Here is a 72,089-nt window from a genome sequence, read left to right as displayed (position 1 = left end):
TGTGTCTTCATTTCATTTCACACATGCCATAACCTCGAGAAATTCTTCAAAGAAGCCGAATGACAAATTTTAGGCTCCAGAATTGAACTTAGCAGCAGTTCTGACTGCTAAAAACAGTGTTCATTTGTCACATTCGGACATTGCTTGGGCGTCTCCAGTTGGTATTTTATGTGACATATCTGTGATTGCCAATCGATTGACAAGCAAAAGATTTCTCATCTAACGCTTCATTGGAGTGCTTGCTTGAGTGCTTAAGCCACTTGGTGAGCACTCAACAATATTTCCACTATCACTGAACAATTTCCATCAATCGACTTGCCTGCATTGGCCGCAAATTGTTGTTTTTTTTGTTTGTTTTGTATACCTTGTCGAGGCTCGTTTGAGAGCTAACACATAACACACCGCAAGGGGGGCATGAGACAAGAGGGGCTGGAGTGGGAAGGACAAAACAGTGGGGTACAGACATTAGATCTGTGGAAGAGAGAGGAATGGGGCAACGAACATGGGGAATACAATATGGACATTACAGGGACTTTCAGGAAGGAAAGCAGTGAATTTGAAGGAGGTGGGCTGAGTGGATTATCGGAGGTAGAAAAGATCGAGGATTTGGATGGGGGATGATAAGACATGGTGGTGAACAGTTGTTTTGAAGGCCTGGAGGGAAGAATGGGATTGAATAGTGAGGGAGTTTATTCCAAAGGTGGGAAAAAAGAGAAATGAAAGAGTGAAGGTGAGCAGTGTTTCGAGACTTTGGTAGTTTTACCAGAAGGGGGTTGTTGGCGGACCTTGAGCGCCATGCGGAAATGTGGTGGGGACAAATCACAGAGAGAGCAGAGGGTGGGCGAGGCTGGATAGAAGACGGTAGAAGACATAAAGACCACCGACCAGCCTGCGTTGAGAGAGTGAGAGGCCCAAAGACAGCCTCATTGCGGGAGATGCCAATGATCTGAAATGCCTTGGTTTCCACAGCGTGAAGCCGAGAGAGGTGGGAGGCAGGAGCTCCAGCTCAGAGGGGAGAGCAGTACTCCATCAGCCAATGGACGAAAGCTTTGTAAGTGGTCAGGAGCTCAGGTGGGCCGAGGAAGGACTTTGCACGATGGAGGATTCCTCGTCGGCGACTGACTTTGGAGGCCAGGTTGGAAATGTGGCTCTCCCAGGAAAGGTCATGGCAGATAGTGAGACCCAGAAGCTTGAAAGAAAGGACTTCTTCCAGAGGATTGTTGAGAAAGTGGATGGGGGGAGGCATGGTGGTTAAGGCGAAGCAAGCAATGGCTGGCTCGTTGAAAATTTGAAATTTTATTTCACACCACATTTTCCCTTTTTGTACAATCTTCTTCTGTCATATGATGCCTCACTTCGGCATTGATAAATACGTATGAAAATTATACATTTCATTACTAAATGTTCCTTCAAACTGTTTTGTAGACTGATTGGTGATGTCACTTGGCGTGTGCTCTTCAAGCTTCAATAGCGATACAGCATTTAAATACCAGAGGTATGAGGGCAAAATAAACGAGATGATTTCAATAAGTAAAAAATGTTTTCAGTTGTTATGAAGAAATGAAATGCCACATTACGGCAGGATAGCTGAGATGTACGCACACTCACTTTAAGCTGTCTAGCCTGGGTTTGAATCCCAACCCAGCTATAAACTCTCATCCCAGTGTTTCACAGCCAGGTTGATTCAACAATGTGTGATCCGTCTCTCGGATTGATGGCGATACTGCAGTTTGATACCGGAGTTTGGAAGGCAAAATAAAATTATATTATTACAAAAAGTAAAAAATGGTTTCACTTCTCACAAAGCAATGAATCACCAGCACATCACAATGGGATAGACGAGAGGTACGCATGCTCAGGTTCAGCTGCCTCGCCTGGGTTTGAATCCCGACCTAGCCTGGGTTAAGCATCGGGTGAAACGTGACTTTGTATATACACGGGAAAAGGATGATGACACTCCCCGATATAGGACTGATTTTGCCTCTCTATCTAAGGGGGAAGGATTGGAGAAATACCCAACACATTATGAGGTGATAAGTAGAGAGGAAGGTATAGTTTGCCTCGTAAGTAAAAGAGGAAATGGACATTACTTGGTTATCTCGACATGCCAACACTTTGTCAAAGATGGGGAAAAAAAGGTAACCATTGGGGGACGAATTACTGGGACAAGGATAAATATAAAGATACGAATGAATAATCTCCTGAAACCCCAGGCACCATTAAATGACACATATTTTGTTTGCGGGTGTAGGGCATATTCCTGCTTACGAACCGGTTGGACGGGAACTTGTTATTTAGGATATGTTATACCCCAAATTTGTATTCTTGACCAATCACCTTTGATGTCACAGAATGAACAAAAGAGATCCATTTCAGAAACTGAACGATTTTTCATCAGAGCCTTTCCATTTTATGGCGGTGGTAAAGCCACTTAATTTGGTAGCCTCTTCAGAGAAACTTGCGAATGAACCTGCTGAGGGTTTTACCAAAGTAAATGCTGAAATGGTTACCATACGGACAGTAGCTTTGCAGAATTGTATCGACCTTGATGTCCTATTGGCTGCACAGTGAGGCACATGCACAGTAATAGGGTCAAAATGTTGTACCTATATCCCCGATAACTCAGAAGAAATTGACGATCTGACAGGGAAGATTAAAGCAGATAGCGCCAAATATCGTGATTATCATAAGGGATAAAACTTCGGATCACTGATAGCTTGGTGTTGGCGCAGTGGTTGGGGCAGTGGCTTGGGATGCAAAAGGTCGTGAGTTCAAGCCCCGTTGGGCCACTGAATTAATACACCAGGGGGTTGACTCAGCCTGTCAACCTTCCGAAGTCAGCGAAATGAGTACCAGTATACTGGGCCGGTGTATACCCCGGTTAAAATAGGTGTACCATATCCCTGTGTCGTAAGAGGCGACCAGGGTTGCGTCAGGAAGGGCATCTGGCGTAAAACATGTGCCAAATCACTATGCGGATCATACGGATGATCCGCTGTGGCGACCCCTAATGGGAGCAGCCGAAAGAAGAAGAAGAAGAAGAAGAACTTCAGATCATGGATGGAAAAGATGTTTGGTGGATGGGGAGCATGGATCCTCCACATATTCTTCGTCGGACTTATGATGTTCATTGCTATTGTTGTCATCATAATGTGCATAAAAGTAATGATCGGTGTGTGTGTGTGTGTGTGTGTGTGTGTGTGTGTGTGTGTGTGTGTGTGTGTGTGTGTGTGAGATAAAATTTGCCACAGTAACAACGATGCTACTGCACGAAGTTTCCCTGAACCGAGCATCTATGGAGATCCTGAAGATCCAGAAGATCTAGAAAACCCAGAAGAAAAAGAAGAACCTAGTAGAAAATTTGGTCAACACACCATGACGGTGGTATCTTTTAGAAAATATGAAAGTACAGATACTTGTGCCTTTGGGATTGACAAAACCCTTTTTAAAGAATTCAACAATTATTGCTAAAGAACCAAATAAAAATCAGATGGATGATTGTAATGAAGAGATGTACAATAATAGAGATATCTTTAAAACTTCAGGGGACAAAGAATTTGAACGGCTTGCCCAAATTAAATCTGATTAGTTTCATTGAAAAAGGCAATTGCCAATTCGATGTATATGTTCGGTGTGCACTGGGTTATTTTCTTCAAAAATCACCTGGGTGCTCCAACTCTGTGGGAATGGGGAGGTGGTGGCCCCCGGGGTTGCATCCACCAGCCATGGTGTTAAGCCACCACAGAGCGCAAGTCTTGGTGACACGGTGGAAATGAGCCTGCTGCTTTGCAAACGAAAAATTAGATTTTAAGTCGGATTGTTCTTCCTGAACAAACCCTAGGTTGTTCTGTATGAACAAAGGGGGAACTGTGGAAACTGAATTTTTAAAATCAAATTTATAATCATGTAAAATGCAAATTAACTTAGTTTCGTTCATTTTGAGAATTAATTTAATAAAGATACATGCTGAGAAAGCTAAGTATACATACTGAGAAGGTTAGTAAGAAGCAGAATACACACATGATCTTTACTTTAGTTGTAAACACCCTTGTAAAACCTTATCTGTTTGTTGACCATCTTAATCAGCAGGGCAAAACAATGACTCTTTCTCCTATCTCTATTTACCCCATCCCGAGGCCGTAAAGAAACTCCAAAAACAAACCAAAACCCTTTTATGTAGCAAAGTTGAAGTCCACAAAGTTCCATCTGCATGAAAAAACTGGACATATACTCCATATCCTATGTGGTTTTTAAGTCTTTGGCTCGCAATATTGTTGAGAGATGAAGCCTTCCTCTTGTGCACAAGAGTGTCTTTTGTTTTCTTCAATAAACAGCTTGTATTTGAATTATATTTTCCTCTGACTGAAATTATTTCCACACCGTCCAGTTGTTCACCATCATCTCAAATCATCCCCACTCCAAAGCCATGATATTTTCTATCCTCAATAAAACCCCTCCCCCCTATTCACCCAATCCAATGTGGCCTCCAAAATTTCCAGTTTTCTCTCCTGAGAGTTTCCTTCTGTATACTCATTGTCCACCCCATGCATCCTCTCCTGCACCCCATTGCTTCTCAGACACATTGTTTAACTGAGACTGCCTCAACTCTGCTGTCAGTGCCCCCCCCCCTTTCTCTCTCTCTATCTCTCTATCTCTCTCTCTCTCTCTCTCTCTCTCTCTCTCTCTCTCTCTCTCTCTCTCTCTCTCTCTCTCTCTCTCTCTCTCTCTCTCTCTCTCTCTCTCTCTCTCTCTCTCTCTCTCTCTCTCTCTCTCTCTCTCTCTCTCTCTCTCTCTCTCTCTCTCTCTCTCTCTCTCTCTCTCTCTCTCTCTCTCTCTCTCTCTCTCTCTCTCTCTCTCTCTCTCTCTCTCTCTCTCTCTCTCTCTCTCTCTCTCTCTCTCTCTCTCTCTCTCTCTCTCTCTCTCTCTCTCTCTCTCTCTCTCTCTCTCTCTCTCTCTCTCTCTCTCTCTCTCTCTCTCTCTCTCTCTCTCTCTCTCTCTCTCTCTCTCTCTCTCTCTCTCTCTCTCTCTCTGTCTCTCTCTCTCTCTCTCTCTCTCTCTCTCCACCTGCTACTTTTGTCCTGTTGCATTCTGATCCATTCATTGTATTCGTACTCACTCTTCCACGATCATCACTCTGGAAAGAAACAAACAAAAAATTTCACAAACTTCTCCAAAATCTGTCGCTCCATCCTCCTGGCTCAGTCACATTATCCTCCATTAGCTGTGACTGGCTAAAGCCCTCCTAAATCATAAATTTGCTGATAGATTTAGAGGTTGACTGAACCCAGCATGTGGATGTGGATCAAGGGATAAATAAACCACATTTGTGATACAATTGAATTTGTGGCAAAAAAAACAATGTCAGTGAAATCAAACAGAACACCAAATGCTGCATTTGACTCATCAGAAATAACTCATATAAGTAAAAAACAAAGATGGAGTCATCAGGAGGAACCTGGTTACAATTCAGGATTTCCGCTGCTAATCCACTTCCCCAACCAATCCAGGTAGAGCTCAGTGAGCCTTACAGAAAAATTTTCTGCAAGGATTCACTTCTCCCTCGACAAATAGACAAAGAAAGATATATAAAGTCAAAGAGATCAAATAAATTAAAAGGCAAGAATTAGAATGAACAAAGCAAAATGCGAAAAAGAAGAAAGAATTGTGAAAGGAACAACGAAGAAAGAAGTTGGGAAGAACCCAGACAGGGAGATTTCAACAGTTACTCCCCAGGCTCAAACGAAGCAACAGGTATAAGCTACTTTATGTCCATGGTGATGACCTTGTCGAGGTTAAGGCCCGGTCACACCTTGAGGTTTTAGCCAACGTATGCCGATTTTTTGAATTTTTTTTCTAAAACGCTGGCGCACGTTGAATACGTTATGGGTAAGTTTTGATAACATAGAGAGCACGCTGACAAACACTGCCATACGTCGTTGTACGCTGGCTTTAAACGTTGTACTTTTTGGTTGTCCTCAAATTTTTTCATGCTGAAATTTCACGACGTATGCCGGCGTATGACTCACACGTTCCGCTACGCTGGCCACAAGTTGTATGCACGGTCTGCGATTGTTGACAGACGTCAACACATGCTACTTGTAAGTTAATCATAAGTTGAGACACGCCGGGGTAATGTTTAGCGTACCCGAAAATTATTTCTAACCTATGATTAACGTGTTGTTGGCACGTTACGCGATCGTTGCCACATATCGACAGACGTTACTTTTAAGTTACTCATAGGCTGAAAGACGTCGGTATAATGGATCGTCCTTGTGTCAGCGTCCACGGCCACGGCCAGGACACTTATTTGCAGCATTCTTCAAACTTTTCTTCGGCATGACGAGGATGTTCACACTTCGATGTCTAGCTTGGCTATGATTCCAATTGTCCATCGGCAGCGTCTATTTAAAATAGTCGAGTTTGAGCGTTTTAACACGTTCAGAAGAAACGCTTCAAATTTCCAAACCCCAGCGTCAAAAAACAAAGGAGAGTGACAGCAATTTAAATCGTTCATTGTAAACAATGAAACTAGCTGAGTGGTACCGTTTAAAAGTCGTTGAGTGTAAAAAAAATCGAATTGTTGAGCGCAAGCGTCTACTTTCAATAGTGGAGATGCAGCCATTTAAATCGTTGAGTTTATTATTTAAATCGTTAAATCGTTAAACGCAAGGACGATCCATCATAACCCACACCCTCCCCCTCACACTCACCTACTACTGCCAACATGAACAAACTACTACTAATACTAATACTAATACTGATACTGATACTGCTGACATGGACATCGACTCAAAAAGGACTCGAAAACACTGTTGGGTTCCCCTTTTATGAGCAGCATTTTTATATACCAATTCCCAAAACCGCTGGGAACACGTCTTTATATGGCAGTTGTAAGCTGGAAACACGTTAATTTATTTTTTTTGTCGACCGGAAGACGTCATTGGAATACGTCTACATACTTCGAAGTGTGTTGGGACTACATAAAGAATTGGTTCAAAGCACGTCAAACATAAGTTAGAAATAAGTTTCGCGTAAAAATGACATTAACGTGACGTGTTTCGACTTATGAGTAGCTTATAAGTAGCGTTTGTAGACGTGTGTAAGCGTCCACATATCGTGTGTAAAACTTATCCCCATCACATGCGGAACGTGTGTCATACGCCGAGTACGTCGTAAAATTTTGAACATGTTTAAAATTTCTTGACGTACTCTACTTACTACGATGTATGATAGCGTACTTTAGCGTTGTACTCACGTATACCAAACTTACTCATACCGTATTTGACGTGCCCCAACGTTTTAGACACATTTTTCTTAGGTTCGGCATACGCTGGCAAGATCGCCAAGGTGTGACCGCGATGTTGTCACTTCCATTTCTACGGCAGTTATGATTCGAATCGTTGTGCGTCAGCCTTTTAATAGGCTACGTCACGACATCGTCGGCGATGCGTGCAACGCGCTATGCCTAAGTTAGACTATCGTTGGGCATCGGTTGTGTAGGCTGACAACAGGTTCAGCATTCGTTGGTATAAGTTATCTATAACACAACGAAACATTCTGTGTCCGTTACCAATGCGTTATACATAAGACCAAGTCGCTATGAATACGTCCGAATCTTTAAAAAAAACATCAAAAGTTCAACGTAAGCCAGCGTTTTACATGCATTTCAATACGTTGCCATCGCTGGCTAAAACGTCAAGATGTGACCGGGCCTGAAGCTGGCCTCAAAACCAGTCGCTGACTGGGCATCCTCCATCGTGCGAAGTCCTTCCTTGGCACACCTCACATCCTAATCACAAAGCTTTCATCCACAGCCTGATGGAGTGCTGCTTTCCCCGCTGGGCTGGTGCTCCTGCCCCACACCTTGCTCGGCTTCACGCTCCAGAAACCAAAGCTTTTAGGATCACTGGAATCTCCCGCGATGAAGCTGAGTCTTTGGCTCTCACTCTCTCACCGCAGGCAGGTCCCCTGGTCTTTCTGTCTTCCAACATCTCCTCTCCGGCCTTGCCCACGATACTTTGTCCATGCTCTGTCGTCTCCCACTCCCCATATTTCTGCATGGCGCTCAAGGTCTGCCAGCAACCCCATCTGCCAAAATGAAGAATTTCTACTCAAATTCACTCTTTCATTCCTTTTTTCCCCACCTCGAGAAAAAACTCCCACACTTTCGTCATCCCACTCTTCCCTCCATGTTTTCAAAACTGCTGTTCACTACCGTCTCATATCTTCGCCCATCCACAACCATGATCTTTTCTTCTACCCCCATTAATCCACCACAAACCCACCTCCTTCAAATTTCCAGCCTTCCTTCCTGAAAGTCCCTGTAGTGTCCATATTGTTTACTAAAAGTACCCCACCACAACACTCTCCCTTCCATAAATCTCTTAATGTCTCTCTGAGCTGCTATTTCATACTTAACTCTCCTGCCCTTCCTGTTTCCTGCTCCCTTTGTTTTATGTTCTGTGTGTTAACTCTTATCCGACAATGTATGCCAAAATGAAAAAACGTGAAAAGTAGGAAACTTACAAAGATGGAAAATGATATTTGCAAACGTGAGGAAAGCAGCGAGTCATTGTCTAAGGCAACTCACAAAAATGGAAGCAAATCATTCAGATTCAGTTAACATACAGACGAGAGCAGGATGAGTTTGAAACATTCGTGAATTTGTCAAGTAAAACATAACTAAAAATGAAGTCTTTGCATCTGGAAATTACATTAATCAAAGTGTTAAAACAGAAAAACAATGAAAAGTTGTCACGAGCATAAACTGAGCAAAAAAAAAAAATCACAAAAATAACTGGAGAAAGATCCTGCCTCTGTATTACCGAGAGAAGAAGAAAAGACAATTGTGGATCAAACGGAAACCAAATGAATTGCATCATGACCACAAAATAAAACTGTCAGGGAACTGAGCTGAACACAAAGCAACAAGAACAAACTGATTGGAGAACAAGAATCAAACTGGAAATATAATCACAGAAAATATAAAAGAATGGTCATGTGGGTAATCTTCATCCAAAACAGATCGTGAAGTCAAGTCGACTGTAAAAGTTGCAAAAACCTTTTGATTCTGAAAGTTATAATCAAATACCGTTCAGGCCTCCACCTTGGCCGGACATCTTGTGTCGTATTTTCGTTAAGAATGCAACAATGTTCCATGATTGTTATATTCTCATATAAGTGGATTTTTTGTAAAACTAGCCAGAATGCTTGAAACAAACAAAAGGAAGAACTTACTGTGAGCACTGAGCGACTCCTGGAGGTTCTCTGAAGGAATGTTTAGGTGATGCCATCGTTCCATAAATTGGAAAAAGTCCACCAAGCATGATATCTCCATGTTGTGCGATTCCATATCGTTCAACACGAGTTCGAGGCATGCACATCCTTCCCCTCACAGATGGTAAGAACAGAAATAGCACAAATGTTAAGCTGTGCACAACGTATATCATGTGTGCAAGTATATACATCCTGGGTAAATGAACACAGCTGCTCTTTTCAAGAGAGCAAAGCTGACAACTATTTATGAAGCAAGTGAGGGAAACACTCACTCAAATGTAATCCACTGCTTTGATTTCCATATCATTTTAAAATTAATTCAATTCCTAATTCAATATCCAAGCAAAGGTTTCATTAAAATTGTAAATTATAAACTAAAATACCAGATCCAAGAAGTAACAAATGATAAACTAAATTTACATTTCCCTGTTTGTAAATTTGCTGAATCACGTGGTCTAATTTGACATTGGAAGCTTCTTCCGTTCTCGAGTTATCGTGCCTACAAACAAACAAACAAACAAACAAACTAACAAGCAAACAAACAAGCAGTCATAGATTGGTACTTACAAAATCGTCAACTTGACCTCTGACCTTGTCTAATAAAAGCTGTCTCGAGAGAAGGTAGCGACGCAAACCAGAAGTTTCTACGATGATTCTGTACCAAACCATCAAAAGTCGAATGTTTTGGATGTTTGACCTCACTGTGACCTTGACCTTTGACCGATTTTGACCAAAATCTAATCAGCGCTAGCCATCAGCCTCTTGAATCACGTCTTGTAATTTGACCTTGGTAGCTTCTTCCGTTCTCGAGTTATCTGTGCCAAACCATCAAAAATCGAATATTTGACCTCACCGTGACCTTGACCTTTGACCGATTTTGACCAAAATCTAATCAGCACTAGCCATCAGCCTCCTGAATCACGTGGTGTAATTTGACATTGGTAGCTTCTTCCGTTCTCGAGTTAACGTGCCTACAAACAAACAAACAAAAAAACAAACTAACAAACAAACAAACAAACAGAAACGGAAGTCATCAATATACTTACGAAATCTTTAGATTTCGTCAGTAACAAACAAACAGAAACGGAAGGCATCAATATACTTACAAAGTCTTTAGATTTCGTAAGTAACAAACAAGCACAGAAAGGGGTGAAAACAGTAACCTCCATCCATCTTCGAAGATGGCGGAGGTTAACAATTTGTTCCATCTTGAGTCATAGGTGTGCAACGATTAATATCATACAGAACAAACACACTTACGAACAATCATGCATAAACAATTTGTGACATTGTCCAAGTTATCTTTCTGCATTGGAGTATGTATTACCTGTGTGTAATTGACACTTGATGTGCTGATTCCACTCATCCCTTTTCAGAGAAGACAATGAATATGTTACAAAAACTCGAATGACATGTTATTTTTCCATACTCTTCCCTGGAACCCAAGACATTTATTCGCAGGTGTAGAGACAAACGGGGTGGATGGGAGAGCATTGCTTGTAGAGATGGGTTTTGTTGCTTGTTGAATAATGGAAGATCAGGAAGGTTGGAAAGTGATTGATTGCATAAACATTTATCTCATTCTGAAACATAGAATCTTGGCATTAAATTTTGCTGTATAAAACCACGTGAACCATCCTGCTCACCAACAATTACAGAGCTTCAGGGTTCTGTGACCCCAGCATTTACTCTCACTTCCTTTGCTGAAGCATTATTTCAATGGGCTCGACAAACAATGCAAAAATGAATGTAGAGTCGTTTTAAAAAATAAACAAAATGTGAAATCTTCCAGGAAGCTCACCTGAGCTGTGGATTATACCTTAAGATCTTGTGTGACAGCTGAGTTTCTACAATTCCAATGAGAACGCGAAGGGCACTCTGCAGAGCACATACCTCCGCTATGTAATAGCTGATCCACAAGAACATATCGGGCCCAATACATCTTTGAAATATCGTTCTTTATCCTTTTTGGCCCAATCTCTCAATGGTGATGAATCACTTAAAAAAAATTAAACAATTATCGCATTCAGATCTGGATTCAGATCTTCACCAAAATTGAATCAGTTCGGCAGTGTCACATACCCAACCTGCCCAATAAATTTCATCCGGATCTGCCCTAACTTTTTGAGATATCTGCACATAGACAAACAAATAAACAGACTGAGAGGAGAACCATCAATGGTGGAGGTAATCACATTAATTTTTTAAAATAATGTATGCACAATATTGATATCTGAATCATCGTCAAAGATTAATGATAACAAATCATCCCACAACATTGCATCTTTCTCACACAGGTAATTAGTCAAGAGAGTAAGGTGATTATTTCAATGTTTTGGTATTTTGGGATCTGCTAATTCAGGTGGTGATTGTTTAATTGATATTGAACATTGCCGAGATAAATAACAAGGCAATTCAATCGGGAGTTGAAACTCAGTTAAAAACAGCCAGTATAAAGGTTGGCACAGCTTTGGAGTCAAACATTTTACAATATTCATTGAAGAGAGAACATATTGTTATCTGAAAGTGACGTCTGTGTTCAACGGTTCAGTATGATTGTCTATGAAGGTACTTCATTCATCATACAATGTTTCATATTCGTGCTGTGTCTGTTTGTACCATTTGTGAACAGTAGGACGTGCATGCCTCGGACTCATGTTGAACGATATGGGATCGCACAACATGGAGATATCATGATTGGTGGACTTTTTCCAATTCATGGAACAATGGCAACACCTGAACATTCCTACAGAGAACCTCCTGGAGATGTTCAATGCTTACGGTAAGGTGTATTTTTTCTATTTAAAGTTTGAGTAAAGAAACCATTATTACTGACGGGTTATTTCCTTCACTGACATATCTCAAACACATTTTATCATGATTTGTAACACTTGGTTAATCACACGACATAAATTTCAATCGAGAGAATTTGGTCCCATCACACACACACACACACACACACACACACACACACACACACACACACACACACACACACACACACACACACACACACACACACACACACACACTGAAACATTAGTATTTTTTACCCACTTTTTTTTTTGCTACCATCAGTTTTCAAATAATTCTGATCAGTGTTTCACTAGGTAATAAATAATAAACCAACAAACCTACAAAACACATACAAACTCACACACACAGACCACAAACCGATACTTCACTAATTATATGAAGTATAATTTTGTTTATCTTTCAAGTTGTCAAAAATACAAGATGTGTTTCCATTTTAAATTAAATGGAACACAAAGGAGGGAAAGGCATCTGCAGGCATTATTTTGATTTAATATATTATACTAAAGGCCCAGTCACACCTTTACGTTTTAGCCAGCGATGGCAACATATTAAATTTTATGTAAAACGTTGGCTTACGTTGAACTTTTGATGTTTTTTTTTCAAAGATTCGGACGTATTCATAGCGACTTGGTCTTATGTATAACGCATTAGTAACGGACACAGAACGTTTCGTTGTGTTATAGATAACTTATACCAACGAATGCTGAACCTGTTGTTGGCCTACACAACCTATGCCCAACTATAGTCTAACTTAGGCATAGCGCGTTGCACGCAACGCCGACGATGTCGTGACGTAGCCTATTAAAAGGCTGACGCACAACGATTCGAATCATAACTGCCGTAGAAATGGAAGTGTCAACATCGCAGTCCCACCTTGTCGATCTTGCCAGCGTATGCCGACCTAAGAAAAATGTGTCTAAAACGTTGGGGCACGTCAAATACGGTATGAGTAAGTTTGGTACACATGAGTAGAATGCTAAAGTACGCTATCATACGTCGTAGTAAGTAGAGTACGTCAAGAAATTTTAAACATGTTCAAAATTTTACGACGGACTTGGCGTATGACACACGTTCCGCATGCGATGGGGATAAGTTGTACACACGATATGTGGACGCTTACACACGTCCACAAAGGCTACTTATAAGCTACTCATAAGTCGAAACACGTCGCGGTAATGTCTTTTTTACGCGAAACTTATTTCTAACTTATGTTTGACGTGCTTTGAACCAATTCTTTACGTAGTCCCAACACACATTGACGTATGTAGACGTATTCCAATGACGTCTTCCGGTCAACAAAAAAAATAAATGAACGTGTTTCTAACTTACAACTGCCATATAAAGACGTGTTCCCAGCGATTTTGGGAATTGGTATATAAAAATGGTGTTCATAAAAGGGGAACCCAACAGTGTTTTCCAGTCCTTTTTGAGTCGATGTCCATGTCAGCAGTAACAGTATCAGTATCAGTATCAGTATTAGTTTGTTCATGTTGGCAGTAGTAGGTGAGTGTGAGGGGGAGGGTGTGGGTTATGATGGATCCTCCTTTCGTCCGCGTGTCCACGGGTAGGAGACATCTTTGCACCATTGTTCGAAGTTCTTCGCGGATAATTTTTTATGGGGCTTTTTCAACAATGACCTATGGCTTGTTTTTACAATTTAGGTCTATTCATAACGGGTTGGACAAATGCACAATGAACTAATAATGTGCATAGAGCGCTTCGATAACTTATAGATATGGTATACCAACGAATAATTATCGTGTAGCTGACGTTCACAAACTATGCCCAACGATAGCCTAACTTATCCATATCGTGCGGCAGTTTATCTTTGCCGGTGACGTGGGGTTTGCTATTCATATGTTGCCACTCAACGATTTAAATGGCTGCATCTCCACTATTGAAAGTAGACGCTTGCGCTCAACAATTGGATTTTTTTTTTACACTAAACGACTTTTAAACGGTACCACTCAGCTATAATCATTGTTTACAATGAACGATTTAAATTGCTGTCACTCACCTTTGTTTTTTGACGCTGGCACTCGGAAATTTTAATCGTTTCTATTGAACGTGCTAAATTGCTCAAACTCCACTATTGAAAGTAGACGCTTGTGCTCAACAATTGGATTTTTTTTACACTCAACGACTTTTAAACGGTACCACTCAACTATTTTCATTGTTTACAATGAACGATTTAAAATGCTGTCACTCGCCTTTGTTTTTTGACGCTGGGGTCTGGAAATTTGAAGCGTTTCTTCTGAACGTGTTAAAACGCTCAAACTCGACTATTTTAAATAGACGCTGCCGATGGAAAATTGGAATCATAGCCAAGCTAGACATCGAAGTGTGAACATCCTCGTCATGCCGAAGAAAAGTTTGAAGAATGCTGCAAATAAGTGTCCTGGCCATGGCCGTGGACGCTGACGCAAGGACGATCCATTATACCGATGTCTTTCAGCCTATGAGTAACTTAAAAGTAACGTCTGTCGACGTGTGGCAACGATCGCGTAACGTGCCAACAACACGTTAATAATAGGTTAGACATAAGTTTCGGGTAAGCTAAACATTACCTCGGCGTGTCTCAACTTATGATTAACTTACAAGTAGCATGTGTTGACATCTGTCAATGATCGCAGACCGTGCATACAACTTGTGGCCAGCGTAGCAGAACGTGTGAGTCATACGCCGGCATACGTCGTGAAATTTCAAGCATGCAAAAATTTGAGGACAACCGAAAAGTACAACGTTTAAAGCCAGCGTACAACGACGTATGGCAGTGTTTTTCAGCGTGCTCTCAATGTTATCAAAACTTACCAATAACGTATTCAATGTGTGCCAGCGTTTTAGAAAAAAAATTCAAAAATCGGCATACGTTGGCTACAACGTCAAGGTGTTACTGGGCCTTAACCTTCTTTGGAACATGATTACGAGAGATTATCAGTAAGTCGGTGGAAAAACCAAGAATGAAAAGGAATATAAATTATTGTTAATTTTTGTTCATTATCATGGAGTACTGTTCCACTCCAAATATAGGGGTGACATGGGAAAAATGGCTGCACATTCAAATGTGTACACGATAATATATGAAAAACAACCACAGAGGAAAGTCATAAGCATTTAAAAGACGTAACTTTTATTTTTGAGCATTTTCTGAATGAACAAGACTTAAAAAGATGTCAGAATAATCGCTAAAGTACCACATTGGGATATCGAGAAAACGCTAATTTTTACATCTTATTATTATTATTATTCTTTCACTCCCAAAACAATGTAAAAGTGGAGACAGACCTACCTCAATAACTGTTGAAACCATCATGGTGTTTCCAACGCGAGGAAGTTACTTTGTTTCAGCTCGTGCACGCAACCCAAAATTAAAAATGTACACAATGTTCATCGTTTTATCAGGAAAGTATATCAAACGTAAATGTGGACTCAACAAAATCAGGCCAGGATTATGTGAAGGCGGAAAATGGACACTGGGCAGAACCATTCCAAAAGCGAAACGTATCCAAAACATCGCCAAAATCAACTGAAACGATTATTAAAACAATTTAATAACAATGATGGATTTAATCCATTCCAAAATGACAAAATATATATTACATTAAGCATGTTATTATTATTTTATTCATTGATAACCACATTGTTTTGCATGTATGGTAACCAACAAAGTGGACTGAACAAAATTGAGGAGAGGGGGGCAGAGTTGGGGTCAAACAATGTACCATAAGCCAAGTTGAATAACATTGATGGATTTAATCCATACCAAAAGAACAAAAATTACAAAACATTGAGCTTTTTTTACTTAAAATATTCTCGAAAGAAGAAAAGATAATATTTAAATATAAAAGCAGAGAGAGATTAAACCCCCCCATACCCCAAATAAAACGATTCAAGGTAGGAAAGACAACACATTACGATGCCACAATACGACACCACAATCCTTTTATGGATTACCAGCACGATATCTTTTGACATTTTACTTTTGTTGTGGATAGTTACTGATGAATAATGAAGAATGAAGAAGAGGAATAACAATGAAGAATGGCACTTCATTCTGATGCCACAATATAATACCACAATCCTCTTCTGGTTTAGCATCACTATATCTTTTTGATGTTCTTGTGAAAACATATTGATGTAGATACATATAGATACATACATACATACATATAGATATAGGTATTGATATGGCAACCCCTAACGAGAGCAACTGAAAGTAGAAGAATATATATATTTTTATATATATATATATATATATATATATATATATATATATATATATATATATATATATATATATATATATATATATATATATATATATATATATATATATATATATATATATATATATATATATATATCTATATATATATTTTTTTTTTTTTTTTTTCCACACACAGCAAAACCCCGCTATTCGGAACACTTCTGTGACTGGACGAAAATCCGTTCATATGCGGGGTGTTCACATTATCGGGGATTAGGGTATCAACCGACCATGAACGTATCATCTGTATTCGATAGATCACAAAAGTCGTTTAATCAATACATACACATCTAATAATACAGTAGTAATAATACAATTATTCAAATTATTTGCCACGGAAAGAAAGAAAATTGATAAGATCAAAAATGCAACGCAAAATTGACAGCACGAGAATCAAAATTTGAAATTTATACAATTACTTGTCTCTAAGCCAAGATGTTATAAAACTCTTTGGTTTCGATTTGGCATTCTCCAAGACATGAACTAGAACTGAATGTTCGATTCTTTCCAAAGGAGCGAGCAACTCTGCCCATCCTTGATTCAGAAAGAGAGTTTTAAGCCTTTGCACACAACTGAGTCCATCTTGTACCGTCACCTGCATGTCTTCCACTTCCTCTTCATCCCCATTCTCTTTGTCCACATTCTCTTCGTCATCGTCTTTCCGCATTAAATCGTTTTCCCAGTCGTCGTCCTCGCAGTCATGAACGCACACCGAATCGTCGCACCGAACGTATTCCTCGGGGGTTATGCCGTCGCATACACCAATCTCTGCACCACGCGAAAAGAGCTCACGCAGGCTGAGGTCATCGTCAGTGTCCCAGTCACTATCAGGTGACTCGGAAGGGAAGCCGCACTTGACGAAGCACTTGCTAATCGTCGTCGGCTGGACTTTATCCCATGCATTGCTGCTCCACTGAACAGCATGGAGAACGTTGATGCTCTTCAAGATTTCGTTTACGTTTGAAGCAGTATCGATCTTCGACAGCACGTGCCGGAGCAGCCGTTGTTTGAAAAGACGCTTCAGGTTGCTTATCATGCCTTGGTCAAGGGGCTGCAAGACCGACGTAACGTCTGGAGGCAGGAACTTTACGGTCATGTTTGTCAGCGTCACACCCATTGGATGAGACGGCGCATTGTCTAGGAAGAGAAGAATCCTCTGCCGTTGGTTTCGCATCTTCTTGTCCAGCACTTTCATCCATTCAACGAACAACGCCGAGGTCATCCATGCTCAATTGTTTGCTGTCCACGACACAGGGAGGGAATCGACTTTGATGTTACGAAAGCAACGTGGTTTCACTGCGTTGCCGATGGCGAATGGTTTAAGTTTCTCACCAGTCATACCAGCGCACAACAGCAGCGTTTTTCGATCCTTTGGTGACTTTATACCATGACAGGAGTCCCCTTTTCCCACCAGCGACCTTCTGGGTAGAGCGTGGAAGAAGAGGCCAGTCTCATCGGCATTAAAAATGGCTTGTGGCTTGAAACCGTCGCATAGCTGTGGCAGACGCGTTTTCCACTCCTCTACTGTCGTCTGATCAACGCCACCACTCTCGCCGCTAACTGCACGTGCCGAGATCTTGTTTCGAGCTTGAAATCGCGCAAGCCAGCCGTTGGATGCCTTGAAATCCACCTCACCAATGGCAGTTGCGATTTCTAAGGCCTTCGCTTTTACCATAGGTCCGCTGACAGGGATCCTCTTTGAACGAGCAACATGGAACTATGTGTGCACGCGTTTGTCAATGTCTACGAAACTGCCTCCTTTTCGTCGACTTCGCGAATATAGGGCCCGTCTTTGAATTGCTTCAATATCGACTCTTTACGACGTAAAATACCGTTCACTGCGGCCAGCGAAATTCTGAAATCAGCAGCATGTTTGCGTTGCGACTTGGATTCCGCTTCCTTTACCAGGCGGACTTTATCTTCCAACGGCAGATCGTGATGCGTTTTCGGCATTTTGGTGTATCGTACTGCGTGAACTTCAATAGCAAGTGAAGATTGATGGAAAGGGAGGTGCGCAGGGCCTTCTTGTGCCCCTCCCTCATGGGGAGGCCTCTGCTGATTGGACGAAATTGTAATTCTTGACGCTTATTGGTTGAGTAACATTGATTAATTTAGAAACAGGTTCTAATTAAGTCACTGTATCTCTTCACACCCCACTGCATTTTCTATCCACGCAATTGCGTCCAGTAAAACAAACTGCGCGATGGGTGGTAATTAAGGCCCAGTCACACCTTGACGTTTTAGCCAGCAATGGCAACTTATTAAAATGTATGTAAAACGCTGGCTTACGTTGAACTTTTGATGTTTTTTTTTTAAGATTCGGACGTATTCATAGCGACTTGGTCTTATGCATAACGCATTAGTAATGGACACAGAACGTTTCGTTGTGTTATAGATAACTTAAACCAACGAATGCTGAACCTGTTGTCGGCCTTCACAACCTATGCCCAACGATAGTCTAACTTAGGCATAGCGCGCTGCACGCATCGCCGACGATGACGTGGCGTAGCCTATTAAAAGGCTGCCGCACAACGATTCAAATCATAACCGCCGCAGAAATGGAAGTGTCAACATCGCTGTCACACTTTGGCTATCTTGCCAGCATTTGCCGACCTCTGTAAAGTGCGTCTAAAACGCTGGCGCACGTCGAATACGGTATGGGTAAGTTTGGTATGCGTGAATAGAACGCTAAAGTACGCTATCATATGTCGTATTAAGTGGAGTACGTCTTGTAATTTTAAACATGTTGAAAATTTTACGACGTACTTGGCGTATGACACATGCTCCGCATGCGAGGGGAACAAGTTGTACGCACGATATGCGATCATTGCCACACATCGACACACGTTACTTGAATGGTACTCATAAGTCGAAACACATCAAGGTAATGGTTAGCGTCAATGTTCCAGACTCCCGGATTTTTTTTATTCTGTATGACGATGTTCAGTGTTCAGTGTGGTTATGATTTAAATCATTGAGCGGCAGCCTATTAATTATATTATATTATAACCGCACTAGAAATCGAAGTGTCAAAATCACCATCATACCGAAGGAAGGAAGAAAAAAAAAATAAAATAAAACCAGGGAGTCTGTAACACTGATGCTAACCATTACCTTGATGTGTTTCGACTTATGACCACCTTACAAGTAACATGTGTCGATGTGTGTCAACAATCGCGTAACGTGAGTACAACACGTTACTCATAGGTTAGATATAAGTTTCCGGAACGCTAAACATTACCTCGACATGTATCGACTTATGAGTAACTTACAAGTAATGTGTGTCAACGTGTGTCAACGATAGCGTGACGTGCCTACAACTTATGGCCAGCATTATGCGGAACGTGTGAGTCATTCGCTGGCATAAGTCTTAAAATTTCAAGCATGGAAAATTTGAGGACAACCGAAAAGTACAACGTTTAAAGCCAGCGTACAACGACATCTGGCACTGTTTTTCAGCGTGCTCTCAATGTTATCAAAACTTACCCATAACGTATTCAACGTGTACCAGCATTTCAGACAAATTTTCCAAAAATCGGCATAACCTGGCTAAAACGTCAAGGTGTGACTGGGCCTTTAGCAACGGCGTTTGTTTGTATGACGTTTGCCATGCAGTCACGGCTGAACGTGGCCATGTTTTGCACTGATGCCTTCAAAGGTTGGAGTAGCGTTCACAGTGTGGGGTAAAAACTGGTTTGGGACTGGTAAAAAGCATGTTCATATGCAGGGTGTTCAGATTATCGGGGGCACTATGTACAGGATTTCCTACCTAAAAATTCGGGACTGGCCAAAAACGCGTTCATATGCGGGGTGTTCAGAAAGCGGGATTTTACTGTGTGTATATGTATATATATATATATATATATATATATATATATATATATATATATATATATATATATATATATATATATATATATATATATATATATATATATATATATATATATATACATACACACCGTATGATCATCCGTATGATCCGCATCGTGATTTGGCACATGTTTTACGCCGGATTCCCTTCCTGACGCAACCCTGGTCACCTCTTACGACACAGGGATATGATACACCTATTTTAACCGGGGTATACACCGGCCCAGTATACTGGTACTCATTTCGCCGACCTCGGAAGGATGACAGGCTGAGTCAACCCCCTGGTGTATTAATTCAGTGGCCCAACGGGGCTTGAACTCAGGAACTTTTGGATCCCAAGCCGCTGCCCTAACCACTGCGCCAACACCAGCCTCCATATATATATATATATATATATATATATATATATATATATATATATATATATATATATATATATATATATATATATGTATATATATGTATATATATGTATATATATGTATATATATGTATATATATGTATATATATGTATATATATGTATATATATATATATATATATATATATATATGTATATATATATATATATATATATATATATATATATATATATATATATATATATATATATATATATATATATATATATATATATATATATATATATATATATATGTATATATATATATATATATATATATATATATATATATATGTATATATATATATATATATATATATATATATATATATGTATATATATATATATATATATATATATATATATATATATATATATATATATATATATATGTATATATATATATATATGTATATATATATATATATATATATATATATATATATATATATATATATATATATATATATATATATATATATATATATATATATATATATATATATATATATATATATATATATATATATATATATATGTATATATATATATATATATATATATATATATATATATATATATATATATATATGTATATATATGTATATATATATATATATATATATATACATATATATATATATATATATATATATATATATATATATATATATATACATATATATATATATATATATATATATATATATATATATATATATATATACATATATATATATATATATATATATACATATATATATATATATATATATATATATATATATATATATATATATATATATATATATATATATATATATATATATATATATATATATATATATACATATATATTCTATATAAAAAAGTTGAAAGTGTGTCTGTCTGTGTGTGTGTTTGTCTGTGAACTCTGCGCGCGAAAAGTACTGGACTGATCCTCACCAAACTTCACATGCTGACATAACATGTACCCGGGAGTGTCTCGATGTAAAATAATTGTATTCCGACTTCCGGTTTCCGAATTATGACGTCATCAGCTGATTTTGTAACGTTAATTTTTCAAGTTCAAGAGGATTGTTGTCCTCACTTCTGACCAACAACGATAGACCTGAAACAAAACAAAATTACAATTCTAAATTTGTGTTTGCAGCTTGATCGGCTTGAGGAGCACTGCGTAGGAAACCTCATTTTATTTGGCTTTTTATTTTAGGTTTTATCAATGGGGATTTCAATGGGCCATGTGCATGATCTTTGCAATAAATGAAATCAATAAAAGTCAAATGTTACTTTCCAACATCACTCTTGGTTACGTCATCCATGACAATTGTTTCCGAATGCAAAAATCAATTGAAAATTCACTAAACTACATCGAGCCAATTTCAGAAAATGTGGATCCTTGTTTTTACCAAGTCGTGGTGACTGCGTTGAGCTCTTCACAAACAGTGGCGATTGATCATCTGTTGGAGATTTTTCACACACCGCAGGTACTTTTTTTTGCATCCACTGCCAAGGCTCGTATAAAAGCTAACACACAAAAAATGTACACCAAGGGGAGCAGGAGACAAGAAGGACAGGAGAGGGATGCAAACAACCATGGAGAACAGAGATATGAGAAAAAAAACAGATTTATGGAAGTGAGAGGGATGGGGCAGGGTGCACGGGCTAAACAAGATAAACACTACAGGGACTTTCCAGAAGGAAAGCAGTGAATGTGAAGGAGGTGGGTTTGGTGTTGATTAGCTGGGGTGGAAAAGATCATGGTTTTGGATGGGGGAAGAAAAGAGATGGTGGTGATAAGCTGTTTTGAAGATAAGAGATAAGCTGTTTTGAAGACATGCAGGGAAGAGTGGGATTGAAGAGAGTGTGGGAGTTTGTTCCAAAGGCGGGGAAAAAGAGGAATGAGAGAGTGAAGATGAGCAGTGATTCTTGGTTTTGGTAGTTTTACGGGAAGTGGGTTGCGGCAGACCTAAGGCGCCCTGCGGAAATATGGGGGAAACAGATAGTAGACAAAGCAGGTTGGGGTGAGGCTGGAGTGGAGACAGGACAAGAAGGAAAAGACAACCGACTTGCCTGTAGTGAGAGAGTGAGAGACCCAAATATTCAGCCTCATCGCGGGAGATACCAGTAATCCTAAATGCCGTGGTTTCCACATAATGAGGCACACAATGGTGAAGCAGGAGCACCACTCCAGACAAGAGAGCAGTACTCCATCGGGCTGTGGATGAATGCTTTGCCTGTGGTCAGGAGCTCAGTTGTGCCAAGGAATGACTTTTCATGCCGGAGGATGCTCAGTCAGCGACTGGGTTTGGAGGCCAGCTTGGAAATGTGGCTTTCCCAGGAAAGATGATGGCAAATCGCGAGATCCAGAAGCTTGAATGAAAGGACTTTTTCAAGAGGATTGTTGAGAAATTAGATGGTATGGGGGGAGTGGTTTCAGATGGTCCTTTTGGAGAGATACAGTGAGATTGTGAGATTTGTCAGGCTTGAAAGACATGTTCCACGTGTTGGACTGGCTTTTTTATCCAGGTATGCAGAGAATGAAGAGTGAGAATCATTTCTGACAATCATCTTCAGACCAATACAATATTATTATTTACATTTGCAAATAATACCCCAAGACATTGTAATTGAACAACAAATTAATAATAATTAGCATATTTCTGTATCCTGTTGTGAATAGTTTGAATGAAGCAGTTACATTAAATTGGAATTTGTTTGATCACTTTGGAAAAAAAAACAAGAGTCCTTATTGAATCTTTTGTCACCATGTACGTTGCACAAAGTGACATTGAGCAATAGGTTCACTCTGTCTGTCAGTTATTTTGTCAGTTTTTTACAACAGATATCAGTCTTTGATCGAATAACAACTTAAAATCAATTGAATTTTATATTTTGAAGATTGTATTACACATATCAGAACATCAATCGGAATTTAAACGTGGAGTTTAGCAATCATTTGGCTCTGAATTGTAAAAATGTATGGAATCTCTTCCTTGATGCACACATTGTTTAGGTAATTGTTTTCGTGTGTCTTCCTCTCTGGCAGTCAAATAAATTTGAAAATAATTCCAACAGGAAACATACTATTTTGGGATGTCAGAAAGGACACAAACAAAAGGCATGAAAAATTAATTCAATGTGTGAAATAAGGTGGTGTAAAAGATGGTGCATTGACGATGGTAAATCTCCAATTTACTGGTTTGTTTAAGTTTTTATGCCTCCGCTGATGAAGTCACTGGAGGCATTACGTTTTTGGGTTATCCGTCCATCCAAACTTACGCATGTACATACATACAACCCAAAAACATCATATCCGTACTTTTGTGCATGCTAATTTTCTGTTTTCTCTGCAACGACCTATCAGATTGACACAAAATTTTCACCATAGGTGTAACTGCTCATGTCAGAATGATAATTACGATGTCATAGGGCATGTGGTGTGGCAGCCATGTTGGGAAACAGGAAAAACTTTGGACCTCTGTGTCTCCAAAACCACTCAGTGGAATAAAATTGAGACTTGGCACATGTGAAGTACTCCCCATCTGAAACAAGTGTGATTTATTTTTATGATGTCATAGGTGGCTTCCTCATGATGTCATAAATGCATATGTTGAATGCTTTATCCACTCAGTTTGAACAATTTTTAGGGTCATCTCAATCTACATTATGTAAGGGAAAAATCTTGATGATGTCATCAGTCAAGTAGTTTGGCAGCCATATTGTTTTTAACATAAAAACCTTCAAAAATCTTTTTCTCTGAAACGGCTGACCAGATCGAGCCGAAGATTTAGAGGTATGTTCGCCTGTCCATGTTGAACGAAATATTTTCCACCCGACATCCTCTGTCACATAGTTTGGCAGCTATGATTTTTTGAATAATAAACGTTTAAAAATCTCTTTCTCCAGGACAGCTTGATAGATCGAGCGGAAACTTCACTCAAATGTTCCCCAAGCCTTGAGGATACGTTGGTGTTCATGAATAATGAAAAGGTTACATGGTCTGGCAGCCATATTGGATTGAACGAAAATCTTTAAAAATATTATTTCTCTTGAATCGTTTCATTATCCATGTGAGACACCACAATTATGATATCATAGTCATGGGGAATAAAAGTTTAAAATTTTCAACCTGATCAGACACATGGTCTGGCAGCCAGAATTATTTAATAATTTGAATCTGGGTTCAGGGATTTAAATCAAGCTTGGTGAAAGTTTGTACAATGATGTAATAATGTGGGAAGAGCATATCTGGCGATGTTGTTATGTCGAAGAATGCCCTTCTAGTTTTTGAGTGCCTTCAAAACCTTTATTTTATTTCATTTTCATGATATGCTTGAACACTGTAAAGAACAAATCGCCTTGCATGCACTTCCAGCAACCTTCAATTCAGCAGTACTCGGATAAAATACTATGATGGTTTATGCCATCTTGACCATGTAAATTTGCCACTCACACTCTCACCATTTGGGAATATCGACATTCAGCGAAATTGTGGGCCTATGCTTAAAAATATAGATTGTGCTCAGAAACGTAAAATAGGGGTTAAAATAACCTTTCCATGTCCTTTCATCAAGACTCCGTGCGTGAAAATGTTTTTGCTACTCTCGAGTTGTTTTTTCATTCAGATTCCGTGCTCTTTATTTAATTTGAACACATATTCTAAAAACGTCAGATAATTTATTCTTTGTGTTTGTTTGTTGCTGATATTAATTTAAAGCTGAGGCTTAGTTAAAACTCACCACACAAATGCTCTCCACCCAATCCCTCCCCACCCCCCACCCCCCCCAACACACACACACACACACACACACACACACACACACACACACACACACACACACACACACACACACACACACACACCTTCGCTGTAAATCCGAACCTTGCATCTCTTCTTCCTTCCCCATGATCTTTATTACTTTTATTAACCCTTCCTATGAATCCTATCCCCTCCTCCTCCTTTTACTTTTGTTGTCAGTGTTTCCTCCCTTCCTCTCTCACTTATTTTCCTCATCGTATATTCCCTTCATGTGTATACCAAATTGCTGTGCCATATACTCTCTCCCTATAATTTCAACAATGCACTTCTTTGTACCTCACACCTTCAGAGAGAGAGAGAGAGAGAGAGAGAGAGAGAGAGAGAGAGAGAGAGAGAGAGAGAGAGAGAGAGAGAGAGAGAGAGAGAGAGAGAGAGAAAAGTACATAGCTTTCCAAACATTTGGCATCCCCCCAACTCTCCAAACTCTCTGCCAAGGTATCCAAGGCCACCTCCACTCTTGAGTTATGGTACTGACTTGGCCCAAGGGTGGCTCTCAATATCATTCACTCATTTCCTCTCTCTGTTAAAGCCAGAGTGCCCATGAAGTGTACTGGTCCCCAATACATTCTTTGTCTTCATCAATGATCTCTATGACTCCGAAAAATCGTCTTTATCTCTTTGCTCCATCCTCTGCCATAACATCCCTGACATTCAGTGAGGCAGGCAGCAGCCTCTTTCTTCTCTGTAGACCTTAAGATAAATCATGAGCTGGTCAAGCACTTGGAATATGTCTTTCAATTCTGAAGAATCTCACACTCTCACTGTATCTGAAAGTACCATCTGACAAAATCTCCCACCTGCTTTATGAAAAATCCTCTTGAGAAGTCCAGTCATTCAAACATTTGTGCCTCACAACCAGGTATGATCTTTCTTGGGCAAACCACATGTATACAGTAGGTTGGCCTCCAAAGCCGGGGGCCGAGTGGGCATCCTCCATTGTACAAAGTCCAGTCATTCGACTTCCGGTTCCGGTTTTGGAGCAGCGAGAGGTCTCCATCGGGGCTCCCTGCTGACGTTCTCAAAGTTAAGTTTCCGGTTGTTATTTGTCCCGTTTTAACTGTTTAATTTTCTCACCTACATGTTACTGTGTGTTCCTAGTTCGGTTTTGTTTCAAAAATCGTGCTATTTTGTGAGTATTTTTGTCGTTCTTACCTGGTGCTTGAGGCCGAAGCCTAGGCTTGAGGCCTACTGGTTCCACTCGGTGTTCGATCGTTTTTTTTTTTTGTTTGTTTGTTTTTTCTCCCCATAACCTTCAATTTCTATCCTTCCCATCACCTTCAATTTTGATCCTCCCCACTTTCCAAACATCCCCCATTCTCCCAACTAATCTCTTTCTTATCTCATAAAAAAATTAAAAATAACCAACAACAACAACTACAACAACAACTACAACAACAACAACAACAACAACAACAACAACAACAACAACAACAACAACAACAACAACAACAACAACAACAACAACAACACGCTCACCTTCTCCCGATTCTGCTTCTTTTTATTCCTCTAAACTTCCTCCTCGTCTTCTTCCTCGATTTTTTTTTTTACACTTCCATGACCTAATCTGTTGAACTCTCTCATACATTATTATTAACAACAACAACAATATATATATATATATATATATATATATATATATATATATATATATATATATATATATATATATATATATATACATATACCCAACAACAACAACAACACGCTCACCTTCTCCCGATTCTGCTTCTTCTTCTTCCTCTTAACTTCTTCTCGTCTTCTTCCTCGATTTTTTTTTACACTTCCATGACCTAATCTGTTGAACTCTCTCATACATTATTTTTAACAACAAAAACGATCTTATAATGCTTCATCTTCGTCTCTCACACATGTGGTACTCTTTACTGTTTCACAATGCATAGCACTACTCTTCTGCTATTTTAACAGACTGCTCTCATTTCGACCTCTCCTTCATTCCTTGCCTAAAAAAATCCAACTATTACAGCGCTTCTTCTCTCCATGCTCTGAATTCGCCTTCATTGCATCCATCAAGAATTGTGTTAAATCGCATCTCTGACCTAAAACTTTTAAAAACCAGAGTTTGCCATGGATGCTCGCTTTCCATCAACCATTCTTTTTTTCCAACTTCAGTGCCAACTCACCCCCTCACCCCTCACTCTCACTCTCAAAGCAACCATCCCACTCTTCTCCCTCCAATCCTCCCTCTCACCTCTCACAAAAATTCCCCCCTCACCTTTCTCCCATCTTTCATCCCCCTCACTCTTCCTTCTCAAAGTTGCCCCCCCTCTCATCCACCAACTTGCCTCCCTCCACTGCCCTTTCGCCTCCATCTCTTCACTCCACCTCCTCAAATCCTCAACTTCCTTATTCCTTGTCTCTTGTCCCCCCTCTCCCCCAGCACCACAGAGCCTTTTCTCCTCCTCATTTGGCCCCCTCCCCTCGCTATTCTGCAATACCCCACACTCCTTCAGCAACCCTCCTTACCTGCCCCCCTCATCCCTTGTCCTACCCTCCCCCTCCCCCTCCACCTCCTGCACCCAAAGCCTCCTCCCCTACCTCTTCATTAAAAGTGTGGACCTCAAATATCTGGGGCCTTCGCTCAAACCTTTCAGATCTTTCCATACAGGTTGCCACTGACAAACCAGACATTATCTGCCTAACAGAAACTTTCCTCTCCCAAGACGTGTCTGACTCCCAAGTATCTCTCCCTGGTTACTCCCTCTTACGATATGACAGAACTGAGCCTCGTCCTGGTGGAGGTGTTGCTCTCTTCATCAAAGACTCTATTCCTCACTCTCCATGCACTGCTCTCACTCCACCACACCCCCAGGAATACCTCTGGCTTCAGCTTCCCTCCACTCCCACCTCATGTTTATATGTGAACTGTACCGTCCACCGAACAGTGATGACTCCATCTACACCTCACTATCCGAAAACATGGACCATCTTCTATCTTCTCATCCAAACTCTTTCTTCCTCTTATGTGGTGACTTCAATTGTCATCACGCCAGTTGGCTAGGTGTGGGTACCTCTCTCACCTGCCATGGCACCTCAGCAAAAGCTTTCTGCGACTCATTGGGACTGACTCAATCGGTCAACTTCCCGACCCGGATCTCAACCAATGGTACTCCATCTCTTCTGGATCTGATTTTGACAAATTTCCCTGACAATATCTGCTGTTCTTCCTTCGCTCCAATTGGTTCTTCTGACCATGTCCTTGTCAAAGTCGACATCTCTCTGGCTGTTATCAGAGAACCACCTCGCCGCCGTCGAGTCTGGCATTTCACTCAAGCCGACTGGCAGGGTCTCCGAGCAGTCATCAAACTTACAGACTGGTCTCCTATCACTACTTTCTCAAACATCAACTCATCCTGGGAATTCTTTCAAAGAAACTTGCTCTCCCTCATGCACAGATTTATCCCCTCTCGTGTTCAGTTGTCTTACCCTTCCTCCTGCCCTTGGTTTACTGAAGCTTGTGGCGAGGCAGTTGTCCTGAAACAACTTGCCTTTGCCTCATGGAAAGTAAACCTAACTGAGGGCAATCTCAGTTCTTTCCACAAAGCTCGGAACAAGTGTGTATCTACCCTCAGGAGAGCCAGAAAACAACATCTTTCTCATCTCAAGTCTGAACTCTCAAACGTCTCTCCCTCCTCAAAATCCTGGTGGCATTTAATCAAATCTGTTTCTGGTCTATGTTCCCCCTCCATCCCCTCCCTTACCTCAAATGCCCGCACTGCTGATTCCACATGTGATAAAGCTGAATGTCTAAACTCGGTGTTTGCAGCTAAATCTTGTGTCCTAAACCAATCACTATCTCTACCCACTTTACCCAGTCGCACCCAACTGTCCGTGGACTCTGTGTCCTTTTCTCCTGACAAGGTGGAGAGCTTGCTTTCAAACCTCGAGTCAGATTCTGCAACCGGTCCAGACGGCATCAGCCCACGTGTCCTCAAAGCCTGCTCTTCTGCTCTCGCTCACCCTCTCTCTGTTATATTCACCCTCTCATTTGCCCAAGGTCATCTGCCATCTGCTTGGAAATCTGCTAACATCACTGCCCTGCATAAAAAATGTGCAAAAACAGATTCCTGTAACTACAGACCAATCAGCCTTCTCCCAATCATCAGCAAGGTGATGGAATCCATCATCGCTTCAGACATGAAATCCTTCCTCTTCTCCAATGGCTTGATTTCCAATCATCAATTTGGGTTCAGACCAGGTCACTCTACCCTGGATATACTGCTTCTGCTCTCCCATCAATGGATGGAGGTCCTCAATGCCAGACAGGAAATCCGAGCCGTATCCCTGGACATATCACGTGCTTTTCACACAGTCTGGCACCCTGCCCTACTCACCAAACTCTCTTCCCATGGTATACAAGGCCATCTCCACTCATGGCTCGCAGACTTCCTCTCCTGTCGCAGTCAACGTGTGGCCCTAAATGGAGTTCTTTCATCCCCTCTTCCTGTGCAGGCTGGAGTTCCTAAAGGTAGCGTTCTGGGCCCTGTTCTTTTTCTGGTTTTCATCAATGATCTCTCGGACTCTCTGGAAAATCCTCTATTTCTCTTTGCCGATGACTCCACCCTCTGCCGTACCATCTGTCATCCCTCAGACCGACAAGCAGCAGCTTCTTCGCTCACTGCAGATCTGGATAAAATCACAAACTGGTCCAACACGTGGAACATGTCTTTCAATCCAGACAAATCTCACACTCTCACTCTGTCTCTTCGAAAGGACCGTTTACAACCCCCCCCCCATCCACTTTCTCAACAATCCTCTGGAAGAAGTCTTTTCTTTCAAGCTTCTAGGTCTCACTATCTGCCATGACCTTTCCTGGGAAAGTCACATTTCCAACCTCGCCTCAAAAGCCAGTCGCCGACTGGGAATCCTCCATCCTGCAAAGTCCTTCCTCAGCCCTCTTGAGCTCCTGACCACTTCCAAAGCTTTTGTCCGTAGCCTGATGGAGTACTGCTCTCCCCTCTGGGCTGGTGCTCCTGCCTCCCACCTTTCTCGGCTTCACGCTGTCAAAACCAGGGCATTTAAGATCATCGGCATCTCCCGCATTGAAGCTGAGTCTTTGGGCCTCTCACTCAATCACCGCAGGTTGGTCAGTGGTCTTTCTGTCTTCTACCGACTCCTCTCCAGCCTTGCTCCCCCTGCTCTCTCTGCGATTTGTCCCCACCACATTTCCACAGGGCGCTCAAGGTCCGCCAACAACCCCCTTCTGGTAAAACCACCAAACTCACGAATCACTGCTCATCTTCACTCTTTCATTCCTCTTTTTTCCCGCCTTTGGAATAAACTTCCTCACTCTATTCTTTCCCATTCTTCCCTCCAGGCTTTCAAAACAGCTGTTCACCACCACCTCTTATCTTCCCCCATCCAAATCCTCGATCTTTTCTACCCCCGATAATCCACCCAAGCCCACTTCCTTCAATTCTCCTGCTTTCCTTCCCGAAAGTCCCTGAAATGTCCATCTTCTCTTCGCCATGTTCCCCGTCCCATCCCCATCCCTCTCCCTTCCACAGTTCACCTAATGTGTCTGTTCCCCACTGTTTTGTCCCTTCCACTCCCGCCCCTCCTGTCTCATGCCTCCTTGCTGTGAGTTGTGTGTTAGCTCTCATACGAGCCTCGACCAAGGTATACAAAAAAAAAAAAGTCTTTTCTTGGTAAATCAAAACTTTTATCAACCTCAAAGACCTGCATCTGCAGCTTCATGGAGTATGCTTTCCCTTTTATGGTATGATAGCTCTGACAACGCAGCCAGTTTGGTGGTCTCTCTCTGTTCTACAAACTCCTTTCTGTTTGTGCACCTCTGCACTTCCTGTGCTCTGTTTACCACCCCCTCCCCAACCCAAGGTTTCCAAAGTGCATACGTGGTCTACCAATAACCCCATTCTGGTGAAACTCACAAAATCCAGAATCACTGCTCACCTCCACCAATTTTTTTCTCTCTTTTTCGTCCTGTGGCACCAACATCCTCAGTCTGTCCAGTCTCATTCTTCTTTCCAGCACTTCAACACGACTGTCTATCACCATCTTGTATCATCCTCCATCCACAACAATGATATTTTCTGCACCCATTAACCCTCCCCAAGCCCATCTATTTTTAAGTTTCCAGTTTTCACTTCTGCTAGTTTGTGGCTGTATACATCTTGTTCACCCCTTGTCTTCCCCAAGCCCTCATTCTTCCCGACATTCCCATAGTTATCTTTGTTTCCCTCTATTTTGCCTCTCAACCCTGCTGTTGGTGTGTTTCCCCCCTTTTATCTCCTGTTCCTTTTGTTCTGTAATGTCCTGATCGATTGTATGTTCTCGCTCCTCTGTGAGCCTTGACATGTTATGGAAAAGAAATTTTGCCATGTGGAGGTTCGGCATCAAACAACTATATTAATTCTTGGGTTGTCAACACAAAGCTGTGAGGTGCCTCTAAAGGAGATGGAGCTTTTTAGAGCGCATTTACAAAATGTATCAACCACATTAGTTATTCCAGACATTCAATAATGTAAAACACTTAAAAATGAAATTTTCATAATTACCAAATTTCTGTTTCCATGGCAGCTGTTGTATGGTTGGATTTTGCAAGTATCATGCAATGCATGACATCTTTCTTATCTGTCTCTTTGTCTGTATGCATGTCAATTGCATGCAGGACTCATTTTTATTCTGAGGTTCAGAAAATATAACCAGCTGGTCGAGTTATTCAAAATCTCGAAGTCTGTTGTTTTTGAGGTCAACAGAACTAAATGTCAGCGTCACATAAATCGTCAATTTTCATCCGTTCACTTGATCTGTTCACTGACCTATCATGGAGTTCACTCTCATAGAGTGTGGTAATCCATATATATATATATATATATATATATATATATATATATATATATATATATATATATATATATATATATATATATATATATATATATAAATATATAGTAGACTAGGCGTAAGTCGTCACCATCTGGACTGAGAAAAGAGTGACGACTTAGAAATGTGACGACTTACGCATATGCGAACATTCATGATGACTGTGGGGTGAAGGATGAAGTCGCGCGTGGCCTGCACACGTATGTGTGAGAGCCGGCTATTGTACCAAAAGGAAAATACAATCCTCGGGGCATAGGTGGGGGTTCATTGGTGAGTTGGAATGTGATCAAGCAAAGATGGAATTCATGAATCAGTTTATCAAAAGTAAAGATAATGAACAACTGTAAGACAACAACTTCGCCTGCTTATCACCATGATGGGATGGACCAACGAACCCCAGAGACTTTTCTGGCAGCATCTGCCAGAAAAGCCCAGTCTCATCGGCATTGTACATGTCCCGAGGCTGATACCTTTCCAAGATGTCTTTCAATTTGACATCCTCCCAGTCGTGCACCACTGCCGAATCCACGCTGCTTGATTCGCGCACTTCTTGACCTTGCCGATTCCCCACCTCACTTTGAATCTGTCTATCCAGTGCATCGGCAAGGTATCGGCATCATCATGCCCGAGGTCTGCAGCGAATTTAGGTGCCTTCAGCAGCAACATTTCACCGTCCAACCGAATATTGGCTGAGCCGACATTTGCCGAAAGCAGATGATGAGCGAGTCATCGACATCTTCAAAGGACACACATCTCACGGATTGCACACTTCGCACCGGCCTCGCGATCTTCTCCACTTGCCCAAACATCGTGCCCTTATTCTTCAAGATATCGTTCAATGTCTGCCGTTTGATGTCCAACTTCTCAGCTATGGCTGTTTGCTTCATCAGTGGGTTTGCCTCGCAAAACTGGATAATGTCGTATTTTTCTTGGTAGGTTTTAGTTGTAAGCTTAAGCTTAGTCGCCATTGTCCTGCCTGCAGTGCGATCAACGTGTGTACACAGTTATAAATAGCCTATCGCTGGCGGTGTAAATGAATGAGCGAGCATCATGATTCCATGAAATCGGGATTCTCACGAGGCAGCAGTTCCATGTGACGAGTTAGGAGTGGTAATTTACTTGAGTTTCCATTAAGTGGGAACAGACAACATCTGACAACTTCGATGAAGTGACGACTTAGAGATGATGACTTACAGAGGGATGACCCTTTATTCATAGGGACTTAACATGAGATAAATTCGGGACTTTTTGACGCTGCCGACTAAGGTGAAGTGACGAGTTACACGCTGCCGACTTATGCCTAGTCTACTGTATATATATATATATATATATATATATATATATATATATATATATATATATATATATATATATATATATATATATATATATATATATATATATATATATATATATATATATATATATATATATATATATATATATATATATCAGGTCAAGTATGGGAGCATGTGCCAGAACAGCGCGTCGCTGCGTCCACTTTCCGCCGGTACTCCAGGGGCCTCCGTCTGGCCATCCCCCAGGCAGTGCCAGGCACATCCCCATCTCCTTGAGATGATGGTCAACCTGCTGCAACCATGAGGCACGTGGTCGGCCCACTGGCCTCCTCCACTCATGAGACTCCCTTGATAAGAGAATCTGGTGAGCAGGATCAGCATCAGGAAAACGAGCCACATGTCCATACAGCAGCAACTGATGCTCACGAACTATGCAGGTAACAAATCTCATCCGAGTCTCTCTCAGCAACCGCTCATTGGACACAAAATCCGACCAGCGATAGCCAAGGATTCTCCGAAGAGAACTGGTACCAAAGGGATTAAGTCTCCCTCTCAGATCCTTGGTCAGAGTCCAAGTCTCGCACCCATAGAGCAAGACTGGAAGTACCAAGGACCTGAAGACTCGGACTTTCGTCCTCCCGCACAGGTACCGGCAGCGCCACACCCCATGATCCAGTGAATCCATGACTCCCCAGGCCCGACCCAGACGTCTATTGACCTCTGACTCGCAGCCAGCAGAGACATGAATATCACTGCCAAGGTAAGTGAATCTCTCCACGACCTCAACATCCTCACCACAAACAGACACAGACAGGACAGCAGCATCCAAGATGTCACCGAAAGCCTGGATCTTAATTTTGACCCAAGAAACCCGTAATCCCAACGGCTCCGACTCCTCATTCAGCACCTCGAGGGCCCCCAAGAGGATGTCTAAAGTCTCCGCAAAGATGATTGCATCATCTGCAAAATCAAGGTCCGAGATCTTGACATTGCCAAACGATGCACCGCAACTTGATCTCTCCGACATCCTCCCTAAAATCCAGTCCATACAAGTGCTGAAAAGTGTTGGGGCAAGTACACATCCCTGGCGAACTCCAGTAACAACTGGAAATAAGTCAGAGATGGTACAACCACACTTCACAGCACTCTCAGTACCAGAGTAGAGTTCAGACATCAGATCGATCAGTTTTGGTGGCACCCCACGAAGACCAAGAATCCTCCAGAGGACATCCCAATTCACTGAATTGAACACTTTACAAAGATCAACATAGGCTGCAAGCAGCCCCTGCAGAAACTCTCGTCTGCGTTCGGTGAGGACACGAAGTGCAAGGATACGGTCAATCGTTGACCTCTTTGGTGTAAAGCCTGACTGCTCTGGACGCTGGTGCTCAAGCAGATGGTGGCGAACCCTATCAAGAATTATCCGAGCAAAGACCTTGCCCGGCACTGAGAGCAGCGTCACCCCTCGGTAATTGATGCAGTCTTGGCGATCACCCTTCCCTTTCCAGAGAGGGACAACAAGGCCCCTCTTCCAGTCAGTTGGGATGATGCCTGTGTTCCAGGCAGAGCACAAAACTGCATGCAACGACACGAGTGCAGCATTTCCACCAGCCTTGAGAAGTTCAGCATGGATGCCACAGATCCCTGGAGCTTTTGCCCATTTCAACTGGTTCACCGCAGCCCATGTTTCCACAAGCGAAGGTGGACCACAGTTGATTTGAGGGTCAGCAACAGGGATTGTAACACCGTTGACGTCCAAATCGACAGCTGGGGGATCAGCCTGGTACAACCGCTAAAAGTAACCGGCCCAGCGGGCCTTCACTTCAGACTCCTCTGTCAAGAGCCTACCACTCTCTGCTCGAACTGCAGTGCTCCGAGGGATGGGCTTGGATGAACGTAATGCGCAAATTCCCCTGTAAGCGGGACGAGAATCACCTGTCCACAGGTGATGCTCTACCCCTTCACAGATTCCTCGCACATAGGCCTCCTTGTCCGCCCTCAGTGCATGTACAGTTGTACGCCTCAGCTCCCTGAACAGCTCAGCTCTGCCATTCAGCCTGGCCCTGCAACTCTGGTCAATGGTATCCAGTGTCCCTTGAGAGACAAAATTCTTATTTGCCCTGCGGTGAGCTCAAAGGCATCCACCGGCAACATCAAGGACGGTGGTCTTGAAGGCGCTCCACAACTCTTCAGGACCCCCCAAAGCACCCAGACCCCCAAAGTGTCCACTCAGCCTGTTCGCAAACTCCTCAGCTACTCTCTCATCCCTGAGCTTGGCAACATCCAGCCGAGGCTGGGATGGTACCATTCTCCAGGATTTAAGGTGCAGCTTTAGAGTTGCTACAACAAGCCTGTGGTCAGTATTGAGGAACTGAGCACTCCGGTAGACCCTGCAGTTCTGGATCATCCTCCAACGACCGTCATTGAGGACATGGTCAATCTCCTTTACCACACCGCCAGCGTTGGAATACCAAGTCCAGCGATGAGCTTGTGGGCGCTTAAACCATGAACCAGCCACCCTAAGTCCATGACTTCTTGCAAAGTCAAGGAACTTAGAACTATTCTGGTTCATAGTTCCTGACCCATGGGGACCAACACACACCTCATAACCATCCCTATCAGTTCCAGTCGATGCATTGAAATCCCCCAAGACTAGAAGTGTATCTCGTCTGGGGCACTGATCAACCACAGACTCGAGTGTGGCGTCGAATGCATCCTTCACGGTGAGATCACTCGTCTCAGTCGGAGCATAAACAGAGACCAGGGAAATGACACCTAAGGAGTGACGAATCCTTAATCTCATAATACGCTCGTTGACTGGTTTTACCTCAATTATCATTGGGGTCAGCTTATTGGACACAGCTACAGCAACTCCTTGGGTATGGTAACCATCAGAGCGACCAGACCAATAGTAGGTGTAACCACCCACCATTATTATATATATATATATATATATATATATATATATATATATATATATATATATATATATATATATATATATATATATATATATATATATATATACATATATATAAAGTTGAAAGTGTGTCTGTGTGTTTCTCTGTGAACTATGCATGCGAAAAGTACTGGATTGATCCTCACCAAACTTCACATGCTGACAGAACATGAACCTGGGAGTGTCCCGATGTAAAATAATTGCACTGCCGACTTCCGGTTTCCGAATTATGATGTCATCACCTCATTTCATAATGTTAATTTTTCAAGTTCAGCCGATTGACATGGGGCCAACGGAATTTGCAAGAGAATGAGAAATTAATACTACAGTTAATTCAAGACAATGACTTCCGACTTCCCGGTTTCCGACTTATGACATGCATTCGACACACTTATCATAGGCCCTATTCACATCAACAAACGTCTTTTTAATGCATGATGAACACAAGTCATATTTTATTGTACATACAGGTAGTCGTCGACTTACGACCATGATCGGTTCCGACTGACTTCCATCGATCAGGAAGTCGATTTGGTCATCTGTCGAGCAACCTTTATTTATAGTGTATGGGCCTATGCAAAAATTAATGGATATATATTATACCGTATGATAATATAATAATCATCTGCAAGTCATATTTTATTAACATTTTCTTTGTTCATTATTGTTATAACCATAGTTATAAAAACCATTTGTATTGTTACAGTTTAACATTTTTACATCACTTCGGCCTGGATTCGGGATCAGCGATCAAATAATGTAAATCACGAATAAAAATTATTTTTTGATGATGCGGGAGATATCTTTCTTAAAATCAGTGGAGGAAATACCCACCATGTCTGATATTTGGGTCTTTCATGTCTCCGACGATGCCTTTATCTCCCGGGACACATCAATCCCCATGACAAAAACTGGAAGCAAAAGCGTCATAGCCGACGACATGGATTCCAAATTGCAAGGGTATTGTGTTGTTGTTGTTGTTGTTGTTGTTTACTATTCTCTAATTTGCACGCGTTGAGTATGAATCTCACTACGGTCATTATTAAGTGCTGTGCGGTGTATAAACACGGTCGGGTTTGATTTCTATTTTGCGAATATTAAACGCTGTGCGGTGTATAAACACGATCGGGTTTGATTTATATTTGGCGAATAATAAACGATGTGCGGTGTATAAAGACGATCGGGTTTGATTTCTATGTTGCGAATATTAAACGCTGTGCGGTGTAGAAAATCGATCGGGTTTGATTTGTATGTTGCGAATATTAAACGATGTGCGGTGTATAAACACGATCGGGTTTGATTTGTATGTTGCGAATATTAAACGCTGTGCGGTGTATAAACACGATTGGGTTTGATTTCTATGTTGTGAATATTAAACGCTGTGCAGTGTATAAACACGATCGGGTTTGATTTCTATGATGCGAATATTAAACGCTGTGCGATGTATAAACACCATTGGGTTTGATTTCTATGTTGTGAATATTAAATGCTGTGCGGTGTATAAACACGATCGGGTTTGATTTCTTTGTTGTGAATATTAAACGCTGTGCGGTGTATAAACACGATCGGTTTGATTTCTATGTTGCGAATATTAAAGGCTGTGCGGTGTATATGTGATGAATTAAAGGATGTGACGCGTGATCACATGTCGCGCGGCTCGCACACGAGAAAGATAAAACTTCGCGGTCGGTGGGATTGTCCCCGGGGGATTGTCATTTACGGCGGTGGTTCACTTGGTGCTCGTTGAATGGTGAGAATTGAGAGTATACCGGACTCCGTGCTTATGCTGACTAATTGCTGATTTATTTTGCGGTGATCGACTGCACGTTTATTCCTTGCTGCACATGTATTCCTCGCTGCACTCGTATTCCTTTATGTGAATGTAGAATCAGCTTCAATCAAGTGAAATAAAGCCGACACTCCGAAGATTTTTCCCTCGCATTCATTTCAATTTATTTCACTTGATTCCTTCGGCTCCCTCAACCGACTATTGACAAGATCTTCAAGCCGGAGAGGTTTGATGCAGACCCTAACGGTACTGACTCGGAAATGAAGTGGTCCCATTGGTTCCGTTCCTTCTCACACTATCTGACCATCATTGAAGAGGGAGCCGACAAATTGGCCGCACTTGTAAACCATGTCTCGCCCAGTGTATTTAGGCTCTTCTCGGAGTGTGACACCTACGACGCAGCGATCGACGTGCTGCGGGCCCTCTACGTGAAGCGCAAGAACGAGGTATACATACGACATCTTCTCAACACACGCAGGCAAGCACCCGGGGAGACAATCGATCAGTTCCTGCAAGCTCTGAGGCAGTTGGGCAAAGACTGCAGTTTCCGGGCTGTAACCGCCGAGGAACATCGAGACGAAGCGACCTGGGAGGCCTTCATCCAGGGGCTCCGGTCAGTCCTCATTCGGCAACGCTTACTGGAAAAAGCATAACCCACTCTTGAAATGGAAGCTGACCAGGCCCGAGCTATGGATACGTTTCAGGCAGCAATCTGAGTCATATGGGACACCGGTGTTGCTAATGAACGCTGCTACGGCAGGAACTCAAGGAACCCCCGGGACACTTCCGACACTGAGGATGGAGATAAACCCGAGGAATCGGATACCCAGACCTCGACAAACTCCTCAGCAACTACTTCGGTTGGTAAATGCTTCTTTTGTGGGTATAAAAGACCCCCGTAACAAATGCGCCGCCAGGGATGCCACATGCATGAATTGTGACAAGAAAGGGCATTATACCAGGGTATGCAAATCGACTCTTAGAAATAAACCCACTTCTGCAGCTCTCTACTCACAAAAGAAAGTAACAGCAGCTTCACCGGGGAATCTATCCAAAGTTATCATCAACGTACGAATTAACGGGCATGTGGCTGAGGCTCTGATTGATACCGGTAGCTCTGAAAGTTTCGTCAACAGCTCACTAGCGAAAGACAGGAAATGGAAGATCCAACCGACAGACAATACGGTATGCATGGCCTCCACATCACTACAGTCCCGCGTACGAGGGTACTGCATGTTGAGTTGGACGTAAAAGGCTACACGCATCGGGATGTAAGGGTACTTGTGCTTCCTGATTTATGCGCAGATGTAATTCTGGGTCATAATGTCCTCAAGCAGCACGCGAGCATCGAAATACCCTTTGGAGGAAGCAAACCTCATCTAATTCTAAATGCTCTGACCACCGCAGAGGTATCGTCCCCACAGCTGTTTGCTAACTTGTCGCCGGACCGTAAACCGATAGCGATCAAATCGCGACGATACACCGCCGCTGACATGGACTTCATCGCTTCCGAGACCAAGCGATTGCTGGAAGAAGGTATGATAGAACCGAGCGATTCGCCATGGCGCGCGCAGGTGTTGGTGACTACCAGTCAGAACCATAAGAAATGCATGGTTGTCGATTACTCTCAAACGGTCAATCGCTTCACCCAACTCGATGCCTACCCTTTGCCGCGCATAGACGAGATGGTCGAACGCGTGGCCAATTACAAAATATTCAGCACCATCGATTTGCGAAGCGCCTATCATCAAATTCCCATTCGAGAGGAAAACAAACCTTACACCGCGTTCCAGGAAGGTAGACGCCTCTATCAATTCAGGAGGATTCCGTTCGGTGTCACCAATGGAGTAGCTTGCTTCCAACGAGTTATGGACAACATCATCTCGGATGAAAACCTCAAAGACACTTTTGTTTCCGTGGACAATGTCACGGTATGCGGTAAGGATCGGGGGGAACATGATATGAATCTGGACAGATTCTTGAGCATTGCTAGAAAATATAATCTGACTCTCAACTACGTGAAATGCGTATTCTCGGCAAGGTCAATTAATCTTCTCGGCTACACAATTGCCGACGGCACGATAAAGCCCGATCCTGAACAATTGTGCCCACTCCGTGAGCTACCCCCACCTCATGACCTGCAGTCATTGCATCGGGTGATTGGAATGTTCGCTTACTACGCTAGATGGATTCCCTAATATTCCTAGAAAATGCATCCCTGGTGCATTGCAAAAACTTCCCGCCAGATGCCGCTGTTGTAAAAGATTTCCACAGCCTCAAAGATGATATCAGTAATTCCGTGGTATTATCGATCGACAGCACAGCGCCATTCGTTGTGGAAACGGACGTTTCCGATCACGCGATCGCCGCGACGCTCAATCAGTCGGGACGACTTGTCAAGTTCTTCTCGAGAACTCTCTCAGGAAGCGAGCAGAGACAATCGGCAAGAGAGAAGGAAGCGTATGCTATTGTCGAAGCCCTACGTAAATGGAGACATTATTTACTGGGCAATCACTTCACACTCGTCACAGACCAATGATCCGTTGCCTTCATATTTGATGGGAAAAATAACGGGAAAATTAAGAACGAGAAAATAATGAGATGGCGGATAGATCTATCTTGTTATAGTTATGAGATTGTTTATCGGCCCGGGAGGGAAAACCCTGCTGCAGACACCTTCTCTCGGGTCTACTGTTCGGCGATAATCGGTCGGGCTTTGCAAGACCTCCATGAGGCTCTGTGCCACCCAGGAGTAACCAGAATGGCACATTTTGTGCGCAGACAAAACCTTCCCTATTCTATCGACGATATTAAACAAATGAATGCTTCTTGCCCAGTTTGTGCTGAACTAAAACCCAGATTCTATGGCGCCGCTCCCGGCAGATTGATCAAGGCCACTTCTCCCTTCGAGAGACTAAATATCGACTTCAAAGGGCCCCTGCCGACTGAGACAGACAACATATACATACTCACTGTTGATGATGAATACTCAAGGTTCCCATTCGCATTCCCGTGCTCGGACATGACCTCGGGCACTGTCGTGAAATGTCTCTCTAACCTCTTTGCCATGTTTGGGAAACCGTCGTAAATACATTCAGATAGAGGGCCGTGTTTCATGTCGGTCGAGCTCAAACAGCCCAATATGAACAAGGCATAACAACTAGTCGAACGACGGGTTACAACCCACAGGGTAATGGGCAGGTGGAACGGTATAATGGAGTCATTTGGAAAGCCGTAACCCTGGCGCTGAAATCGAGAGGACTGGGGCCTGAGCGGTGGGAGGTTATCCTTCCTGATGCCCTGAATTCCATATGCTCTTTGCTCTGTACGTCCACCAATGCTACTCCTCACGAACGAATGTTTACTCACCAATGACGTTATGTTGACGGCCAATCGGTGCCCAACTGGCTAACCTCTCCCGGAACAGTGTTCATGAAGCGCCCGGTACGACAAAGCAAGTATGAACCAATGGTGGAGGAGGTCAAACTCATCGATGCTAATCCTGAGTATGCTCATGTTAGACTTCCTGATGGCAGGGAGACCACTGTGTCGGTTTGCCATCTGGCTCCTGCAGGTACTCCTCCTGCAGAAACTCCTCCATCTGGTACTCCTCCCTCTGACATTCCCTCCCCAGGTGTTTCCCCCCCAGGAACTCCACCTGAGAATGGTGGCGACGGAGCTACCGCATTATACCCGAGAGCGATCGAGGAGTCATCCCCGACACGAGTCGATGCTCCCCAAGAGGATCGGAAGCCTCCCTCAAATGAAACCACCATTTACTCACAGAGAGGTCGACGGATAAAACCCCTCGCCGACTCGATCTGTCGAGGGGATTATCGGCATTCCTCGATGGCACCTCACCATGCTCCTATAACTCAAAATAATCCTCACTGCTTGAAATGTATTGTTGCGAATTCGCGCCCGCCGGCGTGCGAGCGGCCACGTAACTCGAATCGCGGCACGTCACCCACCGGACGGACAATTCTGTCGTGACCCTCTCGGACTAACACCGGGAACTAGTCACGGGTGGGCCTTTCGGCCTCACCACGATCGTGCCAATCGGCCCCCCGCGTGGGATAGGGTTGTTCGCCAAATTCGACCTACCTAAGTACCCACACATAGGGTAGACCGGGCGATCGCACCTCGCCGCAGGTCGACTCCGGACAGGGGCCACTTTAAGCGACGCGTTCCGTACTATCGGGATAACTGAGCGGTGTTATCGTCAACCTCGACGGTTCCGATTAATAATCAGGCGTATTTAGCCCACTACCAACTCTTTACGTGAAGCAAGATGGAGATTCAATTAAAGAAAAGACGAAGCGAAATGGGAAAAACAGTTCAACATGAGGCACATTTATTCCGCGGCAAACGGAAAGCACACATATACAATTACAACAATTATGCACCAAAAGCAGTTGCAACAAAAGAAACACAACAATGCAGAGATACTACCGACTACGCGAGCACACTGCAACACTTACACAGTTTTACTTTACAGACGGCGCCGACAACACATATACTGAAAAGCAAAAGAAAAGGGCCACCCTCAAAGACAAGGGGGCAGACGGGCCTGTGGGCACGAGACCGGGTGGAGCCTACCCGTCTTGTGATGAGCCGCAAATGTGGCGGCGGTGCCCCGACTCCGCGCTCCTCCGCGGGTTTCGTTGGCACTGCTTGGAATGAGGTGGGAACGGGGCCCCCTTTCTGCACTATCTCAGCGCGGGGGGGAAAAGGGGGGAATTGTTGATGCTCTGGGGAAAGAGGATAGCTGGCTTGCTTGGGTCCTGCGACGAGCGACTCCACTGCGACCTCGACCGCGCTCCCGGCTTCCCCTCTCTGCAGCTCCCCGACAGGCTCCGAACCCCGACAGACTGACTCTCCTCCAGACCCGTCTTGACTGCTACTGCCACACTCCGCCACCGCCACACCTCTCCAACTCACCGAAACGCAAAAACTGACTGAATTCGCCCCGCGCTCGGCGCTTTATAGTACGGCAGGAGAACCCATATGCAAATTTCCTGATCAGGATGAGCTCGGGGGCGGAGCCACGCTCGCCCATTGGATGGAGGAAAAGTGGGCGTGAACCTCCCCTGATCCTCGAATTTGCATAGATCGATTCTCCTCTGACGCGCCTGGAGGCGGGGCCAAATCGCCCCGCGCTTAATGATTGGACGGATCAGAAGTGGGCGTGAATCATTCCCGATCCGACTTCCCCTCGGAAAGGCCGCTTTTTGCACCCGCTGCTCAGCGCGCGCCCTGTACGAGTCCAGGATCGGTGCCCACAAGCGCTGCGGGAATGGCCGCAGAAGGAGAGGTGAAGGTGGTGGAGGGTCTAAAGTGGCGGTCCCTGGCCACGGTGACGCTTGGAATGGCGGTGATGTGATGGTTGCGAGAGCAAGTTGTGAAGGTAAAGGTCGTGGCTGTTGGCGTTGTTGTTGTAGTGAAGCGGCGTTGCGGTTGGTGGTTGTTGTGTGATGGCGGTTGAGACGTGGTTGGTTCAAAATAAAGATAGAACAGAAAAACGGCTATCTTGAAGGGTCGCAGCCCGAATGAATCACATTTATTCCCTCTAAACAACTGGTTTGGGCTAACAACACATGTACTAACAGCGATATCTCACCTACGGGACCTGAATGGTGGTTTGAGAATTTCCTCAACCACAACAGTATGCTTCTGTAGTTTAAATATTTCGTGCTGCTTGAAATATATACTCCTATAGCGTTGAAGTAATCATGGTGCGATAAGGCCCGGTCACACATTGACGTTTTAGCCAACGTATGCCGATTTTTGATTTTTTTTTCTAAAACGCTGGCACACGTTGAATACGTTATGGGTAAGTTTTGATAACATTGAGAGCATGCTGAAAAACACTGCCATACGTCGTTGTACGCTGGCTTTAAACGTTGTACTTTTTGGTTGTCCTCAAATTTTTTCATGCTTGAAATTTCACGACGTATGCCGGCGTATGACTCACACGTTCCGCTACGCTGGCCACAAGTTGTATGCACGGTCTGCTATCGTTGACAGACATCAACACATGCTACTTTTAAGTTAATCATAAGTTGAGACACGCCGAGGTAATGTTTAGCGTACCCGAAACTTATTTCTAACCTATGATTAACGTGTTGTTGGCACGTTACGCGATCGTTGCCATACATCGACAGACGTTACTTTTAAGTTACTCATAGGCTGAAAGACGTCGGTATAATGGATCGTCCTTGCGTCAGCGTCCACGGCCACGGCCAGGACACTTATTTGCAGCATTCTTCAAACTTTTCTTCGGCATGACGAGGATGTTCACACTTCGATGTCTAGCTTGGCTATGATTCCAAATGTCCATCGGCAGCGTCTATTTAAAATAGTCGAGTTTGAGCGATTTAACACGTTCAGAAGAAACGCTTCAAATTTCCAAACCCCAGCGTCAAAAAACAAAGGCGAGTGACAGCAATTTAAATCGTTCATTGTAAACAATGAAAATAGCTGAGTGGTACCGTTTAAAAGTCGTTGAGTGTAAAAAAAAAATCCAATTGTTGAGCGCAAGCGTCTACTTTCAATAGTGGGGTTTGAGCGATTTAGCACGTTCAATAGAAACGATTAAAATTTCCGAGCGCGAGCGTCAAAAAACAAAGGCGAGTGACAGCAATTTAAATCGTTCATTGTAAACAATGAAAATAGTTGAGTGGTACCGTTTGAAAGTCGTTGAGTGTAAAAAAAAAAATCCAGTTGTTGAGCGCAAGCGTCTACTTTCAATAGTGGAGATGCAGCCATTTAAATCGTTGAGTTTATCATTTAAATCGTTAAACGCAAGGACGATCCATCATAACACACACCCTCCCCCTCACACTCAACCTACTACTGCCAACATGAAGAAACTACTACTAATACTAATACTGATACTGATACTGTTACTGCTGACATGGACATCGACTCAAAAAGGACTCGAAAACACTGTTGGGTTCCCCTTGTATGAACACCATTTTTATATACCAATTTCCAAAACCGCTGGGAACACATCTTTATATGGCAGTTGTAAGCTAGAAACACGTTAATTTTTTTTTTTGTCGACCGGAAGACGTCATTGGAATACGTCTACATATGTCGATGTGTGTTGGGACTACGTAAAGAATTGGTTCAAAGCACGTCAAACATAAGTTAGAAATAAGTTTCGCGTAAAAAAGACATTACCACGACGTGTTTCGACTTATTAGTAGCTTATAATAGCCTTTGTGGACGTGTGTAAGCGTCCACATATCGTGTGTAAAACTTATCCCCATCGCATGCGGAACGTGTGTCATACGCCGAGTACATCGTAAAATTTTGAACATGTTTAAAATTTATTGACGTACTCTACTTACTACGACGTATGATAGCGTACTTTAGCGTTGTACTCACGTATACCAAACTTACTCATACCGTATTTGACGTGCCCCCAACGTTTTAGACACATTTTTCTTAGGTCGGCATACGGTGGCAAGATCGCCAAGGTGTGACCGCGATGTTGACACTTCCATTTCTACGGCAGTTATGATTCGAATCGTTGTGCGTCAGCCTTTTAATAGGCTACGTCACGACATCGTCGGCGATGCGTGCAACACGCTATGCCTAAGTTAGACTATCGTTGGGCATCGGTTGTGTAGGCCAACAACAGGTTCAGCATTCGTTGGTATAAGTTATCTATAACACAACGAAACGTTCTGTGTCCGTTACCAATGCGTTAAACATAAGATCAAGTCGCTATGAATACGTCCGAATCTTTTAAAAAAAAAACATCAAAAGTTCAACGTAAGCCAGCGTTTTACATACATTTTAATACGTTGCCATCGCTGGCTAAAACGTCAATGTGTGACCGGGCCTTTAGTTGAGCCTCTAGTTACACTTTAAAGACGGGGAGAATGTGATGAATTAAAGGATGTGACGCGTGATCACGTGTCGCGCGACTTGCACACGAGACAGATAAAACTGGCGGTTGGTGGGATTGTCCCCGGGGCATTGTCATTTACGGCGGTGGTTCACTTGGTGCTCGTTGAATGGTTAGAATTGAGAGTATACCGGACTCCGTGCTTATGCTGGCTAATTGCTGACTTATTTTGTAGTGATCGAATGCACATGTATTCCTTGCTGCACATGTATTCCTTGCTGCACATGTATTCCTTGCTGCACATGTATTCCAGAGCTGAGCTGTTCAGGGAGCTGAGGTGTAAAACTGTACATGCACTAATGGTGGACAAGGAGGCCTATGTGCGTGGAATCTGTGAGGGGATAGAGCATCACCTGTGGACAGGTGATTCTCGTCTCGCTTACAGGGGAATTCGTGCATTGCATTCATCCAAGCCCATCCCTCGGAGCACTGCAGTTATAGCAGAGAGTGGTTGGCTCTTAACGAGGAGTCTGAAATGAAGGGCTGCTGGGCCGGTTACTTTGAGCGGTTGTACCAGGCTGATCCACCAGCTGTCGAGTTGGATGTCAATGGTGTTACAATCCCTGTTGCTGATCCTCCAATCAATTCTGGTCCACCTTCGCTTGTGGAAACACGGGCTGAGGTGAACCGGTTGAAACAGGGTAAAGCTCCAGGGATCTGTGGCATCCATGCTGAACTTCTCAAGCTTGTTGGATATGCTGCACTCGTGTCGTTGCATGCAGTTTTGTGCTCTGCCTGGAGCACAGGCATCATCCCAACTGATTGGAAGAGGGGCCTTGTTGTCCCTCTCTGGAAAGGGAAGGGTGATCGCCAAGACTGCAACAACTACCGAGGGGTGACGCTGCTCTCAGTGCCGGGCAAGGTCCTTGCTCAGATAATTCTTGATAGGGTTCGCCACCATCTGCTTGAGCACCAGCGTCCAGAGCAGTCAGGCTTTACACCAAAGAGGTCAACGATTGACCATATCCTTGCTCTTCGTGTCCTCACCGAACGCAGACGAGAGTTTCGGCAGGGGCTGCTTGCAGCCTATGTTGACCTCTGTAAAGCATTCGATTCAGTGAATCGGGATGCCCTCAGGAGGATTCTTGGTCTTCGTGGGGTGCCACCAAAACTGATCGATCTGATGTCTGAACTCTACTCTGGTACTGAGAGTGCTGTGAAGTGTGGTGGTCCCATCTCTGACTTATTTCCAGTTGTTACTGGAGTTCTTCAGGGGTGTGTACTGGCTTTTTCTTTTGGGGGGGCACACTTTTCCCACACTTTTGGGGCCCCACACTTTTCAGCACTTGTATGGACTGGATTTTAGGGAGGATGTTGGAAAGGTCAAGCTGCGGTGCATCGTTTGGGAATGTAAAGATCTCGGACCTTGATTTCGCAGATGATGCATTAATCTTTGCGGAGACTTTAGATATCCTTTTGGGGGCCCTCGACGAGCTGAATGAGGAGTCGGAGCCGCTGGGATTACGGGTTTCTTGGGTCAAAACTAAGATCCAGGCTTTCAATGACATCTTGGATGTGCTGTCCTGTCTGTGTCTGTTTGTGGTGAGGATGTTGAGGTCGTGGAGAGATTCACTTTCCTTGGCAGTGATATTCATGTCTCTTCTGGCTGCGAGTCAGAGGTCAATAGACGTCTGGGTCGGGCCTGGGGAGTCTTGGATTCAATGGATCATGGGGTGTGGCACTGCCGGTACCTGTGCATGAGGACGAAAGTCCGAGTCTTCAGGTCCATGGTGCTTCCAGTCTTGCTCTATGGATGTGAGACTTGGACTCTGACCAAGGATCTGAGACGGAAACTTAATTCCTTTGGTACCGGGTCTCTTCGGAGAATCCTTGGTTATCGCTGGTCAGATTTTGTGTCCAATGAGCGGTTGCTGAGAGAGACTCGGATGAGATTTGTTACCTGCATGGTCTGTGAGCATCAGTTGCGGTTGTATGGACATGGGGCTCGTTTTCCTGATGCTGATCCTGCTCACCATATTCTCTCAGCGAGGGAGTCTCGTGAGTGGAGGAGGCCAATGGGGCCGACCACGTTCCTCGTGGTTGCAGCAGGTTGACCAGCATCTCAAGGAAATGGGGATGGGTCAGGCATCTGCCTGGGGGAAGGCCAGACGGAGGCCCCTGGAGTACCGGCTGAAAGTGGATGCAGCGACGCGCTGTTTTGGCACATGCTCCCATACCTGACCTGACTTGACCTCATATTAGTGGAAGCAATAGTTGTCTGAAAGTGTTCACATTCTCACTTATTTTTCAAAATAATAAAAACTTTTTTTTCCTTTGTATAGATAAGTGGTGCAGCTGCCTGCAAGTGTTTAAGTAACAAACAGACATTCCCCACTTTCATGAGAACTGTTCCCAGTGACTTGCATCATGCCGAGGCCATCGCCCGCTTAGTGCTCCATTATAAATGGGTATTTGTTGGTGCTTTCGCTGTGGATGATGATTTTGGTCGAACTGGTTTAAATCAAATTCTGAATGAAATTGAAAGCAAAGAAGTTTGTATTGCCTTCCGTGAACTGTTACCAACAGTGAAAAGTCAAGAAATCTTTCAGAAGTTTGGTAAGGTCTGCTTTCATTCGTTATTTATTATCTCTTGTGTCAAAGTTTTTTAACATCCCTTAAACAAATTTTTGAGACTTTTTTTTTTTCCAATCCAAAATTTCATTTTGATACAAATTCTGTATCAAGTATATTTGGTTGAAATGTAGCCTCACCTGAGATAAATTGAGGTGCACTCAAAAGCATTTTACTGAAAAAACGTTAATTGTCCAAACCTGAGCAATTCCACTATCTATATTCTATACTGTGAATTCAGGCACTGCAGTTTCCTGTAAGGAAAGGGAATTCTAAAATTAAAAGTTCAGTTAGAACTTAAACAACATTGGAAGATGTAGTTTGATGGTCTATGTGAAATGGAACTTGTTCACTTGTTTTCATCTTCACTTCATATATATCTTCACTTGTTTTCATCAGACATGTTTTTTTTTCTGAGAGATTACAATGAGAATTATATTTTTTCATATTACTTTGGAATTATGATTTGTGTTTAAAAAGCTATTTTAATGAAAAATGGAATCAACAGAACTTTGATAAAATATGCTAACCACTGAGAGAATGAAGAAGCCTTCACAATGAATCTCGTTTTCCATTCTCTCTTTTCAATGATATATTAACAGTCATCCAAGTAATGCCATGTGCTTTATCAATTTTTCAATGTTGTTTTCAAAATCATTGACTTTAATGCACTTCACTGTTTTTTTTATTCAATCTAGCAGGCCAATAGAATCGATGTTTACAGATTGCTTCAGTCAGTTCCTCATCGGCGAATCGATGATCACACAAACTTGACTTTAAATGTCAAATCATTATAATGATAGATATTGAGGGCCAGAGCTGGAGTGAATCTAAGCCTGCTCAACCTCCATGAAACGTGATAAATCTCGGTCATCTTGGGTTGTCTTAAAATAAAGGCTATCTGTAAAACATTGCCATTCTCATTCTGCTGTTTTTAACATGTTCATTTTTTCTGAGAGTGAAGGAAAACTTGTGGCGGAGACAAATGCAAACGTTATTATATTGTACTCAAGTGATCAAGATGCATTGCCTTTGTTGGAGGAGGTTCTACTACAAAATGTGACAGGAAGAACATGGATAGCAGCATCTGCCTGGATAATATCCCAGCTATTTGCCTCATCTCGGTATGCACATATCCTCCAGGGGACAATTGGTTTTGTACAAAAACTTGGACATATTCCTGGATTTTATGATTTCCTTGTAAAAATGAAACCATGGCACCGATTGTCTATAATGAATTCGAATTACATCAACAATACAGAGGTAAACAATGCATTGCAATTATTTATCCAAATGTTTTACGTGAATTGATCTATTTTTATATATTTATTTTTATTATTTGCTAACTTTCGGTTTTCTTTCTGACGATATCCTCAAGCTCAAATATCATCTTGCACATCTATCTGAATGTATAACATCAGTCTGTACATCCATCCATTGGGACCATGCTCTGTACAGAGCTTTGGTGCTCCCGAGGCAGTCTCTTGGGCTATTGGGCACAATCCTGGATTGGTCTCCACTCTGACATAGGATATTTGAATCCTTCAACCATCCGAGCAAGCTGGTACTCATTTTGCTCACCTTGGAAGGATGACAGGCTGAGTCAACCCCATCTGGTATTAAATCTGGCAGGAAGAAAGGCAGGAAGAGACAGTTTATTTTTATATCAATCATGCAATTAGGAGAAAATAGAAGAAAAAAATATCGACATCATAACGTGAGGGATTGAATATCTTCTTCTTCTTCTTTCGGCTGCTCCCGTTAGGGGTCGCCACAGCGGATCATCCGTATGATCCGCATCGTGATTTGGCACATGTTTTACGCCGGATGCCCTTCCTGACGCAACCCTGGTCGCCTCTTATGACACAGGGATATGGTACACCTATTTTAACCGGGGTATACACCGGCCCAGTATACTGGTACTCATTTCGCCGACCTCGGAAGGATGACAGGCTGAGTCAACCCCCTGGTGTATTAATTCAGTGGCCCAATGGGGCTTGAACTCAGGACCTCTTGGATCCCAAGCCGCTGCCCTAACCACTGCGCCAACACCAGGCTCATAACGTGAGGGATTGAATATGAATACACATTATTCAAAATTTGTTGCTCAGACAGGTAAGCAAAGTCGACCCATCTGCACATTATGATTTTGAACTTCTGCCCTCATTTCTTTCAGAGTACGCAGGTTTTTGAGTTTTTGCAGATAATCTATCTATAATTCCAGCAATCTCTGTGTGTGTGTGTGTGTTTGTCTGTCTGTCTGCGACCGCCGTTTATGGACAACCGCCAGCCCGATCGGATTGAAACTTTCCAGGAATATTGCAGGGGACCCACGGACGTGCCTTTTCGAGGTTTGATATCGATCGGATGAGCGGTTCCCAAGTTACGGCCATTTATCTGTCGGCCAATGACAAGACACGGTGTTATGACGTCACGAATGACGTCACAATTAATGCTTATTTATTTATTTATTTGCACGATCGACGGTCCAATCTGACAAACTTGCCAGGAATATTGCCGGGGCCCCGCGGATGTGCTTTTCAAGGTTTGATATCGATCGGACAAGCGGTTCCCAAGTTACTGCCATTTATCTGTCGACTTATGACAGGACAACACAATTCTTCTTCGTTTGATATGACGTCACAATTGACGCTGGGGACCTGAGTATGTTTCCCAAGTTATGGCAATTTATGATACGGTTGGTCCAATCTAATTGAAATAATGCCCCAATGCAGTCGTCGTTTACACACCTATGGGCCCGACCCTACGGGCCCATACTAGTTAATTTAAATTGAGATTGAATGTTAACTATATTATTTTGTTATGTCCAGAATAAAATGTCCACAGCATCTTTATACCTCCATCATACAAATGTGCGAAAAACAATTTTAATTCAGGAACGTGATGTCAAAATAAATCCATAGAAGAGTTGCTTCATCATTTATTTCAGAAATCAGTAAATTTAATATATTCTTATTAATAAATTAGTCATCATGAATCAAATATTGCCAACCATTATTTAATTTTCCCTCAAGAACAAGAAGGGAAGTTCTTCATCTGATCGTAATAAGATTTTTCAAAATCAAAAACAAAAAAGAAAAAAAGTCCCACTTTATCGGAATGAGAAATCATTGAATGATTATATTGTTGAAATGTGGGAAGATGTTTTCAGATGCTCATGGGATGGAGAAAAAATTGACCTCCCACCGTGCACAGGAGAAGAATCATTACGTAACATATATTCACGATTTACAGATGTTTCCAATTTATTTTTTTCATTCTACACCTACCAGGCTGTATATGTTGTGGCATATGCTTTGAATGACATCCAATCATGTACTTCCACAAGCAATCTATTTCAAAATGCATCATGTGCCAAGATAGCTGATTTTCAACCCTGGCAAGTAAGAAGAAATTTTTTTATTATTATTTTGCCATTGACTTGTTGAGGGGTCGAGCTGACACTTTATCATTTCCACAAAAATTGACTTGAACAAATATCTGGATATCTTCCTGTTCTTAATCATTCTAATATTTATGTTTTGTTTGTTTGCCATTCTCAGCTGTTGTTCTATATGCGAAATGTCCGATGGAAAACGACTACAGGAGCTACAATGTTTTTTGATGAAAATGGAGACCCACCTGCACCACATGAGCTCATAATATGGCAAAGAGATACAAATGGAAAAATATTTTTCAAAACTATTGGACATTTTGACTCTGATGCTTTGCCTGACAAAAAGCTTTCTGTGAACAAAGATGACTTCTACTGGAGTGATGGCAGTACAAAGGTAAGTTTACTTCGTTTATTTATGTTGATCAGGCTTGGTGGTGTAATGGTCAAAGCATCTGCTCCAATTCTGAGAAGTTAGCAGTTGAAACCCTGGTGGAGTCCTCCCAAAGACTTTAAAAATGGTATGTGCTTAAAATGGCAAGTGCTGCTTCCTTGATTGATGTTCAGCTTTTAAAAAGATAAGAGCATGGGTAATCCCCAGAGGTTGGCCGACATAACAATGAGGAAATACCTCCTTTTGAAATGCCCAACTGCATGCTGTGAGAAAGGTTGTGCCACAAAGGTTTTGATGTCACTGGTTCCCAGAGTGCCCCTGGATGTAATGGCACTTGCCCCCAAGCTCAGTGGCTTTGTTTTTCTTGTCGAGCAGTCATGTCTTGTGTCACGTGTATTCAACTGTACCTCCATCTTTGTGAGATGTTTTCAGCAGCTGCACTTCGAGCCTTAGATCCGCGAAGTCTAAAAAAAATTATATACACAGTTTATGTTGAATCGAGTTTGATGGAGGGCCAACATTGCGGAACTCGATTTGCTAAGTTGGTTTGTTTCTGAAAGCAGAATGTTAGTGTCATCATATCAGCTCTGTGTCTGGGAATTTGGCAGTTTGAAACCAACATTGGCTGAGTACTACCAAAACATTACAATGGTACATGCTGCTTCCTTGATTGATGCTCATCATTTAAAAGGATGAAGCATGGACAAGCAACCATAAGTTTGCAGCACCAACACAGGCTTTATTTGACTTCAAGGCCTCAGTCAGGGCTGAGTTACTGGACATGTGCATTGGCCTGCAAATTCAACCCCAACCAATAATTCCGTTTTTGGAAGAATTATGAATTCTGTTGATACAATTTTTCTAAATGAACTTTTTTATTCATAACTGAAGAGTTCAATCGAAACACTGATAGAGTTGAAGGAGGTTACATGCCAGGAATACCTGTAAAAAATAAACATGTACAAATCAAAATTCATTGGTTGCAAAAGTGTTCAGCCCCTTCAGTTAGTACTTGGTGGAAGCACCTTTTGCAGCAATGACTGTGATGAGTCGTTGTGGATAGGTCTACACCAGTTTTGCACAGTGTGATGTTGAAATCTTTGCCCATTCTTCATGTGAACATCACGTCCAGGTCTGGCCTGTGGCATCATGGATTGACTGGATAATCATCAGGTGCTGTTGGTTCCTATGCAGGAGGACAAAAGTCTGAGTCTTCAAGCCTTTGGTACTTCCATTCTTGCTCTACACATTCGATATGTGGACACTGACAAGGGATCTGAGATGAAGACTTAACTCCTTTGGTGCCAGGTCTCTTTGGAGAATCCTTGGCTATCGCTGATCAGACGTTGTGTCCAACAAGTGTTGCTGAGAGAGACTCAAATGAGATTTCTTGCATTTTATAGTATGTGGGCATCAGTTGTGGCTGTGTGGACATTTGGCTCGATTTCTTTATGCTGATTCTGATCATGGGATTCTCTCAGTGAGGGAGCCTCTTGAGTAGAGAAGGCCAATGGGCTAACCATGTGCCTTGTAGTTGAGGCAGGTTTATCAGAATCTCAAGGAGATGTGGATGGGCGAGGCATCTGCCTGGGGGATGGCCAGATGGAAGCCCCTGGAGTAGCGGCAGAAATTGGACACAGTGAGCCACTGCTCTGGTGTATGCTCCCATACCTAACCTAATACCTTCTGCCGTACCATCCATTTTCCTTCAGGCAGGCAGGCCGTAGTCTTTTCCATCTCTTTCGACTTTGAAAAAAAAAAAACACTTGCTGGTCAACCACTTGGATAATGTATTTCAATCCGAAGAAATCTCACACTCTTACGATCTCACTACAAAAGGACTGTGTTGAAGAAATTCTCAATTCCTCCTTTACATTTGAGTGATGTATTAAAAAGAAACATAAGCATATAAACAAACGAACATATCGATGTGGAGAATTCAGGAGAAGTTATGCAACACAATCTTCCTCCAAAATTCTGTGATACATTGAAGCTTGGAATTTTTACTGAGGATTCAGTCGGACTTTGTCTGTTCATCCTCCAGACATGCTGATGCCACAGGGTGATCATCCAATGACATGTTGAGGGTTCCAAGGGAGAGATCATTCACAGCTTTGTTGCAGCAGCCATCTGGAGGTCAGCTTAATTTGGAAGGGATAAGGAATATTTATGACCTAAAAATTGATGGGAGTTTTTAGATAATATTCATGGATCAGAGGGGGTGAGATCATCCAATGATGTTTTGATCATCCTCGAGACAGAATTACATCAAGACTTCAGCCCTTCGGGCAATAGAATGGATCACACATTGCTCCTTGTTCCGGAGATCAGAATGTCACCCCTCATTAAAAAGGCGAGGGAAAGATTTATAATCTGAAGCTGACAAGAGTGTAAAAAGACATCTGGATATCACCTCAAGCAATCATTCCATTGAAGCTAGAATGATGCCGCCAGCCCGACTTCCAGAAGCCATATAATTGTCTACATTTGAGAATCCCTTCATAAGCAGAACATAATCAAATAATTGATAATTCTATTACACTAAATAATGATTAAAGATTATTTCGAAGTCCAATTGAATCTGTTTCGGGGAACAAGGGACACTTTTTCACCAAGCAGATTGATCCGCTTCCAGTGCAAAAGAGATATAAGGTCATTTAAAATGCAAATATGTACAAATGAAATTGATAAATCTTCAAGCACATACATGTAATAATCATGTTATATTTGAGTACATTTCTCATTTAAGCATTATAACAATAAATTGTGCAATATGCCAAAAACATTCACCTTTTTCCCGTTTCATTGGCAACATTATTTATTTTTATTGCATTTAATTTTTATCACCCTCAAACCCATTATGCTAATTTTTGGAGAAATTAGCATCGACAACTGTCTTGCAATCCTATCTACTTTCTCAATAGTCCTCTTGAGGAAATTCAGTCAGTCAAACTCATGGGTGTTACTTTCAGCCATGATCTTTCTTTGGCAAACAACATTTCAAAATTGGCCTCCAAAGCCAGCCTACATCTCAACGAGGGATTCTCCATCATCCAATGTCCTACTTTGAGACACCTGAAGTACTATCCACTTGAAAGGCCTTCATCTGCAGCATGACAGAGTACTGCTCGCCCCTCTGGGATGGTCTCCTCCCTCACATCTTGTTCAGCTTGATGCTGTAGAAACCAAGGCCTTTAAGATTATTTGCATCTCCGATGCTGAAGCTGAGTCCCTGGGTCAATCACCATATCACCACAAATAGGTCGGTGTTCTGTATGCGACTGCCTCCTTTCTGGTCTTTGCAAACTCCTCTTTTTGTGCTTTGTCCCCACCTCCCCCCTTGTTTCCCCAGGGCTGACACGGTCTACCACCAACACCCTTCTGGTGAAACTACCAAAATACAGGATCACTGCTCACCTCCACTCATTTGTTCCTCTTTTTTTTCCCCCACCAGGAGGATCAACTTCCACATCCCCTCCAATTTCATTCTTCCCTCAGATCTCCAAGACAGTTGTTCATCACCATCTCAAATCGTCCCTTATCCCAAAGCATGATTTTTTTTTCTACCATCATTAACCACACCCAAATCCATCCTTCTAATTTTCCAGTTTTCCCTCCTTGGAGTTTCCCCTGTATTCATTTTGTCCACCCTATTCGTGTGTGTTTTGCATCATGTTTTTGTCTGTTATGTCCTGATCCATTCACTTTACCAGCTCTTCCACGAGCCTTAACTGCATATACAAACTAAAAACAAATGGAAAGTTATGCAAAGGCTGTCAATTGAGTCCATCGATTGAGGCAAGATGTTACTTTTCAATCCCCAGTCCCTCCAACAAAATCAGAGATGGGGAACATTAAAATGAGCTACATTAATCCGAGCATTCCTCCGTGGACTTTAGTGTGCACATGATTGGCTCATGATACTGTTGCCATGGCAACCATCTCTGCAACCTGCCTTGTGAATGTGATATTTCAAGAAACGATTAAGGTTTAGCTTTCATGTTCCATAGATTTATTTCTCTTGCAACCCAAAAGGTGGGGGACTGAGATTATCAGCTCCTTCTTTCTTTTCCTGTATGCTCTTGCTTTTAAACTTCCTCTGCCATATCATTGTGTTGAATGAATTGTATGTTGGAATGTCTCCACCATCTCAATTATATCAATATTGCAATTGAGAAACATTCATGTGCAATCGGCTCTTAAACAATGATAAGATCTCCAAAATTGATCGTGCTGATAAATGATCTTTAAAGTTGTAAAGCTTCAATGAAAAACATAATGGAAATATTTTCCAGGTTCCACAATCGGTTTGCAGCATGCCGTGTGTCCAAGGGACACGAAAGGTTGCACGTAAAGGGGAACCTTTCTGCTGCTTTGATTGTATGCCATGCACGAGTCAAGAATACTCAAATGGAACAGGTTGGTTTTGCAACACTTTATTTGTATGACATAAAGGATGCTTGAAAAAATGCTTCATAATCTTGCTTTGAGGTTGCTTTTCCCAATGTAGTACTTCTGGATGAACCTGGTTCTTGGAAAACTTTAATGACCTCTCCAGGTCAGGTCAGGTAAGGGAGCAAGTGCAGGAGCAGTGCATTGCTACGTCCTGATTCCAACAGCACAACAGGGACCTTCAGCTGGCCATCCCCCAGGTAAATGCATGGATAATCCCCATCTTATTAAGATGCGGATCAACCATGTGGTCGGCCCATTGGCTTCCTCTCACGAGGCCCGTCACTGAGAAAGTTTGGTGAGAAGTATCAGGGTCAGTAAAATGAGCACATAGCCGCATACCACATAGCCGCAGCTGTAAATAGCCACAGTAGCCACAGTAAAATACTTTCATAGCCACAGTAAACTACCACATAGCCGCAGCTGATGCTCACGGACTATAAAAGTAATAAATCTCCTCTGAGTCTCTCTCAGCAAGGGCTCATTGGAAACAAAGTCTGACCAGGAGAAGCCAAGGATTCTCCAAAGAGACATTGTACCAAATGAGTGAAATCTCCATCTCAGATCCTTCATCAGAGTCCAAGTCTCACATCCATAGAGCAAGACTGGAAGCGCCATGGACTTAAACATTGCATTTTTGTCCTCTTGCATAGGTATTAACAGTGCAATCCCCATTATTCAGTGAATCCTGATTCCCCAGGGCTGACCCAGATCCCTCTTGACATCTGGCTCACAACATGCAGAGACATGAAAATCACTGCCAAGGGAATTGAATCATTCTGTGATCTCAAAAATGTCACCACAAACAGGAACAGGCAAGAGAGTAGCATCCAAGATGTAATTTGACTAAGTTCAGCACCTCGAGGACCGACATAATGATATCTCGCATTCCTGCCGAGATGACAGCATCATTGGCAAAATCAATGTCAGAAATGTCGACATTCCCAAACGATGCAATGCGACTTCAACTATCTGACATCCTCCCCATAATCCACTTTAACCAACTGATGAAAAATGTGGTGGCCAGGACACACCTCTCATGAACTCCAGCTGCAACTGGAAATAAGTCAGAGATGGAACCACCGCACCTCACATCTCTCTCATTACCTTTGTATTGTACAGAAATCAGATTGATCAGTTTTGTTGGCTCCCCACGAAAACCAAGAATCCTCCAGAGGATTCTGATTAATCGATTCATTGAATTGAATACTTCGCAGATATCAACATAAGCTGTGAGCAGCCCCTGAGGAAACTCTTGTTTGCATTCAGTGAAGTCCCGAAGAGCAAGAATCTGGTCAATCATAGACCTCTTTGGTGTAAAACCTGACTGTCCTTGGTGCTGGTGCTCAAGCAGATGGTAGCGAACCTCATCAATTAATATATGAGCAAAGATCTTGCCCAGCATTGAGACCACCATCACCTCTTGGTGGTTCTTGCATGACTGGCGATTACCCTTTCCTTTCTAAAGAGAGACAACATTGCACCTCTTCCATTCGGTTGGTATGATGCCTGTGTTCCAAACAGCGCACAGAAATGTATGCAATGACATAAGTACAGCATTTCCACCAGCCTTGAGAAGTTCAGCATGGATGCCAGAGATCCCTGGAGCTTTACTCCCTATCAACTGGTTCACTGCAGCCTGGTTTTCACCAAACAAAGGTGGTTCCCAGTTGATTGGAGGGTCAGCAATTGGAACATTTACACCACTGACGCCCAACTCAACTGCTGGTTGGTCATCCATGTACAGTCGCTCAATGGTACCAGCCCAGTGGGCCTTCACTTTTGACTCCTCTGTCAAGAGCCGACCATACTCTGCTTTAAATGTAGGACACCAAGGGATGGGCTTGGAGGAATGCAATGCACAATTTCTGTGTCTAAGTCTTTCTGCTGGAATTAACCTCCATCTTCAGAGTTGCTTCAATAACCCTGTGGTGGGTATTGAGGAAATGAACACTCCAGTATACCATGCAGGTCTGAATCATCCTTTCATTACCATATTCACGCACAAGGTCAATCTACTTTGCCACACCACCAGTGTTGGAATACCAAGTCCAGCAATGAGGCTGTGGGTGCTGAAACAATGAATTAGCCACCCTAAGTCCATGAATTCTTGCAAAGTCAAGGAACTTACTGCTATTCTGGTTTACAGTGACTGACCAATTGAGATGAACACATGTTTCATAACCATCCCTGTCAGTGCAAGTCGATGCTTTGAAATCCCCCAAGACTGGAATGTTATCTCTCCTGGGGCACTGATCAACCACAGACTCGAGTGCAGCATAGAAGGTGTGCTTCATGTTGAGATCACTCATCTCAATCGAAGCACATACAGAGACCAAGCAAATGACACCCAAGGGGTGATGAATCCTCAGTCTAATAATAAACTCCTTGACTGGTGTTACCTCAATTATCATGGAGTCAGCTTATTGGACACAGCTCCAGCAACTTATTGAGCATGGTAACCATCAGTGACCAGATCATTAGTAGTTGGAACCACCTGCCAAGATCTCACCACAATGCGGTCTCTGAACCTCAGAGAGTGCTGCAATACCAATGTTCAAACGCTTGAGCTCAGATGATAGCAGAGACAGGTGACCATCTTTTCTTGGTTACCGGACGTTTCAGACACACACCCAATGGGACCAGCTCACATTAACATGAGGAGACCACCATCTGGTGCACAACACCTTAGCACCACCCCAACACACACCAATGCAATTCGATTCAGGTTACCCCATGATTTTTCCACTATCAAATAATGTGGGTCCCTAAGGCTTTGTCCCAATCCCATCATCCGTTGAGCTATCTTGTGAAGGGCACCTGAACAGGAAGTACTCCAACAATGTGGGTTTTCAATTTTCTTTGCAATTTTTTCTGTGTTTTGCAGAATGAATTGTTTTACGATGGCCGGTGTGTAAATTCTCCCACCAACCTTCAAGAAAAAGGTAACCCAACTGCAGGAGGACATCTGCAGACACAGTTGGTCACCAGATATGGATGTTCATTGGCTCTCATGGAGCTCCTCCACCCTTGGACAATTTTATTTTTAATCCTCCTGGATGTTCATCTCCATGCAACCTCCTTACCAGGAAACCTGGTGTGGGAGATAGTTTCGTTGCCGACAACTCGACCATGAAACAGGTTAGTGCAGATTTACATGGTACCTGTGGCAAGTCACAGATCTGATCTGGCCGGACCTTACATTAAATTCTGGAGTATAATTTACCTAAAGAAATGACCATTGCAGAACAGTCCAACATGCTTTTAAGAAGCAGCTTGTCAGATTATTGCAATCTCAAAAAAAGCCATTATTCCAATCGATTCAACATGTCTTTGAACAAAGGAAAGGCCAAAGTTTTCAATATACCTCTCCGGAAGGATTAGCTCTCAAAGCAGCATCTCATGTGGAATACCTGCAGCTCCTCGGTATTTGTATCTCTCATAACTGGGCTCTGACATTCCTGTCTCTGAACTGGGCTTTCAGGCTGGCCAATGCCTTTACTTGGGATATTCAACAAAGGTATATCCTGAGTCATAAAGAGCTTAACAGAGTGCAGAAGGGTTCAACCTGAAGTTAAAAAGAGTATGATTTCCTTATTTGCCGCTGGTTCCACTGTTTTCCAATTAGCTCCCCTGAAAATAGTCTCATCCAATGCTCTGTATTCTTGGCATCTCCAAGCAGTGTGATTGGTGCAAGAGTTTATCTTACATCCTTTGCAAACACAAATGGGGAATCTGCTTTTCTGTCCCTCACTTTGCAATAAAAGCCACCTTATTTTGTAACCTGAATTTGTCATCCACTCACACAGTCTCTGCAGAGCGCCCAATGGATTTCTTTCTTCTCCACTGACTATTGAAGCTGTAGTGACACAGGACATCCTCTTCTTTTCCAATTATTGTTCCTCATATGAAATCATGGCCTCTCCAAGCTCTGCAAATACTTTTTACCTCTTCGTGCTGGAAATCAATTCTACATTCAACGAGCAATCGAGGCTTCCCGCACTGCTGACCTGCAAATAAACAAATAATGGTCTTGCGCTTGTGAAATGTCATTCATTGCAGACAAATTCTCACCATGTTTCTGTGGATGGTTTATCAAAGTTTATTCAGCTACTCTTTCACGTAATCAACCACTATAACTTTATGGCCTCAACATCAGTGATGACATTTCCTGTGAAGATTCTGAATCACTTCTGCCCTCCAAACCAGCACCAAACGAGTCATTCAACAACGTGCCAACAACGTGTCAACAACATGCCAACAACGTGCCAAGATTTCCATGCTCACACTTAAAGTCCACAGAATGAATTTCGCTTTCATTTCCCTTGGACCTCATGTTTTCTGCTTTCCACGATGATCTCCCCACCTATGCTTTCCTCACACGATGTGCCACGCTTATTCTTCTTCATCTTTCTTTCTTTCTGAGATGTCCCCGGCAACTCGAGGCTGCACATCCCACACGCCTGCTTATTCCAAGCCGCTTGTCCCGTGTATTCTCCTTCTGCTCGGACTCAACCCAACATGCCCAGCCATTACACCCTGCATCAGCCTGTCATACTCGGCAATCCCAGAAATCATGCCACTGAACCTTTTTTTTTTTCTTCTTTTTTTTTCTTTTTTTTTTTGAATACCTTATCGAAGCTCGTGTGAGAGATAACACACAGCAAGGGGGCACGAGAGGGCGGGAGTGGGAGGGACAAAACAGTGGGGAACAGAACATTAGGAAATCTGTGGAAGGGAGAGGGATGGGACGGTGAACATGGGGAATAGAAGATGGACATTAATTTGAAATTTCAGGAAGGAAAGCAGGGAATTTGAAGGAAGTGGGCTTGGGTGGATTGTTGGGGGTAGAAAAGATCGAGGATTTGGATGGGGGATGATAAGAGGTGGTGGTGAACAGCTGTTTTGAAAGTCTGGAGGGAAGAATGGGAAAGAATAGAGTGAGGGAGTTTATTCCAAAGGCGGGGAATAAGAAGAATGAAGGTGAGCAGTGATTCGTGATTTTGGTAGTTTTACCAGAAAGGGGTTGTTGGCGGACCTTGAGCACCCTCTGGAAATGTGGTGGGGACAAATTGCAGAGAACAGGGGTGGGCAAGGCTGGAGAGGAGATGGTAGAAGACAGAAAGACCACAGACCAACCTGCGATGATTGAGTGAGAGGCCCAAAGACTCAGCCTCTTTGCGGGAGATGCCGATGATCCTAAATGCCCTGGTTTCTACAGCGTGAAGCCGAGAAAGGTGGGAGGCAGGAGCACCAGCCCAGAGGGGAGAGCGTAATCCATTATGCTTCGGACAAAAGCTTTGTAAGTGGTCAGGAGCTCAGGAGGGCTGATGAAGACTTTGCACGATGGAGGATTCCCAGTCGGCGACTGGCTTTGGAGGCGAGGTTTGAAATGTGGCTTTCCCAGGAAAGGTCATGGCAGATAGTGAGAACCAGAAGCTTGAAAGAAAGGACTTCTACCAGAGGATTGTTGAAAAAGTGGATGGGGGGGGGTTCTAAATGGTCCTTTCGAAGAGACATCGTGAGAGTGTGAGATTTGTCCAGATTGAAAGACATGTTCCACGTGTTGGATCAGTTTGTGATTTTATCCAGATCTGCAGTGAGCGAAGAAGCTGCTGCTTGCCCAACTGAGGGATGACCGATGGTTCGGCAGAGGGTGGAGTTATCAGCAAAGAGATATCGAGGATTTTCCAGAGTCGGAGAGATCATTGATGAAAACCAGAAAAAGAACAGGGCCCAGAACGCTACCTTGAGGAACTCCAGCCTGGACAGGAAGAAGGGATGAAAGAACTCCATTTACGGCCACACGTTGACTGCGACAGGTGAGGAAGTCTGCGAGCCATGAGTGGAGATGGCCTTGGATGCCATGGGAAGAGAGTTTGGTGAGTTGGGCAGGGTGACAGACTGTGTCAAAAGCACGTGATATGTCCAGGGATATGGCTCGGATTTCCTGTGTGGCATTGAGGACCTCCATCCATTGTTGGGATAGCAGAAGCAGCATATCCAGGGTAGAGTGACCTGGTCTGAAACCAAAAATCTGTCATCTTGTTCTCATCTGTCATCATACCATAAAGATTCCTGTGGGTTTGTGGCCTGCTGCTGACTGGTCGTTCAATTTGGCCTACCTGGCTGATTGGGGATGTAAGCATGCCACCAAGCTATGGGGACGACTGCACTGCGCCTTCTCGAGGGCCTACCTGCATAAAAAAATGACAGTGGGGGGAAATGAGAGTTGTGGGACATACCCCCTCTCAATTTTATATGGAAGTGTATGGAGGAAACTGAAAAGGCGATATGTTCATCCTCTAAAAATATCATCCCTTTTACTCCCCATCTTAGCATATTATCAGCTTGACATTGAAACCTTTCGGACCATCCACCCCACATTTCTCCTCATATTGATATCTTCATATTTTGACATGTCATCATCTTGGGATACAGTATTTACTTCTTGACACATGTTACGATCTTTGCATTTATTAATTAATTGTAAGGACAAACGGTCTCTCTGGTCATCGAACTCAAAAAGAGAGCCAATAAATGTTTGGTTGTTTTGTAGTTGTCAGTGTTTTTTTCTCTTTTGGCTTTCATCACCATCGAAAACGTTAATAAATAGTATGTTGGGAATTGTTACTTGTTCTAAATATCATTGCTGAATAGACATGAAATGATTAACCTCTCCCAACGTTCAGGTCTGATCTACTCCTGAGCCACATATCATTTTAAAATTGTAGTAAATTATTTTTCCATCGATTTTTTTTTTTTTTGCAACATCAAAGTTTTCTGTCCATTCAAGGATGCTTATATTTTTTATATCTTATAATTAATTTGTATTTAAATTTATTCGTTTGTTTATTTTATCTACTTTTGTTTATCCACATACTTTTTGTTGTCTAACAGTTGCATGATGTTTTTTGGGGATATGTGGCTCAAGAGGAGAGCATATCAGATCATTGAGAGAGTTTTGTCATTTCATCTGTGCTCAACAATGATATTTTACTCAAGAAACATATCACAACAAAAAATTTATTGACATTCCCGATGGTGATGAAAGCCATAAGCAAATAAAACACTTTGATAAACTACGAAACAACCAAATATATATCGGCTCTCTTTTTGAGTTCAATGACCAGAGAGACATTTGGTCTTTACAATTAATGAATGTAAAGATGGTAAGATGTGCTAAGATGCTTTGATACCAAGATGATAAGATGTTAAAATATCAAGACATCAATATTGGGAGAAATGAAGGGGGTGCATGCTTCGATAGGTTTTCAATGCCAAGCTGATTAGATGGCAAAATGGGGAGGAGTAGGTTTTGTATTCTGGGAAGATGGTCAAATAGTATTTTCCTTTCCCTTCAATCACTTCCATGTAAAATTGGGATGTGGGTATGTCCCACAACTCTCATTTTCCCCCAATTAATGTCTCTCAGGCTCACAGCAGCATTTAGCTAACTCGCACACACATGGATCTGCTCACTCTGGTCTGACATAGCAATGTCTGCTATTAATTCCTCCCTCCTTAATTTACTTCGAGGTATGATTGCTCACATTTCGGGTCAGAATCCAAAACTTCAGACAAGGGAGTGAGGGTTTTTGGGGATTCCAAAAAAAAAAAAAACTGTACTCCTGACAACGATGTTACCGACGTTGCCTATGGATAACTCCAAGAGGACAGCATGTCTTCAAAAGACCATGGACTCCATATGCATCAATCCTCTGGTGGGATCTTCATGCTCAAAGTCAGTTTACGTAAATGGGGAGTTGAGCAAGGCAGAGGGGGAACCATGCCAGCACCTAAATGGCTGTTAATTAATTGGCTGAGCGAACCGACACAGCATGCCACATTATGTGGGATACTACTGTATTAAATTTACAACCTCAGTTCCATTGCCCTGGGAATGCTATTTCAGACCAAACACAAGCAGGACAAATCAGGACACACTCAGAAACTGCATGTTTTCATTACAGAAGTGAAAGAGCAAGAAATGACTGAATGAATGATGAGGAGAAATAAGAGAGAAATTGGGGAGAAATTCAGGTCCAGAAAGTGGCAGAAACAATCAGGAACAGAAATGATGGGAAAAATCAAGGCATGAGCATCACAAGCAATTTCAGCACATATAAAAACCACATATACATTTTCCCAAAACCATTAAATATGTCAACATATATGGCCCTGAGCACTTACAATAATCAGTTCACACAATATAAGCTATTGGATCCGATAAACCTGAAGAATGACACAGAGAGGTTGGGTTAAGGGTGGTTCATGTATGGGATAGCAGTTGAGTAAGAATGGGGACTTTTTTTGCACCAATGGCACACATTCAGTGACCACCATTTGAGGCCACTGACCGAGTGCTTGCTGGTTCGAGTTCAGTCCCCTCGTGCCCTTGCCTCCCCTTTTGCCTCTCGTGGTGACCCGCATAGAGTTCCCGCATCCTGATGTGGTGACCCGCATCAGGACCATACTCTGTGCAGAGCGTTGGTGCTTCTAAAGCAATCTCATTGGCTATTGGGCAAAATCCTGGACGGGTCACCACTCCGACACAGGACACCAGCAAGCTGGCCCTCATTTTGCCGACCTCAGATGGATGACAGGCAGATCAATCCCACTTGGTATTATTCAACAGCCAAGTGGGATTTGAACTCAGGATCTGAGGATCCCAAGAGGATCCCAAACTCAGCACCCCAGCTACTAAGGCAACACCAGGCATATCACATGAATATGATTTACTTAATTTCTAAACAGAATACTGTAATGTGACATAACTGCTCAAATACCTTGTGTGTACTTTTATTCTCTCCGGGGGGGGGGGGTGGGAGGGGCGGGCTGGGTGGTGCACTAATTATTCCCCCATTCATAGCCGTCACAGTATTTTTGGAGTATTTCTGACCAAATATATTTTCATGTATATTTTTTGTTTGCTTGCATCGTCGAGGCTCATGAGAGAGCAAGTGTGGTGAAAAGATCAGTATCTAAAAGACAAAAACAGGTCACAAAACACATTTATGGAGTGGATAAAATGGCAACAGACAGAAACTCAAAGGAGGGAAAAGTGGAAAATTGGAAGGAGGGATTTGACAAGGGTAGAAAAGATAAACAAGGGTAGAAAAGATAAACGAGGGGAGAAAAGATAAACAAGGGGAGAAAAGATAAACAAGGGGAGAAAAGATAAACAAGGGGAGAAAAGATAAACAAGGGGAGAAAAGATAAACAAGGGGAGAAAAGATCATGGTCTTAGATTGGTGACGATCTGGGATGGTGGTGATCAGCTGTCTTGAAGACCTGGAGGGAAGAATGAGATTGGAAAGGTTGTGGAAGTTGATTCCACAGGCAGGAAAAAGAGGAACAAATGAGTGGAGGTGAGCAGTGACCCTGGATTTTGGTAGTTTCAACAGAAGGGGGTTTTGGTGGACCATATGAGCTCGGCAGAAACCCGGAGGGGACAAAACACGGAAAGAGCAGAGGGTGAAAGACCAGAAAGAAGGTGTTGAAAGACAGAGTCCACCGACCTGTCTGCGATGGTGAAGAGATAGACCCATTGACTCAGCTTAAACACGGTAGATTCCAATGAATCTTGAAGGCCTTGGTTTCCACAGCATCATGCTGAACAAGATGTGGGGCAAGGGAGCCAGACAAGGGGGGAAAGCAGCACTCCATAAAAGTTGTGGATGAATGCCTTGTGGGTGGATAAGAGTTCAGATGAGCCAAGGAAGGACTTTGTTCAATGGCAGAAACCCAGTTCACTGCTGCCTTTGGAGGCCAATTTTGAAATGTGATTTGCCAAATAAAGATCATGGGTGAGGAGTGAGACCCAGAAGTTTGAATGACTGAAACATTCTCTGTAATTACCTCCTCTTTTTCAAAATTGCTTTTGTCATTTTACTTTAATGAATTGTGAAATTCAAATAAAAACGTCAATAAACATCACACTTTTATCTTTCATTTGAATAGATTCCCCAGACTGCTTCCGTTGTCCAACTGACTATTGGTCGAATGAACATAGAAATGGCTGCATGCCCATGCCTGAAGATTACCTTGGATTCACGAAACCTGCATCCTTGGCTATTGTGAGCTTCACTTTACTGGGTATTCTGATTATAGTGATTGCGGGAATTATCCTGTTTCGAGGTAGACATATATCTGTGATGAAAGACACTGATCAACCTCTGATTGTGCTTTTCCTACTGTCCATCACGGTTTCTCTTTTGAGCTCTTTGATCTCCATTGGAGCCCCAGATGATGAGAAATGCCTGATACGTGATCCACTTATCTGTGTGTGTCTCACATTCGCTATTTCATGTGTGTTGATCATGGCATGGAATCTTTTCAGGGTTTCTGGTAAGCAATTTACTTTTTTATTAATTTGTTCAATAAATATTTTGTAAATTTTAACAGTTTAATTATATGAATGTGTAGTTCCTTTGCATGAGAAATACAAAATATCTATCAAGGGAATTAAATAAACTGCGGATAGGTTTTGCTTGCACTTGCTCTGGGTAGGAAGGCAATCACCTACTATATCGTGAATGCAATGCTGTACTTGCAAGTATTTAGATTTCAGTGAAAAAAATATCATTTGATTTTTTGACAATCACCAAAAATGAAACATCTTTGGTGAGAACTGAGCTTTTGTGAGGAATGACTTCCATTTTAAAATTCGATTTATTTGGTTTCCAGTGAAATCCTCTGTCATTATGATAAACTTCTTTTCTCGATTAAATCTATAGCTGGTGCTTTTCAAAAAAATCCTTCAGTGCTTCGTTTTCTTTTCCCATTCTTGTGATGCTGATGCATATTTTTTTAATGTCACTTTTCTCACTGTTCTGCAGGTGAAGCATTATTCAAGATACTCATTGAGCAGTTCCTGGTCATACTTTGCCAGATGCCGCAAATCATTCATTGCCTTTTGTGGGCTTTTGTTGGGAAGACACGGCTCGTACGCAACACAGAGATCCGTCCCAATACGGTAACGTTAGAGTGTGGAGGGACATCAATGGCGTGGCCAGTCGGTTCACTTTCATATCTCGTTTTTCTTGCCGTTTCCTGCTACGCTCTTGCTTTCAAGGCACTGAAGTTGGATTTTGTTCATAAGGAAGCAAAGCACATTACTTTCAGCATGACTGTTTGCCTCCTCGTGTGCCTGGCCTTTGTTCCAGCTTACAACAGCACACAAGGAACATTCAATCTCATAACAAAAATATTTGCTGTCGTCGTTACGTCATTTGGACTGTTTGGATGTATAATAATACCAAAATGCCACATGGTCTTGGTCAAAAGTGTGAAATAAATAAATATTTGAAAATATTAATATTTTGTTCTTTAAATCTTGTTTCTGGTTTTGTAGTTTTTGATTTGGGTTTTCGGTTTCAAGTTTCTCCAGCTCAAATTCAAACAAAGAGAGAAGCAGATCATGCTCAATAAAACTACAGTGGCTCAGACCATCGATTATGCTGATGTACTTCAATCATAAAACTCATTTTCCCATCCTCCTCAAAATTGTGACTAAAAGCTGATTTAGGGTATAAAGAGCTATTGCCTGATGTGATTGGTCTTCTTGGTTGGGGATGTCCACATCATATAGATGCAAATCCTTCAAAACATTTAATATATCATGCGATATATCGTTTTTGGCTACATCTCTCAATACTAAAGAATCACTTAAAAAACTTGAGTCGCCAGATAGAGATCTTAACTAAATTATAAGAATTTATCTGTGTCACACACCGTAAATGTGCACCAAATTCAAACCAAATCCATCCCCAACTGTTTGAGATAACCTGCACACAAACAGATTGGCAAGCTTCAAAGAAAAAGATGTTGTGCAGAGCACAATATGAGCAAAATCCACAACCCTCTCCAAAAGTTGCCATGAATACATCAAACTGTCAATTTCATCTAGATATTACTAAAACTCTCATCAAGCATATATATATATATATATATATATATATATATATATATATATATATATATATATATATATATATATATATATATATATATATATATATATATATATATATATATATATATATATATTGTTGTGGTTGAGGAAATTCGCAAACCACCATTCAGGTCCCATAGGTGAGATATCTCTGTAAGTATATGTGTAGTTAGCCCAAACCCGTTGTTTAGAGGAAATAAATGTCATTCATTCGGGCTGCGACCCTTTATGATAGCCGTTTTTCTGTTCTATCTTTATTTTGAACCAACCACGTCTCAACCGCCATCACACAACAACCACCAACCGCAACGCCGCTTCACAACAACAACAACGCCAACAGCCACGACCTTTACCTTCACCACTCGCTCTCGCAATCATCGCATCACCACCATTCCAAGCGTCACCGTCGCCAGGGAACGCCACTTTAGACCCTCCACCGCCTTCACCTATCCTTCTGCCGCCATTCCCGCACCGCTTGCGGGCACCGATCCTGGACTCGTACAGGGCGCGCGCCGAGCAGCGGGTGCAAAAAGCGGCCTTTCCGGGGAAGACGGATCACCAATGATTCACGCCCACTTTTCCTCCATCCAATGGGGGAGCGTGGCTCCGCCCCCGAGCTGATCCTGATCCAAAAATCTGCATATGGTTTCTCCTGTCGCACTATAAAGCGCCGAGCGCAGAGCAAAACGGGGGAGTTGGAGAGGTGTGGCAGCGACAGAGAGAAGAGTTTCTGTTTCGGCCTCGGGCGCGTTGTGGCGGCGGCGAAGCGTGGCAGCAGCAGCGCAGCAGCCAAGACGGGGTTCGGAGTCTGTCGGGGAGCTGCGGAGAGGGGAGGCCGGGAACGCGGTCGAGGTCGCAGTGGAGTCGCTCGTCGCCGGACCCAAGCAAGCCAGATATCCTCTTTCCCCCGAGCATCAACAACCCCCCCCCCGTTTCCCCCCCGCGCTGAGATAGTGTGAGAAGGGGGCCCCGTTCCCACCCCATTCCAGGCAGTGCAAGCGAGGCCCGCAGAGTCGGGGCGCCGCCGCCATTTTGCGGCTCATCACCAGACGGGTAGGCTCGACGCGGTCTCGGCCCCAGGCCCGTCTGCCCCCTTGTCGTTGAGGGTGGCCCCTTTTTCTTTTGCTTTGGAGTATATGTGTTGTCGGCGCTGTCTGTGAAGTAAAACTGTGCAAGTGTTGCCGTGTGCTCGCGTAGTCGGTAGTAGATCTGCATTGTGTCTCTTTTGTTGCATTTGCTTTTTGTGCAGAATTGTTGTGTTACTTTTACATTTGCTTTTGGTGCATAATTGTTGTAATTGTGTATGTGTGCATTCCGTTTGCCACGGAATATATGTGCCTTATGTTGAACTGTTTTTCCCGTTTCGCTTCGTCTTTTCTTTAATTGAATCTCCATCTTACTTCACGTAAAGGGTTGGTCGTGGGCTAAGTACGCCCGATAATTAATCGGAACCATCGAGGTTGACGAGAACACCGCTAGGTTATCCCGATAGTACGGAACGGGTCGCTTAAAGTGGCCCGTGTTTGAAGTCGACCTGCGGCGAGGTGCGATGGCCCGGTCTACCCTCCGTGTGGGTACTTAGGTATGTCGAATTTGGCGAACAACCCTATCCCACTCGGGGGGCCGATTGGCACGATCGTGGTGAGGCCGAAAGGCCCACCCGTGACTAGTTCCCGGCGTTAGTCCCAGAGGGTCACGACGGAATTGTCCGTCCGGTGGGCGACGTGCCGCGATTCGAGTTACGTGGCAGGTCGCACGCCGGCTGGCGCGAATTCGCAACACTGGTGTCAGGTGTGGGATACAAACCCATCCCCCTCCTCACGGCACTGGTATCGGAGAACAGGAAAACGGGCTCTCCTATCTCCAGCTAAATTCACGGGAATCGGTCCAGGGGTGAGACGAGCGACCCCCGATTCCCTCCAAATTACGAGCGATTTAAATTAACCCTTTACGAGAAATAAAATGGCATCTCAAGGCGAGCGGGAGCCGGGGGTATTAGAAATGGATATAGAATGTGTAGAGTCCATGGTCCAGGATGAAAACCCCGTGCAGGAAATGTTGGTTGTGCAGGAACACGAACTCCCCCAATTGAACCCAGAGCCCGAAATAGGTGCGGCGGCGGCCGCGGTGTATGACACCTCCCCTCCCCCTCTCCGCCAAAACCCCCCGATCCTTGCCGAATCGGCTCAGCTGAGTGCACCCGACATGGCCCAGCTATACGCCATGCTGGCAGGAATCAGTGGGGACATGCACGAAATGAAAACAAAAATGGATACAAACACAAACGAAATAAAACGCATGAACGAAAAGATGGATACAAACACAAACGAAGTGAAGGTTAATATGGAAACAAACGCACTCAAAATGAAGGAAGAAATGAAAGAGCTGCGGGGTGAGACGCAGAACATGGGCCGAAGCCTGCAGGCGGGCATGAAAGCAGTAACCGCGGAGCTCAAAATGGCGACTCCACGTGTGGGAGCGAACGAGCTGGGAGGGGGTGAAATGGCTGTCGGGCCCGCGGTGGAGGCGGGTAAGGAAAAAATAATTCGGGGGACGTGTTGGGCGAGAAGAGTGACGGTGACCGAGAGGGAAAAACTAATTGGGGTGACGGAGACGTGCACGAGGGAGATAACAAGGGAAGAGACGGAAATAATAGTTGAGACAAGGGAGGGAAAGGGTGAAGAGGTGACTGAGTTGGCAGAGACACGGGAGATGGGAACCATAGAGGGAAGACTACACGATGAAGACGGGGATAGAGACGCACACATACACACGGACGTAGTGCAGGACAATGGGGGTGAGCTGGTGGACTGGGTGGAGACCCGGTGCGAGCAGTTGGATGGCCTCCTCCAGGAACGAGGGGAGGGAGTATGCCCCCTTGAGGCGAGTCATGACCAGGTGGGTTCGGTCGTGCTTTGCGAGGTCGAGGGGAGGAGTGCTGTGGACAGGTGCACGGAGAGCTTGGGGGGTATAGAGGCCCCGGAGACCCTTGTGGGGACAGGAATCCCCAGTGTGGTTGTCCCGTTGTGTGTGGTG

At 43.0% G+C, this 72,089-nt stretch overlaps 1 protein-coding gene across 1 annotated transcript; it reads left to right on the top strand.

Annotated features, from left to right (window-relative positions):
- Positions 1-11,640: 11,640 nt before the first annotated feature.
- Positions 11,641-68,396, top strand: LOC147035711 (extracellular calcium-sensing receptor-like). Its single transcript, XM_085869174.1, has 9 exons — positions 11,641-12,058; positions 21,850-22,123; positions 48,569-48,842; positions 49,822-50,120; positions 51,893-52,261; positions 52,421-52,648; positions 56,941-57,064; positions 67,061-67,447; positions 67,939-68,396. Exons 1-9 carry the CDS (start codon positions 11,829-11,831, stop codon positions 68,394-68,396), a joined length of 2,643 nt encoding a protein of 880 aa, XP_085725300.1. The 5' UTR covers positions 11,641-11,828.
- Positions 68,397-72,089: the final 3,693 nt, after the last annotated feature.

The sequence above is a fragment of the Eptatretus burgeri genome, chromosome 1, assembly GCF_056783735.1.
Source record: "Eptatretus burgeri isolate ZD-2024b chromosome 1, Ebu_testis_v1, whole genome shotgun sequence".
In the NCBI taxonomy this organism is placed as follows: Eukaryota; Metazoa; Chordata; class Myxini; order Myxiniformes; family Myxinidae; genus Eptatretus; species Eptatretus burgeri.
The sequence above is the reverse complement of the archived record's forward strand: the minus strand, read 5'-3'. Positions and strand labels throughout refer to the sequence as shown.

Bases quoted from the DNA above. Each gene is read 5' to 3' on its own strand.
- LOC147035711 (XM_085869174.1), top strand. From the start codon at position 11,829: ATGATTGTCTATGAAGGTACTTCATTCATCATACAATGTTTCATATTC. The intron at 12,059-21,849 runs GTAAGGTGTATT...TTTTTATTTTAG, and splicing joins GGAGATGTTCAATGCTTACG to GTTTTATCAATGGGGATTTC. The intron at 67,448-67,938 runs GTAAGCAATTTA...ACTGTTCTGCAG, and splicing joins GAATCTTTTCAGGGTTTCTG to GTGAAGCATTATTCAAGATA.